The 72,089-nt window shown below is 35.3% G+C and overlaps 1 pseudogene; it reads left to right on the top strand.

The window, feature by feature from the left end:
* Nucleotides 1-42,992: 42,992 nt before the first annotated feature.
* LOC114220930 (importin subunit alpha-1-like) lies at nucleotides 42,993-44,398 on the top strand (annotated as a pseudogene).
* The last annotated feature ends 27,691 nt before the right edge of the window (nucleotides 44,399-72,089 follow it).

Below are 72,089 nucleotides of genomic sequence, written 5' to 3'. Positions count from 1 at the left end.
TATGCAGCCATCAAAAGGAATGAAATCTTCTCTTTTGCAGCGACATGGATAGAAATGGAGGGTGTTATGCTGAGAGAAATAAGTCAATCAGAGAAAGACATGTATCATATAACCTCACTGATATGAGTAATTCTTAATCTCAGGAAACTAAGTGTTGCTGGAGGGGGGTGGGGTGGGAGGGATGGGGTGGCTGGGTGATAGACTTTGGGAGGTTATGTGCTATGCTGAGCCCTGTGAATTGTGCAAGACTGTTGCATCACAGATCTGTACCTCTGAAACAAATAATTCATTATATGTTAAGAAAAAAAAAGAAGATAGCAGGAGGGGAAGAATGAAGCAGGGGGAATCATTGGGCGAGATGAACCATGAGAGATGATGGACTCTGAAAAACAAACTGAAGGTTCTAGAGGGGAGGGGGCAGGAGGATGTGTTAGCCTGGTGATGGGTGTTAAAGAGGTCAAGTTCTGCACGGAGCACTGAGTGTTATGCACAAACAATGAATCATGGAACACTGCACCAAAAACTAATGATGTAATATATGGTGATTAACATAACAATAAAAAAATAAAAAAAAACTAATGATGTAATGTATGGTGATTAACATAACAATAAAAATGTAAAAAAACACACAGAACTTAGACAAAAAAAAAGACTTAAAACTATAAAATTCTTAGATTAATACTGGTGATAAAACCAGTGATAAAACCTTGACAGGTTTTGACAGTGATTGTTTGGATTTGACACCAAAATCAAAAATAAATATTTGGGACTACATCAAACTGCAAAAACCTCTCCACAGCAAAGGTAATCATTCACAAAATGAAAAGGCATCCTACCAAGTGGAAGAAAATATTTTCAAATCTTATATCTGATAAGGAGTTAATATCCAAAATATATAAATAACTCTTTTAACTCAATAGGAAAACAAACAAATAATCCAACTTAAAAATGGGTGAAGGAACTGAGTAGACATTTTTCCTAAAAAGACATAAAATGGTCAAAAGATATATTAAAAGGTGCCTATCATTACTAATCATCAGGTAAATACAAATCAAAATCACAAGGAGATATCACCTTACACCTGTTAAAATGATGATCATTAAGAAAGAAAACAAACAGGTGTTGGCAAGGATATGAAGAAAAGGGAACACTTGTGCACTGTTTTTGGGACTGTAAATTGGTACAAGTCCTATGAAAACCAGTATGGCATTTCCTCAGGAAATTAAAAATAGAACGACTATATGATCCAGTAATTCCACTGCTGGGTATTTATCCAAAGAAAATGAAAACAGTCTTGAGTTATCTGCACCACCTTGTTTGTTGTAGCATTATTTGTAATAGCTAAGATATGGGAACAACCTAGGTGTCCATCAGCAGATAAGAAGAAGTGGTAGACCTATATACATGGAATATTATTTAGCCATAAAAATAAGGTAATTCTGCCATTTGTGCCAACATGGATGAACCATAAGGAAATTATGCTAAATGTAATATGTCAGATAGAGAAGGACAAATACTCTATGACATCACTGATATGTGGAATGGAATCTAAAAAGAACAAACTCATAGAAACAGAGAGTAGAATGGTGGTTACTGGGGTTTGGGGAGTTGAGGGAAATGGGAAGATGCTGGTTCAGAATACAAACTTCCAATTATAAGATGAATATACACTGGGTATCTAAATGTACGACATTGTGATTATGGTTAATAATAATGTTCTATACACTTGAAAATTGCTAAGAGATTAGATCTTAAATACTTTCACCACAAAAAAAGAAATGGTAATTATGACATAATGAAAGTGTTAAGTAATGTTATTAGGGTGATAATCTTTTGCAATACATATTTTGTCAAGTCAACACTTTATATACCTTAGGCTTACACAATGTTATATGTCAATTATATCTCACTAAAGCTGGAAAATATATTTTTTTAATTTTAAATGAAAGAAAAATGTTTGTATAATGAAAATTTTGTAACCAGAAAAAATATTTTAAAAGCAAATGCAAAAAATTATAATAAATAAGAAAATAAAATAAGAAAAAAGAAGAAAGAATGGAAGGAAGGAAGGAAGGTAGGAAGGAAAGAAGGAAGGAAGGGAGGGAGGAGGAAGGACAAGTTTTGAGCCCGACTGCCTGGGTATAGTTGTGTAATATTGTTAGTTACTGAATTTTCTCTGCCTCCACTGACTCACCAGTAATTGGGATTATTAATAGTTCCCAACTCAGAGTGTTAATTAAACTGATAAATGTAAACTGTTTACGGTAATGCTTAGCAAATAGTAGGGGGTACAACAAATTCTGACATATCGTATTATTGTTGTTAGCCAAGGCTTCCCTGTGATCTATGAAGCCAAGGGTATGTCCGCTCATTTGAAGCAGAGACCTATCCACAGGGCAGAGCAGGGATGTGAGAATTTACCAAGGCATCAGATCAAACTGTAAGCTGTCCCCTACTGCTGCTCACTTTCCCGCTCCTTCCTAACACTATTCTCCCACAAACAGTGTATCCAAGGAGGTAGATTTTATCTTTCATGAAAAAAAGGCAGTCATTTTTTTTAAAAAAATCACATTTTTGGGGTAGTTATTACACAAAACACTCTACTGGCCATTTTGTGTACAAGCCTCATTTAAAACTTCATCAGAGTGAGCACCTGGGTGGCTCAGTCTGTTAAGCATCCCACTGTAGATTTCTGCTCAGGTCATGATCTCAGGGTGGTGAGATTGAGCCCCAAGTTGGGCTCCCCCTGGGCCTGAAGCCTCCTTAAAATTCTCTTTCCTTCTCCCTCTGTCCCTTCCCCACCTCCCAGGCCTCCCCCTGACTTGCATGCTCTCTCTCTAAAAACAACAAAACAAACAAGCAAAAAAACCTCATCAGAGCACTGTGAGATAGGCATTATTCCCATTTTAGAAGTGAAAAAATGGCAGAGGAAGTTTAAGAAGTACCCAATTTCCCCCTACCTCAGGTCAGGCAGCTGATAAATGTCAACCCAGGTCTGTCTGGTTCCAGAGTCTCATCTCCTTCCACTATGACATGACATCTCCACATAAAATATGCAGAGACAGATAAGTTAAAAAGAGACAGTGATACTTTTTACGTTTCTCCCTCCTTTAATCCAAAACAAACAAACAAAAACCTCCCTAGGAAGCTCTAGACATGCTTACTTTCATTGAGCAAAGTTGGGTCATATAGTTAGGTGTTTATAGCTTTCTTGGGAACTCAGAATTCAGCTTATTTGTTTTGATGGAAAGCAGTTAAGAAATCAGAACAATTCAACAAATTCAGTTCTATGACCAAAAGATGAGGACAAAATGAGGGACAAGGGGAAAAAGTGATTGAAAAAGGAAGAGAAAGAAAGTTTTAATTATCTGGAAGGGAGATATATTTTATAATTCAGAAGTTACAAATATTTCTTAATGCAATTTCCACAACCATTGTATTTGATTCATTTTATACTTAAGACCTGAGAAATATAAAAAATAATTGAGAGTTCAAAAATTCTATATTCATAGTTGTATGGACTATTAAAAATCGCTTAAAGTCGGGAAATTTAAGGAATGGAATTGGCTTGAAGGTTGAATGATACATGGCTGTTTCTGGGTTCTTTGCTTTATCCCTGCTTTGAAGTCTCTTGTTTGAAACAACTATCCTGGTTTTCAGTCATCTAATAACAAAGACTGAATTTAAGTGTAGCCAGGAATCCAGGACCTAAGGGTTTTAGTCTTTCACCATTATGCCTTGTTGTACTGCTCCTGAATGCACATTAATCTCCTTTGTTTTCAGTTTAATGATACCCATTCTCTTTCACAAATCATTAGGGCTAATTTATCCTTTGTCCCAAGCTAGAATTAGCTCGAATCTAAAATCAATCTAGAATATAGATCTAGAATTGAAATCCAAATCTAGAGTCTGGAATTTAAATATAAAATTGAAATCTCAACATAGGATTAAAGTTCTAGGCTAGGTTTGCCCATTATCTCACATAAGAGCTACTAGACAACAGTTTTAACAGCTTTTTTGCCATCACCTAAAAATTATGTCCAACTCATGGCCAGAGTGAGGGAATCTTTATTGCCATTCATGACATTTCAGCTCAGTTGAGTCTCAATTTTAATATCAATCTTGTAATCACAATTACTACTATCAGTTCTGTTATACAATTCTATTTCAGACGTAAATGAGAGAAATTCATCTTCAAACTAGCTCATACACAAAGGAAATTTATTAAATCATTAAATCAGGAGATTCAAATTGTGAATTTTCATGAAGAGATGGATTTAGGGTTTCGAATGATAAAAACCAGGAATCTGTGTCTCATTATCTCTTCTCTCTGCATTATCTAGTCCTGGATTTACTATCGAAAATCTCTTTCCTATCAGACAAAAAGAAGACAATTTTTCCTATAGATTTATATTACCTTCCAACTGCACTTCCCTTATTGTCCCACAGAAGTCCTAGGCATTCCCCACAATTTCTAATTAGGTTTTCTAATGATTGTCAAACCAATTATGGACTCTAACATTATGGGATCATTTGGTTGGCCAGGATTGGATCATATGTATATCCCTGAGATAAGGTGAAAATTGGGTTATTTTCATATAAACCCAAGGGAAACAGTTGTTAATAGTAAATATGTATTCTCCTATCAGGAATGGAGGAGAAAAATAGAATAAATTGATGATGATAACTATTCTATTCATCTCACTTAAAAAGTATTATGATAGAGTAAGATATATAGATTTTCAAAGCATTAATATATAAAAATGTTGCAAAGATATTGATACTGTGTTGGGTCTTCCTTTGGTTATTTGTTATTTCACTACTTTGAGACACAATGGCAAAGACACAAGGCAATAGTGTTCTTGAAAAAATATTTCCTGTCATTTGGTGGCAGTTTAAATTAATAGACTAACAAGATATTTCATATAGACCAGTTCATTCCACATAGAGTTATAGACTTCATTTAAGGATATTGAATTCTATTGGCAATAAAAATGAAAGATCATCCATGAAACTATATAAATGATAGAGCTTTCTGAAGGATGTGTGGTGGGGGGGAGTGTGTGATACACTAATGCATCAGAGACCAAACCAATGTATCCTTGATTAATGTTTTTACTATGTTAATTTCAAAATCAGAAACAGCAAATGTTATGTGGAAATCTAGAATATTCATTTAAAGTCATCTTAAGTTATAAGAACAAAAGTTGTACGTATTATCTAGTGGAATATTGATTTTCAGAAATACTTATAATCTAAGGTAAATTCATTCATAGTTCTGAAATAACACTTTTACCTAATCTCTCTGAAATTTTTTCAATGTCATATTCAAAATAATTGAGAAGTTTTTTAAATAAAGCTCTTTTTTCCCCATATCAAATGTACTACCTTCCTACTCAAGATGGTTTATGATATGCACATGTTTAGCACCTTTCTCTTTCAAAATTCTATTGGAATAAATGACTACACATAAAAATAAAAAGTTAATTTATTTCACCATTTTAAAACTAGAAGTGCTTCCAGCAGATTTGAACTGTGAGGAATTAATGGACCCAGTAAAGCAGGTGAAAAAGAAAGGACATAAAAATAAGTTCACATTTAAGTAAAGTCTGGAAATAATACCAAGACATGAAGCAGCAGAGAGCATGGGAAGGAATCAGCTATGCACTGTTGGTCATCTAATAAATGAAGGAACAAATTGAAAAGTTTGTCAAGTCTTGTGGTAGTCATAAGGATGAGGCGATATCCTGAATTATCCATATGGGCCCAGTATAATTATCGGTACTTCTAGTGAAAGGGGAAAGACAGGAGTGTCAGAAAAGGTGATGACAAAAGCATAAGTTGTATTGATGTGACCATAAATTCAGAAGATACTCTAGAAACTGGAAAGGCAAAGAATATATTTTTCCTCAGTCTGCAATAGGAATTTAGTTCTGCCAACACCTTGATTTTACCTCCATAAAACCTATTTCAGACTTCTGAACTCCAGAAATGTAAAATAGTAAAAAATTATAAATTTGTGTTGCTTTAAGCCACTTAATTTGCAGTACTTTTATAGCAGCAATAAGGAACTAATACAAATCTCAAAAAAAAGGAATTTTTAATCTTTGCACTTGAGCAACAAAAAACATGCTTGAAGTTGAAGTTCTAATCATGAAGAGTTACACGTTTTAGTTTTAGTTTTCTCTGTTAAATGAGAGAGTCAGGATAGTGCTCTACTTATTTTGGGGAGCATGTTTGAGATGTCTATACCAAAAATAACAACACATTGTTGACACCCCCGAGTTGGCTGCAAATCCAATCCTCCCACTCCACCACCAGAGTTTAACAAAGACACTAAGGCCCTACATATACTACAAGAAAAAAAGAATTTCTCATTTGGATATAGCAAATATGCCCGAATATCAGAGCTTTTCTTCAAAAGATCTAGATGAAGGGCGCCTGGGTGGCTCAGTTGGTTAAGCAACTGCCTTCGGCTAGGGTCATGATCCTGGAGTCCCGGGATCGAGTCCCACATTGGGCTCCCTGCTCAGTAGGGAGTCTGCTTCTCCCTCTGACCCTCTTCCCTCTCGTGCTTTCTATCTCTCATTCTCTCTCTCTCAAAATAAATAAATAAAATCTTTAAAAAATAAATAAATAAAAGATCTAGATTAAATATGGAATCTGATCCTAGACCTGACCAACATCTGCAGAAAACAAACCAACATATAAGAGAAGCACCAAAGGGGCTCCTGGGTGATTTAGTCAGTTGAGCATCTGACTCTTGATTTCAGCTCAGGTCATGATCTCAGCTCTGATCATGAGATCAAGCCTTGTATCCGGCTCCCCCCTCAGTGGGGTGTCTCCTTCAGATTTTCTCTTGCTCTCCCCCTCCGCCCCTCCCCCACTCATGTGCAAGCCTGTCCACTCTCTCTCTCTCTCAAATAAATTAGTCTTCAAAAAAAAAAAAGAGAGAGAGAAGCACCATAATCCAATGAAGATTTCATTTCAAAGAAAATGATTTAACAAAGGAGATAAATGGAAAAAAATAAAATAAAATTTTCTCAATACCCAATTAAGTTCTTAAATGTAAGGATTTTTATATATCCACTTCCTTTTTTTCTGGAATTGTCTTCCACCATATCTTGATGTAATATTCTCTCATTTCATCTGGGTTTCAAATTTTACTTTTCAGAGAGGATTTCATAAATACACTAATTAAAAAAAATTTTGTTAAAGTTTTCCCTCTTGCTTTATTTTTCTCTTTATTTTTTATTTTTTTAAATTTTATTTTATTATGTTAATCACCATACATTACATCATTAGTTTTTGATGTAGTGTTCCATGATTCATTGTTTGTGTATAACACCCAGTGCTTTATTCAGTATGTGCCCTCTTTAATACCCATCACCAGGCTAACTCATCCCTCCCACCCCCCTCCCCTTTAGAACCCTCAGTTTGTTTCTCAGAGTTCACAGTCTCTCATGGTTCACCTCCCCCTCTGAACTGCCCCCTTTTTTCCTTCCTGTTATCTTCCCCATTTTTCTCTTCCTGCTAATTTCTTTTTTTTTTTTTAACATATAATGTATTATTTGTTTCAGAGGTACAGGTTGCTGGAGTGGTGGAGGGTGGAAGGGATGGGGTGGCTGTATGACTGTTGAATCACAGACCTGTACTTGTCTTTATTTTTAAAGAAATTTTAAAATATCATTCAACTCAACAAACTAGGAATAGAGAGGAACTTTTCAACTTGAAAGAAGCACCTCTACAAACAGCATACTTAATGGTTAAAAAAAATACATCATACTTAAAAGTGAAAAACAAGATAATTTCTGCCTAAGATAGGGAACAAGGCAAGGAGGTACCCACTCACCATTCCTAGTTAACATTGTACTATAACCCCAAGATAATTCAATAAGACAAGAAAAAGAAATAAACGGTTTAGAGATCACAAAAGAAGTTATAAGTTGTACTTCTGAAACAAATAATGCAATATATGTTAAGAAAAAAAAAGAAGAAGAAGATAGCAGGAGGGGAAGAATGAAGGGGAGTAAGTCGGAGGGGGACACGAACCATTAGAGACGATGGACTCTGAAAAACAAACTGAGGGTTCTAGAGGGGAGGGGGGTGGGGGGATAGGTTAGCCTGGTGATGGGTATTAAAGAGGGCACATTCTGCGTGGAGCACTGGGTGTTATGCACAAACAATGAATCATGGAACACTACATCAAAAACTAATGATGTAATATATGGTGATTAACATAACAATAAAAAATTATTTAAAAAAAGAAGTTATAATACAGTCTCTGTTCACATGATATTGCCTAAATAGGAAATCCTAAAGATTAAAAAAAAAAACTCTTGAAATTAATAAGCAAGATTGTCGGATTCAAGGTTAATATACATAATTCATCAATCAATTTCATGCACACCAGCAAAGAGCAATTGGAATTTAAAAACTAAACACATGCACAATTTATATTAGTACCCCAAAAATGCTTACATGTAAATCTAACAAATATGTTCAATTGATGAGATTAAAAATTCTGATGGAAGAAATCCAGGATGAAACTAAAAATTCTGATGAAAGAAATCCAGGATGATCTAAATAAAGAGAAAGATATTCCATTTTGAAAATTGGAAGTCTCAATATTTTAAAGATACCAGTTATTCCCAAATGATCTAAAGATTCAAAGCAGGGCGCCTGGGTGGCTCAGATGGTTGAGCGTCTGCCTTCAGCTCAGGTCATGATCCCAGGGTCCTGGAATCGAGTTCCGCATCAGGCTCCCTGCTCCTTGGGAGCCTGCTTCTCCCTCTGCTTCTCTCTCTCTCTCTCTCCCTCTCTTTCTCTCCTCCTCTGTCTCTCATGAATAAATAAATAAAACCTTTAAAAAAATAAAATAAAATAAAAAAATAAAGATTCAAAGCAATCCCAATTAAAATGTCAGAAAATTACTTTGTGGATATTGACAAACTGATTCTAAAGTTTATATGGAAAGGCAAAATGCCCAGAATAATCAATGTAATAATTTGAATAGAATCACAGCCATCACTTGGCAGGTGTTCAATATTTGTTAAATATCTCATCATATATTTAGTGAAAAGAAAGAGTGTACTCATATAAAACCATTTTATTTTGTAGTTTATGTTTTGGGTCTAAATTGAAAAAAATGAAACAAATATTTTAAGGCCTATGTTGAGTGGTATCACTCCTGTCATGCCCTGACCCTCTTTCAAACTGTGGTCTTAATAAGGGTTAATTACATGAGCTTTGTTATATGAAACACAGATATACCAATACAGAAAGCAAAGGATGAGATGAGAATTGAAGATAAAATACAAACTATTTACTAATAATCTCATAATATGGAGAATTTCTATTTTTCTAAAGAAAACAACAAGCTTCTGATTTTGCATTTTGCTGTAATTTAAATTTATTAACTGCTTCTCTTACATGCTGCCCAAGTCCTGTTACATCTTCTCAATAATTTAATGCATAAAAAAATTACATAATTTTACAATTTCCTGTATTTTTTGGAAATACATATTTCCCACAAAGCCCAGTATAAGTATTTCACATGAGAATTTTCATAAATCAGATACAATTATAATGACATAATTGTTGATCATTATCTTGTATTCATACTTTTGTTCACTAACTCTGTTTCTCTCAGGCACTTGGTATTTTGCTATATTATACCACTGCATCAGTGAGCATTAATGCAACAGCTTGGATAATATCAATTAACAGGCTATGTCTGCATTGAAAAAGACCTATTACTGGGACACCTGGGTGGCTCAGTCATTAGACGTCTGCCTTCAGTTCAGGTCATGATCCCAGGGTCCTGGGATTGAGCCCCGCATCAGGCTCCCTGCTCCACAGGAAGCCTGCTTCTCCCTCTCCCACTCCCCCTACTTGTGTGCCCTTTCTTGCTGTGTCTTTCTCTGTCAAATAACTAAATAAAATCTTTTAAAAAAAGAAAAAGATCTATTACCTACAAGATATACACAAGAATATAATGTAAAATAACATATTTTTGTTTGAACATAAAGATATTGTAGAAATCTGAAGAGACTTAGGAGTTGACAAAAATATTTTAATTTATAGGTTTGCAGTTTTAGTGTACCATTTCTTAGCGATAATTGCACTCATTAAGGAAACTAAAGTTACAAACCTGTAACAGAGAAAGAACATATTTCAAGGAAAAGCAATGACAATAATGAGTGTAACTAATATTTACTGAGAAATTATTTTGGGCCAGGCACTATTCTACATGAATTTCAACTATTAACTAACTTCCACAGTAATCCTAAAGAATAGGTTATTTTTATCCCTGTTTTGCACATTGAAAAAAGAAAAAAAAAACAAACAAAAACAAGGTCAAGAGAGTTGCAGAAACTTCCTGAGTGTTACAAAACTAATGAATGGAGAATCCAAGATTGAAATGAGGAAATCTGACATTATATTAAACACTCTCAATATTAGGCCATTCTTGTTTGTTGCTAAATACAATAAATGGTGGCTGTGATCATTTGAGGTAAAAGAGAAGTAATATTAAAACCAAATATACAATAAACAATAGAATATTATTATCAATATATAAGAAAATGTGGTCTAAAATGCCAGTATTGGAACTTTGAGTTTATACTGATGTGGTTTCAAGCCCAGACAACAACAGAAAATACTTACATGTTAACAGTAGCTGTGTCTTTTTTTAATTTAATTTAATTTTATTACGTTATGTTAGTCACCATACAGTACATAATTTGTTTTTGGTGTAGTGATGCACGATTCATTGTTTTTGTATAACACCCATTACTCCTTGCAGTACGTGCCCTCCTTAATTACCCATCACCGGGCTAACCCATTCCCCCAGCCCCTCCCCTCTAAAACCCTCAGTTTGTTTCTTGGAGTCCATAGTCTCTCATGGTTTGTCTCCCCCTCCAATTTTCCCCCTTTCATTTTTCCCTTCCTTCTCCTAATATCCTCCATGCTATTCCTTATGTTCCATAAATAAGTGAAACCATATGATAATTGACTATTTCTGTTTGATTTATTTCACTTAGCATAATCTCCTCCAGTCCCATCCATGTTGATATATTAGTTGGGTATTCATCCTTTCTGATGGCTGAGTAATATTCCATCGTATATATGCACCATATCTTCTTTATCCATTCATCTGTTGAAGGGCATCTCAGCTCTTTCCACAGTTTGGCTATTGCAGACATTGCTGCAATGAACATTGGTGTGCATATGGCCCTTATTTTCACTATATCTGTGTCTTTGGGGTAAATACCCAGGAGTGCAATTGCTGGGTCATAGGGTAGCTCTATTCTTAATTTTTTGAGGACCTCCACATTGTTTTTGAAGTGGCTGTACCAAATTGCATTCCCACCAACAATGTAAGAGGGTTCCTCTTTCTCCACAACCTCTCCAACATTGTTGTTTCTTGCTTTGTCAATTCTTGCCATTTTAACTGGTGTAAGGTGGTATCTCAGTGTGGTTTGGATTTGAATTTCCCTGATGGCTAATGATGATGAATATCTTTTCATGTGTCTGTTAGCCATTTGTATGTCTTCTTTTGAGAACTGTCTGTTCATGTCTTCTGCCCATTTTCTGACTTGATTATTTGTTTTTTGAGTGTTGAGTTTGAGAAGTTGTTGGATATCAGCCCTTTGTCTGTAGTGTTATTTGCAAGTATCTTCTCCCATTCTGTGGGTTGCCTCTTCGTTTTGTTGACTATTTCCTTTGCTGTCCAGAAGCTTTTCATCTTGATGAAGCCCCAAAAGTTCGTTTTTACTTTTGTTTCACTTATCTTTGGAAATGTATCTTGAAAGAAGTTGCTGTGGCCGATGTCAAAGAGGTTACTGCCTATGTTCTCCTCCAGGATTTTGATGGATTCCTGTCTCAGATTGAGGTCTTTCATCCATCTTCAGTTTATCTTTGTATACGGTGTTAAAGAATGGTTGAGTTTCATTCTTCTGTATATAGCTGTCCAATTTTCCTAACACCATTTATTGAGGAGGCTGTCTTTTTTCCATTGCATATTTTTTCTTACTTTGTCAAATATTATTTAACCATAGAGTTGAGGGTCCATATCTGGGCTCTCTATTCTGTTCCATTGGTCTATATGTCTGTTTTTGTGCCAGTAGCTGGCTGTCTTGGCTAACCAAAGAGGTAAGGGATCTATACTCTAGGAATGACAGACACTCATGAAAGAAATTGAAGAAGACACAAAAAGATGGAAAAACATTCCATGCTCATGGATCAGAAGAATAAACATTGTTAAAATGTCTATGCTGCCCAGAGCACTCTATACCTTCACCGTCATCCCAATCAAAATTCCAATGACATTTTCAAAGTGCTGGAACAAATAATCCTAAAATTTGTATGGAATCAGAAAATACCCTGAATCACCAAGGAAATGTTGAAGAAAAACAAAGCTGGGGGCATAACATTGCATGATTTCAAGCTATATTACAAAGCCGTGGTCACCAAGACACTATGGTACTGACACAGTAGCTGTGTCTTGATGGTAGTTTATTGTGCTATAAAGATGGAACCCAAGGTATTTTAAAAGTTGTAGTAAAATTCAATCTAACAGGACTTTGGCTAATGTGTCATCTAAGATATTTTATAAATGTGAATAATTATTTCCAGGGCAGGGTTATTTTAAGAAGAAATAAAACAATAGAGCTCTTCAAGTAGATTATGTAAGCAATGCTAACCAAGAGTTGCAGTTATGAAAATATTTCCTTGAAATGTGTAGGATGAAATGAAGTGAAGCAAAAAGATTACCATCTTAAGGTCTTCTGGAGAACAGACCATTATGCGACAAATGTAAATACATCTGAGAGATTTACAGCAAGGCATTTGTTCACATGACTGTTGGGCTGATAAGTTTGAAATTCATAGGCCAGGTTGGAAAGTCAGGCAGGATTAATAATGCAGTCATGACATAGAATATCTTCTTCTCTAGGAAACCTCAGGGTTTGGATTCAAGGCCTTTCAACTGATTGGAGAAGGCGCACTTACATTATGGAGGATAATCTCTTTTATTTAATGTCAATTGATTATAGATATTAACAGTATTTATAACATACCTCCATGGCAGCATCTAGATTAGTGTTTGATTAAACAACTGGGTACCATAGCCTAGCCAAGTTAATACATAAAACCAACCCTAACAAGTTCTAAATTTACAACAACAGATTATGGATTAGTGCTTAAAGTGTGGTAGAAATAAAATAATGAATGTCTATAATGGTCTTAAAAGGTAGCAGAGTAACAGAAAAACAATTTAGCAAAGAATAAAATGAAAACTAATCTGAGACTTGAACAGTGCATGGAGGGAGGAGAAAAAGAAAATTAACTCCTGAAAAAAAAAGAAAGAAAGAAAATTAACTCCTGAGTGGCTCAGTCAGTTAAGTGTCTGATTTTTTATCTCAGCTCAGATCTTGATGTCAGGGTCCTGAGTTCAAACCCTGCATTGGGCTTCATGGAGCTGCATGGAGCCTAATTAAAAAAAAAAAATCCTGAAAGAAGACTGGAAACTAATAAGAAATTATATATAGTCATTTAGAAAGAGACTTTATGCTTAAGCATTTGAAAAATGTGAGCTGCTCATAGGTGAGAGTGTAGCTTGTCAAATGGTGAGTCAGGTTTTTCTTATATCAGAAGTACTTTATGATATGTATTGCCTTTCTAATTTGCTTTAATTCTATGAAGATAATAAATTTATAATCGTGTACAAAATTATAAGTTTGACAGTTATGTATGAGATTGAAAAATATACTTTTGGAGTAGAAAACAAAGAACGCAAGGATTTCATTTTTGTTAGGAAAAATCCACACTACCAACTAGTTAATTACAGAATTTCTACGATTTTCATTTCTTTACAGATCTCAGTGGAAAGAGTTAGTATTAGCAGTATGTAAAAATTGTCTATAACATAAGAATGAAATTAAACTCTCAAGAAATATATAAAGGAAGGATCCTAGAATGAAACTTTCTCATTACCAACATCAATTTGTTATTTACTATCTCTGTGACCTTGGGAAAATCACCCAACAATTTTGTACTCTATTTCCTCATTTGTAGATTTGGGATAACAGTGCTTACTTCACACAGTGATATGAAGATATAATGAGTTCATACCTAAAGTACTTTTAAAGTCTCTGGCATCATCTATATACTAATATTATTATTATTAATATTATTAAGGATTGGTAGTTATTACTAATGTGGAGTTACTACTTAATAACTCATATGTTGAAACAAAGAAGAGGATAAGGAAACATGCCAACTATCCAACAATTCACCTACTTTCAGTCTTTCAGTCTCTATATTCTGGATATTTCAAATATACAGATTCACATAATATGTGGTCTTTGTGATTTGCTTTTTTTATCTAGCACAATATTTTCAAGATTCATCCATGATGTAGCATGTATCAGTATTTCATCTTTTTTAATGGCTGAAAAATATTCCAATATATGAATATATCATATATCATATTTCATTCACCTATTCATCAGCTCATGAACATTTGGGTTGTTTTTACTTTTTGGCTATTATAAATGCTGATGCTATAATTATTCATGTACAAGTTTTTTAAATGAGCATATGCCTTCAATTCTCTTGGGTATATACCTAGGAACAAAACTGCCGGGTCATATCACAACTCTATTTTTAATATTTTGAGGAAATAAAACTGTTTTGCAAAGTAACTACACCATTTGAACAATCTCACCATTAGGTAAGTGCTTCCAACTATTCCACAAATTCATCAATTGTTATTGACCATATTTTTTATTTAGTCTATCCTAGTTGGTGCAAAATGGTATCACCTTTTGGTAGAAAATACATTTCAGGTGCTCAGCTGTCATTTATATATCTTCTTTCAAGAAGTGTCTATTCAAATCCATCACTTATTTTTATTTAGTATTTTATTCTATCATTACATTGTAAGAGATCTTTATATATCCTGTATACAAGCTTGCTATTATATATGATTTGCAAATATTTTCTCCTTTTCTTTAGTTTTTCTTTTTACTTTTTTGATGATGTCCTTTAAAATACACACAAATATTTTTAATGCTGTCCAAATTACCTATTTTTTTCCTTTTGTCCTGTGCTTTTGATGTTATACCTAAGAATTCATCAGTAAATTCAAGGTCATGAAGATTTATCCCTACATTTTCTTCTAAGATTTTAGTAGTTTTAGCTCTTACATTTAGGTCCATGAGAAATTGACCTAAATAAAGGATATAACATCTGTAAATCAATTAAGTAAAACTTAAGTAAAGTTTTGTATTTGGTGTGAGAAAGGTATACAAATTCACTACTTGTGTGTGGATATCTAGTTTTCTCAGTACCTTTTGTTGAAAAGACTTATCTTTCCCATTGACTTATTATGGCACTTTTGTAAGTCAATTGACTGTAAATATAAGGGTTCATTTCTGAAATCCTAATTCTATTCCAAAGAACTATATGCTTATACTTACATTATTACCACACTGGCTCAATTACTGTATTACTGTGGTAATTTTTAAAATCATGAAGTATGAGTCCTCAAAATCTGTTCTTTTTCAAGATTGTATTGAATATCCCTTACTCAGTGTTGTTCCCTTACATCTCCACATGAACTTCAGGATGAACTTGTCAAATTTCTGAAAAATGAAGTTATCTGAGATTTCTGTAGGGACTGAAATGAATCTCTAGATCAATTAGGGAATTACTGACATCTTAACAAATAAAGTTTTCTGACTCATGAACATGGAATTTCTTTTTATCTACTTGGCTCTTTAATTTCTTCAGCAAAGTTCTGTAGATTTCAGTGTACAAGTATTGCAATTATCTATTAAAAATATTTTAAGTGCTTTTTTATTTGTTTTAATGTTATTGTAAATAGTATATTTTCATACTTTCAAATATTGAGATATTTATTGCTGATGTGTAGAAACACAATATATTTTTGTGTATATATATATATATATATATATATATATATATATATCTTTTAGCCTGAAAAGTTAATGAACTCATTTCTTAATTGTGTGTGTGTGTGAATTCATTAGAATTTTCTATATACATGAGCATGTTCTTGGCAAAATATAAGTAAGTCTTCCTTTAAAGTATGGATATCTTGGGCTCTTGGGTGGCTCAGTTGGTTAAGCGACTGCCTTCGGCTCAGGTCATGATCTTGGAGTCCCGGGATCGAGTCCCACATTGGGATTCCTGCTCAGCAGGGAGTCTGCTTCTCCCTCTGACCCTCGTCCCTCTCGTGCTTTCTATCTCTCATTCTCTCTCTCTCTCAAATAAATAAATAAAATCTTTTAAAAAATAAATAAATAAAGTATGGATATCTTTTAGTATTTTTACTTGAATAATTGCTACAAGGCATCTTTATCACCAGAGATAGGAAATTTAGGTCCAAGAGGGCAAACCTTGCTATTTCTTCATGAATTCAATATCCCGAGCTTAAATGTCTTTGTTTTATCAATTTTTCAGAAATGTACTTTTTCCTTGCCTTAGAAGGCATAAATCTTCCTACTTTGGTCACTTCTTTATTCTTATGGGGCTCCTATTGTACAAAATTAAACTTGTTTCTCTCCTGTTATTCTATCTCATGTCAATTTAATTATTAGACTAGCCAAAGCACAGAGAAGGCAAGAAGGGATCATTTTTCCTATTGCACTATACTTGGTGTAGAGAACACACCTTTCTCCCATAAGACTTCCCAGGTAAAGCCTTTGTAGTTGCCTGTGGTTAGGCCTGAGAGCTGCAGGATCACATGTAGGTTTTTAACTAAGAGCCCAACTCCTTAGTGTTACTGTCCCCTCATTCTTTCCTGATTTTATTCTTTTGGGTTTTCTCTCTTCTTCTCTTGTCCAGTCTATCTAAATTTATCAATATTGTTGATTTTTTCAAACAACCAACTTTTGATGTTTTGATTTTCTCTCTTGCTTTACTATTCTCTGTTTCATTTATTTCAGATTTAATATTTGTTATTTTCTTTCTTTTCTTTTTTTTTCTAGCTTTGTGTTTAACATATTCTCCTTTATGTACTTTCTCAAGGTGGAAAGTAAGGTTATTGATTTGAGATCTTTCTCCTTTTTTTTTTATTACAGATATATAAAGTTATAAAGGCACATTTAATGTCACCTCACATTTCTGAAGCTTTGCTCATTTTTCTTCATTCTTTTTCCTCTCTGTTCTTCAGATTGCATAATCTCTATTGATCTCTTTAAACTTGTTGGTTCCTTCCAGTTCTATATACTGTGGAGTCCCTCCAGTGAATTTTTTGTTTTATTTATTCTACTCCAGAATTCACTTTGGTTCCTTTTTTTTCTTCACAATTTCTGTCTCTTTACTAATATTCTCCTTTAATGAGATATTGTCATAATACCTCTCTAAGTGGTTCTTTGAACATAATTATAATAACTACCTGAAACATTAAATCTGACATCTGGCCCCTCTAGAGCACAGGCAATATCTGTTGCTCTTTTATTTTTCTTGTATAAGAATCACACTTTTCTTTCTTTTTTTTGCATGACTAATAATTTTTATGTATCACTGAGAATTTTAAGTAATATTTTGCAACTCTGAATGCTAACCCAACCCCACAATAATAGCTACAACAATACCAACAATACAGTACTTGCCATTGTTGTTTTTGTCAGTACTGGTTGTTTATTTAGTGACCTTACTGAAAAATAAGTCTGTATTCTGTTGTGTGCGTCCACTGAAGTCTTTGTTCAGTTATCTTAGAGGTCAGCAAATGAGGGGAGAAAGGAAAAGATGGCAGAGGAGTAGGGTACCCTATTCCAACCTGTCCCTGGAATTGAGCTGGATATCTACCAGCCCACTCTGAACACCCACGAAATCAGCCTGAGATGTAAGAATATAGATCTGGATCTCTATAAATGGAATATTGCAGGTGGTTGATTTCGAGGTGTGAAACAGGGAGACGTGGTTCCATGGGGAGATATCAGAAGATAAATGGCAAGGGGAGAGAGCCATGGGGAATCCTACACCGCCAGTGAATGATAGCCTCCCGTGCTGGGGAGAAGGCATAGACTCGCAGACCAGTAGTGATGGGCAAAGGACTTTAGGGCAGCCCCTGTACTGAAACCCAGAGCAGCGGGGCCACACATGAGAACTGGGGCAGCTGGTGGTTTTAGAAGCACAAAGGGCAGAGAGGTGCCCTGACCTAGAGGCGAGGATTGGGAGCGCTGCTAAGGGATGCACAACCCAGGATGCTGCAGTTTATACCAGCACAGACAGAAACAGAGATAGTGTGGTTTGGAGAGCTCACTAAAGAACAGAGGGTTGGAAACGATCTCCTCTGCTCTGACTCTCAGAAGAGATGCAGAAAGCCTCCAGGGAAAGCTGCCAGAGAACAAAAGCCCCCCAAAACTGGTTTTCACTGAGCCCATGCCCCGCCACAGGGGGCAGGGCAACTCTGCCCAAACAGGGTTGCCTGAGTAAAAACATGGCAGGCCCCTCCACCAGAAGACAGGCTAGGAGAACAAGAGGCCAACAGCCCTAAGGTCCCTATAAAACAGGTGCATCTTGCTTAGGTTGTGGTCAATAACTTGGACTCTGTACATTACCTCAACCACCCCTCAACAGAATGACTAGGAGGAGGAACCCCCAAAATAAGAAAGACTCAGAGACTGTGACTTCTGTCACAGATTTACAAATGGATACAGATATAACCAAGAGGTCGGAGATGGAATTGAGTAGCAATTGTGAAAACAATAGCTAGAATGGAGAAATCGAATAATGACAACATAGAATCTTTAAGGGCAGAAATGAAAGCTGAACTGGCAAGACTTAAAAATACTATCAGTGAGATCCAATCTAATCTAGATAATCTAACAACTAGGGTAAGTGAGGCAGAAGAACGAATCAGTGATCTAGAATACCAATTAATAGACAAGAAGGAAAAAGAGGAGTCCAGGAAAAACAATCCAAAATCCATGAAAATAGAATCAGAGAAATAAGTGACACCATGAAACCTTCCAATGTCAGAATTATTGGGATCCCTGAGGGGGTGGGGAGAGAGAGAGTACTAGAAGATATATTTGAGCAAATTGTAGCTGAGAACTTACTTAATCTGGGGAATGAAACAAACATTCGTGTCCTAGAGGCAGAGAGGACTCCTCCCAAGATCAAGGAAAACAGGCCAATGCCCCAGCAAGTAATAGTAAAACAGGCAAATCTTAGAACCAAGGAAACCATCTTAAGGGAAGTTAGGAGGAAAAGATTCCTTACATACAGAGGGAGGAACGTCAGAATAATGTCAGACCTATCCACAGAGACCTGGCAAGCCAGAAAGGGCTGGCAAGACATATTCAGGGTACTAAACGAGAAGAACATGCAGCCAAGAATACTTTATCCGGCAAGGCTGTCATTTGGAATAGATGGAGAGAAGCAGAGCTTCCAAGACTGGCAGAAACTGAAAGAATATGTGACCACTAAGCCAGCCCTGAAAGAAATGTTGAGGGGGGTTCTATAAAAGGAGAAAGATCGGGGCGCCTGGGTGGCTCAGTTGGTTAAGCGACTGTCTTTGGCTCAGGTCATGATCCTGGAGTCCCGGGATCGAGTCCCACATCGGGCTTCCTGCTTGGCAGGACCCTCGTCCCTCTCATGCTTTCTATCTCTCATTCTCTCTCTCTCTCCCTGAAATAAATAAATAAAATCTTTAAAATTAAAAAAAGGAGAAAGACCCAAGAGTGATATAGAACAGAAATTTACAGAGACAATCTATAGAAACAAGGACTTCACAGGCAACATGATGACAATAAATTCATATCTTTCAATAATCACTCTCAACGTGAATGGCCTAAATGTTCCCATAAAATGGCACAGGGTTGCAGATTAGATAAAAAGACAGGACCCATCCATATGCTGTCTACAAGAGACTCATTTTGAACCTAAAGATACATCCAGACTGACAGTGAAGGGATGGAGATCCATCTTCCATGCCAACAGACCTCAAAAGAAAGCTAGGGTAACAATTCTAACATCAGACAGATTTTAAACTAAAGACTGTAGTTAGAGACACAGAAGTACATTAAATCACTCTTAAAGAGGCTATAAACAAGAAGATCTAACAATTATAAATATCTATGCCCCCAACATGGGAGCAGCTACCTACATAAGCCAACTGCTAACCAAAATAAAGAGTCATGTTGATAACAATACATTGGCGGGGGGGCGGGGAGCAAGATGGCAGAGGAGTAGGAGACCTAAATTTCGTCTGGTCCCAAGAATTCATCTAGATAGGGGTCAAACCATTCTGAACACCTATGAACTCAACAGGAGATTGAAAAAAAGAATAGAAGCAACTCTCTGAAAAGAAAAGCGACCACTTTCTGGAAAGTAGGGCATGCAGAGAAGTGAATCCAAGGCAATATTCGGGAAGATAGACAGTGGGGGAGAGAGCCTCCATCAGCCACTACCAGCAAGTGATAGAGCAGCAGAGCATACAATCGGAACTTTTAGAAGTTGGCTGTGGTGAGGGACATCACTCTGGTGGCTAAGCAGGGACAGTGGTTTCAGGACCCTCAGGGTCACAGAAAGACTGGGGGTGCCTGAGTGTGGCAGAGCTCCCAGGTATCAGAGCAGGGAAGCCAGCTGCAGAGATGGAGCCGAGGAGTGGGCTCTCAGTTCAGGATTGCCATAAACTGTGATCCGCGGCACAGTCAGGCCACTGCTCTTCCAGCAGGGATGCAACAAGCAGCAGATCTGGGGAGACTCCCCTTCTTCCCTTGGGAGGAGCAGTGCGGGAGCACACCTCAGGAATCTGCTAGGTTTGGAGACTCCAAACAGGGTCTGGGCCAGAGATAGAAATGCAAGGTCACAGGCTGGGTGAGCATGGAGTGCAGCCAGAGACCAGGGACATGGGATTGATTGACTGCTTTTCTCTGGGGGCTCACTAAATAGCAGGGCCCTGAGTTCTCAGTGCCTCTGAGAGATTGGGAGGCCGCCATTTTCACTCTCATCTTCCAAAGCTGCATGGAAAGCTTGCAGGGAACAAAAGCTATGGAGAGCAAACCCGAGCAGAATATTTAGCACAGCCCTGGGAAAGGGTGGGACAATTCCACCTCCGGCAAAGACATTTGAGAACCACAGCAACTGGCACCTCCCCCAGAAGATCAGCAAGAGAATCCAGCAAAGGCCAAGTTTACAGATCAATGAGAACAGGAGAACTCCAGCGCTAGGGGAATACTGCACATAGAATTCATGGCGTTTTTCCCATGATTCTTTAGTCTTTCAAAGTTAATTTTTTTAACTTTCTTTTTTTTTAAATTTTTCTTTTTCCCTTTTTCAACCAACATCTTATCAATCCCTTTTTACAAAAATCTTTTTTATTTTTCATTTTTAGAGTCATATTCTATCCCTTCATAGTAGTTAACATTATTTTTGGTATATATATATATACATATATATATATGTGTGTGTGTGTGTGTGTGTGTGTGTGTGTGTGTGTGCTCTCTCTTTAAAATTTTGGGATACAGTTTCTTGTAACAGAACAAAATATACCATAAATCTCTAGTGTATGGCTTTGTTCTAGTCTCCTGCCTGATCACACTTTCTTGCTTTTCTTTTTTTTAATCCTCTTCTTTCTTTTTTCAACTACTTCTTATCAATTCCCTTTATAATATCTTTTATAATTTTCATCTTTACAATTATATTCCATCCCTTGATCATATTTACCCTTATTTTTGTACATATATAAGTTTTCCTTTCTTTAAAATTTTGGGAGGCACTTTCTTCTAACAGAACAAAATACACCCAAAATCTAGTGTGTGGCACTGATCTATGCACCAACCTGATCATATTTGATCATATTCTGTTTTTGTTTGTTTGTTTTTATTTTTTTTTCCTTATCCTTTTTTTTTCTTTATCTTTCATTCCCTTTCTTTTCCCCCAGTTACAGGTCTCTTCTGATTTGTTTACAGTATATTTTTCTGGGGTCATTTTTACCCTGTTAGCATTTTGTTCTCTCATTCATATATTCTCCTCTGGACAAAATGACAAGATGGAAAAAATCACCTCAAAAAAAAGAACAAAAGGCAGTACGGACTGCCAGGGACACACTCAATATAGATATTAGTACGATGTCAGACCTAGAGTTCAGAATGCTGATTTTAAAGATACTAGCTGGGCTTGAAAAAAGCATGGAAGATATTAGAGAAACCCTTTCTGGAGGAATAAAAGAACTAAAATCTAACCAAGTTGAAATCAAAAAGGTTATTAATGAGATGCAATCAAAAATGTAGGCTCTTACTAGGATAAATGAGGCAGAAAAGAGAATTAGGGATATAAAACACCAACTGAGGGAAAATAAAGAAGCTGAGTAAAAGAGAGATAAACAACTACTGGATCCCGAGGGCAGAATTCGAGGGATAAGTGATACCATAAGATGAAACAATATTAGAATAATTGGGATCCCAGAAGAAAAAGAAAGAGAGGGGGGCAGAAGATATATTGGAGTAAATTATAGCAGAGAACTTCCCTAATTTGGGGTAGGAAACAGACATCAAAATCCAAGAGGCACAGAGAACCCCACTCAAAATCAATAAAAATAGGTCAACACCCCAATATCTAATAGTAAAACTTACAAGTCTTAGAGACAAAGAGAAAATCCTGAAAGCAGCTTGGGAGAAGAGATCAGTAACCTACAATGGTAGAAATATTGGATTGGCAACAGATCTATCCACAGAGACTTGGCATGCCAGAAAAGACTGGCATGATATATTCAGAGCACTAAATGAGAAAAATATGCAGCCAAGAATACTATATCCAGCTAGGCCGTCATTGAAAATAGAAGGAGGAATAAAAAGCTTCCAGGACAAACAAAAACTAAAGGAATTTTCAAACACGAAACCAGCCCGACAAGAAATATTGAAAGGGGTCTTCTAAGCAAAGAGAGAGCCTAAATGTAACATCGACCAGAAAGGAACACAGACTGTATACAGTAACAGTCACCTTATAGGAAATAAAATGGCACTAAATTCCTACCTTTCTATAGTTACTCTGAATGTAAATGGGCTCAATGTCCCAATCAAAAGCCACAGGCTCTCAGATTGGATAAAAAACAAGACCCATTGATATGCTGTCTGCAAGAGACTCATTTTAGACCTAATGACACCACCAGATTAAAAGTGAGGGGGTGGAAAACGATTTCCCATGCTAATGGACACCAAAGAAAGCTGGGGGGGGGAATCCTTATATCAGACAAATTAGATTTTAAACCAGCAACTCTAATATGAGAGGAAGAAGGACACTATATCCTACTTAAAGGATCTATCCAACAAGAAGATCTAACAATTATAAAAAAAAAAGAAAATCTAACAATTATAAAAATCTATGCCCCTAACATGGGATCAGCAAATTGTATAAGCCAATTAATAACAAAAGCAAAGAAACACATTGACAACAATAAAATAATAGTGGGGGACGTTAACACCCCCCCACTGAAATGTATAGATAATCTAAGCAAAAGATTAACAAGGAAATAAAGACTTTAAATGACACATTGGACCAAATGGACTTCACAGACATATTCAGAACATTCCATCCCAAAGCAAGGGAATACACATTCTTCTCTAGTGCCCATGGAACATTCTCCAGAATAGATCACATCCTAGGTCACAAATCAGGTCTCAACCAGTACCAAAAGACTGGGATCATTCCCTGCGTATTTTTGGACCACAATGTTTTGAAACTAGAACTCAATTACAAGACGAAAGTTGGAAAGAACTCAGATCCATGGCGGCTAAAGAGCATCTTATTAAAGAATGAGTAGGTCAACCAGGAAATTAAAGAAGAATTTTAAAAAAATCATGGAAACAAATGAAAATGAAAACACAACTATTCAAAATCTTTGGCGTGCATCAAAGGCAGTGTATAGCAATACAAGGAGGAAAGTGTATAGCAATACAAGCCTTTCTCAAGAAATAAGAAAGGTCTCAAACACACAACACTACCCCTAAAGGAGCTGGAGAAAGAACAGCAAATAAAGCCTCAATGAAATAGAAACCAAAAGAACAGTAGAACAGATCAACAAAACTAGGAGTTGATTCTTTGAAAGAATTAACAAGATTCATAAACCCCTCTCCAGACTTATCAAAAAGAAAAGAGAAATGACCCAAATCAACAAAATTGTGAATGAAAGAGGAGAGATCACAACCAACACCAAAAAAATACAATTATAAGAACATATTATGAGCAACTCTATGCCAGCAAATTAGATAATCTGGAAGAAATGGATGCATTCCTAGAGATGTATCAACTACCAAAAATGAACCAGGAAGAAATAGAAAACCTGAACAGATTATAACCAGTAAGGAAATTGAAGCAGTCAACAAAAATCTCCCAACAAACAAAAGCCCAGGACAAGAAGGCTTCCCAAGGGAATTCTATCAAACATTTAAAGAAAAATTAGTACCTATTCTTCTGAAACTGTTTCAAAAAATAGAAATGGAAGAAAAACTTCCAAACTCATTTTATGAGGTCAACATTACCTTGATCCCATCAAAAAGGAGAATTACAGAACAATATCCTTGATGAACATGGATGCAAAAATTGTCACCAAAATACTAGCCAATAGGATCCAACAGTACATTAAAAGGATTATTCACCACGACCAAGTGGGATTTATCCCTAGGCTGCAAGGTTGGTTCAACATCTGCAAATCAATCAATGTGATACAATACATTAACAAAAGAAAGAACAAGAATCATATGATCTTCTCAATAGATGCGGAAAAAGCATTTGACAAAGTATAGCACCCTTTCTTGATGAAAACTCTTCAGAATATAGGGATAGAGGGTACATAACTCAATATCATAAAAGCCATCTATGAAAAACCCACAGTGAATATCATTCTCAATTGGGAAAAACTGAGAGCTTTCCCTATAAGGTCAGGAACACCACAAGGATGTCCAATATCACCACTTCTATTCCACATAGTATTAGATGTCTTAGCCACAGCAATCAGACAACAAAAAGAAATAAAAGGCATCCGATTCATCAAAGAAGAAGTCAAACTCTCACTGTTTGCAGATGATATGATACTTTATGTGGAAAACCCAAAAGACTCCACCCTAAAAATGCTAGAACTCATACAGGAATTCAGTAAAGTGGCGGGATATAAAATCAATACACAGAAATCAGTGGCAATCCTATACACCAACAACAAGTCAGAAGAAAGAGAAATTAAGGTGTCGATCCCATTTACAATTGCACCCAAAAACATAAGATACCTAGGAATAAATCTAACCAAAGAGGCAAATAATCTGTACTCAGAAAACACTAAAATACTCATGGAAGAAATTGAGGAAGGCACACAAAAAAAGGAAAAACGTTCCATGCTCATGGTTTGGAAGAACAAATATTGTGAAGATGTCAATGCTACCTAGAACAATCTACACATTCAATGCAATCCCCATCAAAATACCATCCACTTTTTTCAAGGAAATGGAACAAATAATCCTAAAATTTGTATGGAACAATAAAAGACCATGAATAGCAGAGGAATGTTGAAAATAAAAGCTAAGCTGGTGGCATCATCATTCCGGACTTCAAATTGTATTACAAAGCTGTAATCATCAAGACAGTATGGGATTGGCACAATAACAGACACATTGATCAATTGAACAGAATAGAGAGCCCAGAAATGGACCCTCAACTCTATGGTCAACTAATCTTTGACAAAGCAGGAAAGAATGTTCAGTGGAAAAAAAGTCTCTTCAACAAATGGTGTTGGGAAATTGGACACCCACATTCAGAAGAATGAAACTGGACCATTTCCTTACACCACACACAAAAATAGACTCAAAATGGTTGTAAGACCTAAATGTGAGACAGGAGTCCATCAAAATCCTAAGGGAGAACACAGGCAGCAACCTCTTCGACCTCAGCCACAGCAACTTCTTCCTAGACACATCGCCAAAGGCAAGGGAAGCAAGGGCTGAAATGAACTTTTGGGACTTCATCAAGATAAAAAGCTTTTGCATAGCATAAGAAACAGTCAACAAAACCCAAAGACAACTGACAAAAGGGGAGAAGATATTTGCAAATGACATATCAGATAAAGGGCAAGTATCCAAAATCTACAAATAACTTATTAAACTCAACACCCAAAGAACAAATGATCCAATCAAGAAATGGGCAGAAGACATGAACAGACATTTTTCTAAAGATCTCCAAATGGCCAACAGACACATGAAAAAGTGCTCAACATCGCTCAGCATCTGGGAAATCCAAATCAAAACCTCAATGAGATGTCCCCTCACACCAGTCAGAATGGCTAAAATTAACAAACAGGAAAAGACAGATGTTGGTGGGGATGCGGAGAAAGGGGAACCCTCCTACACTGTTGGTGGGAATGCAAGCTGGTGCAGCCACTCTGGAAAACAGTATGGAGGTTCCTCAAAAAGTTGAAAATAGAGCTACCCTGCGACCAAGCAATTGCAGTACTGGGTATTTACCCCAAAGATACAAATGTAGAGATCCGAAGGGGTATGTGCACCCCAATGTTTATAGCAGCAATGTCCACAAGAGCCAAACTATGGGAAGAGCCAAGATGTCCATCAACAGGTGAATGGATGAAGAAAAAGTGGTATTTATATACAATGGAATATTATGCAGCCATCAAGATGAATGGAATCTTGCCATTTGCAACAATGTGGATGGAACTGGAGGGTATTATGCTGAGTCAAATAAGTCAATCAGAGAAGGACAGGTATCATATGACCTCACTGATATGAAGGATTCTTAATCTCAGGAAACAAAATGTGGGTTGCTGGAGTGGTGGGGTGTGGGAGGGATGGGTTTCCTGGGTGCTAGATATTGGGGAGGGTATGTCTTATGGTGAGCACTGTGAATTGTCTAAGACTGTTGAATACAGACTTGTACCTCTGAAACAAATAATACATTATATGTAAAAAAAAAAAAGTGGATAGCAGGAAGGGAAAAATGAAGTGGGGGAAAATGGAGAGGGAGATGAACCATGAGAGACTATGGACTATGAGAAACAAACTGAGGGTTCTAAAGCAGAGCGATGTGGGGGGATGGTTTAGCCTGGTGATGGGTATTTAAGAGGGCACATACTGCATGGAGCATTGGGTGTTATATGCAAACAATGAATCATGGAACACTACATCAAAAACTAATGATGTAATGTATGGTTATTAACATAACATAATAAAAAATATACATTAATTATGGAGACTTCAATACTCCACTCTCAGCAATAGACAGATCATCTATGCAGAAAATCAACAAAGAGGGCACCTGGGTGGCTCAGTTGGTTAAGCAACTGCCTTCGGCTCAGGTCATGATCTTGGAGTCCCAGGATCGAGTCCCACAATGGGTCCCCTGCTCAGCAGGGAGTCTGCTTCTCCCTCTGACCCTCCCCCCTCTCATGCTCTCTCTCTATCTCATTCTCTGTCTCAAAGAAATAAATAAAATCTTAAAAAAAAGAAAATCAACAAAGAAAGAAGAGCTTTGAATGATACACTAGACTAGATGGACCACCTAGATATATACAGAACATTCCATCCTAAAACAACAGAATCTTCATTCTTCTTGAGCTCAGATGGAACTTTCTCCAGAATACACCACATACTGGGTCACAAATTAGGTCTCAACTGATACCAAAAGATTGAGATTATTCTCTGCATATTCTCAGACCATAATGCTTTAATAGTGGAACTCAATCACAAGAAGAAATTTGGAAGAAAATCAAACATTTGGAAGCTAATGACCACTCTACTCAATAATGTTTGGGTTAACCAAGAAATCAAAGAAGAACTTAAAGAATTCATGGAAACCAATGAGAACGAATAGACATCAGTCCAAAACCTATGGGATACTGCAAAGGCAGTCTTAATGGGGAAATACATAGCCATCCAAGCCTCACTCAAAAAAATAGAAAAATCCTGAATTCACTAACTAACTTTACATCTTAAAGACCTAGAGAAAAAGCAACAAATTATGCATATGCCATGCATTAGAAGAGAAATAATTAAGATTAGAGCAGAGATCAATGAATTAGAAACCAGAAAGAGTAGATCAGATCAATGAAACTAGAAGTTGGTTCTTTGAAAGAATTAATAAGATCAGTAAACCACTGGACAGACTTATCCAAAAGAAAAGAGAAAGGACCCAAATTAATAAGATTATGAATGAAAGGAAAGAGAAAACTAGTATTATCAAGGAAATAGAAACAATGATTAGAAATTATTATCAACAACTATATGCCAATAAACTGAGCAACCTAGATGAAATGGGTGCCTTCCTGGTAACCTATAAACTCCCAAGACTGAAACAGGAAGAAATTGACAACCTGAAAAGTCAATAACCAGTAACAAGATTGAAGCAGTGATCAAAAACCTCCCACAAAACAAGAGTCCAGGGTCTGATGGATTCTCTGGGGAATTCTACCAAACATTTGAAGAAGAAATACTACCTATTCTCCTGAAGCTGTTTCAAAAAATAGAAACAGAAGGAAAGCTTCCAGACTCATTCTATGAGTCCAATATTACCTTAATCCCCAAACCAGACAAAGACCCTACCAAAAAGGAGAATTTCAAACTGTTATCCCTGAAGAATATAGATTCCAAAATCCTCAACAAAATCCTAGATGGAAGGATCCAACAATACATTAAAAGGATCTTCTAACACGACCAAGTGGGCTTTATTCCCAGGATGTAAAGGTGGTTCAACATTCGCAAATCAATCAATGTGATAGAACACATTAATAAGAGGAGAGAGAAGAACCACATGGTCCTCTCAAATGATGCAGAAAAAGCATTTGACAAAATACAGAATCCTTTCCTGATGAAAACTCTTCAGAGTATAGGGATAGAGGGACTATTCCTCAAGTTCATAAAATCCATCTATGAAAAACCCACAGCAAATATCATCCTCAATGGGGAAAGGCTGAGAGCTTTTCCCTTAAGATCAGGAACACGACAAGAATGACCACTCTCACCACTATTGTTCAACATAGTACTAGAAGTACTAGCAACATCAAGCAGAAAACAAAAAGAAATAAAAGGTATTCAAATTGGCAAAGAAGTCAAACTCTCTCTCTCTTCACAGATGACATGACAGTTTATGTGGAAAATCCAAAAGACTCCACCCCCAAATAACTAGAACTCATCCAGCAATTCAATAATGTGGCAGGATACAAAATCAATGCACAGAAATCAGTTGCTTTCTTATATACTAACAATGCAACTGTAGAAAGAGAAATTAGAGAAATGATTCCATTTACAGTAGTAGCAAAAACCATAAGATATCTCAGAATTAACCTAACCAAAGAGGTAAAGAATCTATACCCTAGGAACTACAGAACACTCATGAAAGAAATTGAAGAAGACACAAAAAGATGGAAAAACATTACATGCTCATGGATTGGAAGAATAAACATTGTTAAAATGTCTATGCTACCCAGAGCAATCTATAACTTCAAAGCCATCCCAATCAAAATTCCAATGACTTTTTTCAAAGTGCTGGGACAAACAATCCTAAAATATGTATGGAATCAGAAAAGATCCCAAATCGCCAAGGAAGTATTGCAAAGGAAAAACAAAGCTGGGGGCATCACATTGCCTGATTTCAAGCTATATTACAAAGCAGTGATAACCAAGACAGCATGGTACTGGCTGAAAACAGACATACAGACCAATGGAACAGAATAGAGAGCATAGATATGGACCCTCAACTCTATGGTCAAATAATCTTCCTGAAAGCAAGAAAAAAATATGCAATGGAAAAAAGTCAGTCTCTTCAATAAATGGTGTTGGGAAAATTGGACAGCTATATACAGAAGAATGAAACTGGACCATTCTCTAACACCATACACAAAGATAAACTCAAAATGGATGAAAGACCTCAATGTGAGACAGGAATCCATCAAAATCCTAGAGGAGAACATAAGTAGTAACCTCTTCAACATTGGCCACAGCAACTTCTTTCAAGTTACATCTCCAAAGTCTAGTGAAACAAAAGCGAAAATGAACTTTTGGGACTTCATCAAGACAAAAGTCTTCTGCACAGCAAAGGAAATAGTCAACAAAACAAAGAAGCAACACACAGAATGGGAGAAGATATTTGTAAATGACACTACAGACAAAGCACTGATTTCCAAGATCTATAAAGAACTTCTCAAACTCAACACTCAAAAAACAAATAAGTCAAAACATGGGCAGAAGACATGGACAGTTCTCAAAAGAAGGCATACAAATGGCTAAGAGACACATGAAAAAGTGTTCAGCATCATTAGCCATCAGGGAGATTCAAATCAAAACCACATTGAGATACCACCTTATACCAGTTAGAATGCCAAAAATTAACAAGGCAAGAAATCAACAAATGTTGGAGAGGTTGTGGAGAAAGGGGAACCCTCTTACACTGTTGGTGGGAATGCAAGTTGGTACAGCCACTTTGGAAAAGAGTGTGGAGGTTCCTCAAAAATTAAAAATAGAGCTACCCTATGACCCAGCAATTGTACTCCTGGGTATTTACCCCAAAGACACAGATGTAGTGAAAAGACGAGCCGTATGCACCCCAATGTTTATAGCAGCAATGTCCACAATAGCCAAACTGTGGAAAGAGCCGAGATGCCCTTCAACAGATGAATGGATAAAGATGTGGTCCATATATACAATGGAATATTACTCAGCCATCAGAAAGGATGAATACCCAACTTTTCCATCAACATGGATGGGACTGGAGGAGATTATGCTAAGTGATATAAGTCAAGCAGAGAATGTCAATTATTATATGGTTTCACTTATTTGTGGAACATGAGGAATAGCATGGAGGACATTAGGAGAAGGAAGGGAAAAATGAAGGGGGGAAATCGAAGGGGGAGACAAACCATGAGAGACTATGGACTCCAGGAAACAAACTGACGGTTCTAGAGGGGAGGGGGGTGGGGGATTGGTTAGCCCGGTGATGGGTATTAAAGAGGGCACGTAGTGCATGGAGCACTGGGTGTTATATGAAAACAATGAATTGTGGAACACTATTCAAAAACTAATGGTGTATTGCATGGTGACTAACATAAGTTAAAATAAAATTTAAAAAATTAAAAATTTAAAAATTAAAAACAATAAACTATATTATTTCTTCTGAAAAAAAAAAGTCAGCAAATGATTTAGGAATTTCTTAAATAGCTGGAATCAGTAAGTCTCCAAGCCTTTATGGAGGTGCTCTGTATTCATATGGAGCATGCCTCAATGTTCAGCCAGGTGCTCTACAACACTGACTGCTTCCTGCTTCTACAGAGCTTCAAGCTCAGTTAGAGGTGAGAGTTAAGAGCTTTCTCAGGTCTTTCTGGGATATTTGCACAATTCTGTACATGTACATATCCTGTATATTCCAGGGAATATATTTGATATTTTAAAAAATCCCTATGAATATCTTATTTTCCATTTTTTCCTTTTAAGAATTTTGGTCACCTTCCTGTTATTTCTGCTTCAAGCACTGCAATTATTATTTTTTTTAAATGTCCTCAGGAAAAAGACTGCACTGACAGAGCTCTGAATCAGATCAAATAACCCAAGCCCTGTAAATGGGCGCTTCCAGGGAATTGTGGGACAAGTCTAGTAATAAGAAATCTCTGGAAGTGATGCTTTTGGGGAGTGCTACATTAATCTGTCTGCTCCAGTTGCTCCTAGGCTATGGATTTCACTACAACTGCAGACCTGTTGGATTTCCAGACTACTGTGGAGCTGGGGAGAAAGCAACAACAATAAGGCAAGTTAAAATGCCACAAAGCTGGCTGTTCTTACTGAGTTGCAACCATTATTCTTGAATAAACACTCCTCAAATTTTTGCAAATTTGTATAATTTCCAGAGTTCTAAAAAAGTTGATTTTGGTAATTTTTCCAGTGTTCTTTGCCTTTATGGAGGAGAGGATTATTGAACGTCCTTACGTTGCTCTTTCTTCTGATATTTCTTTGGACCTTATTTTTGAATTCTCTAAATAATAGAAGAAATGTCTGAGTCAGCAGTAAGTGCTAGTGGTACACACCTATACTGGCCGAGTTGAATATATGCCCATCACAAATATATCACAAATATTTTTTACTCACTGTGGATAAAGAATGAAGACAGCAGTGTACATGCCCAGAGTCTTTATTGGTGGCTCATGAGGACAACAGTGCCATCCATAGTGACCACTTCAGGAAGTCATCTATCTGATGTTGCTGACAGCAGAGCTCTCAGGTGGGTTTGCTGCCTTTAGAAATGGCTGGAGATAAGTACCTTTAAGTTAATGTTTCAGTCAGATTATGAGTTCAAGATGAAAACATGCACAGTGTGCAATGAAATTATCATCACATTTTGGTCTTTCCACAAACACCCCACACTGAGAATAATTGCAGTCAACAACGTTGCCCAATGGGAAGGATGACAATGTATTATTAGAACAAATTCTCAAAACAGAAGGAAAATAACTATCATTATATTATCTGGTTTCAACCTGAGTTATTTTGGTCCATTTGCCTTTGCTTTTCAAAGAATTTTGCTTTAACAAAATACTTTTCAATTAGGACAAATCCTTTCCTTTGTAATATTTTCAGTCAGTTCTCAGTGAATGGAGAGCATCTTAGCTCAGGGTTGAAGAAAAATTATCATGGCATTTATTTTTAAAACTCAATCTTAATTTAATTTTAAAACTCATTACAAAAAGCAGAAAAAAAATTAAACTCTCCTCAGGAAACTCCTTTATTTTTACAATAATAAAGAAATTGGTTATTCATTAACAAAGCAATTTTCTTGACTATGCATATGTTTTCTGACAAATTTTTAAAAAATTTTAGTGAGTTGTAATTGATATATAACTCTATATTAGTTTCATGTGTGCAATATAATGATTTGATATTTGTATATATTGCAAAATAATCACCAAAATAAGTCTAGTTACATCCAACAGCATACAGAGTTAACTTTTGGGATTTACACTCTAGGCAACTTTCAAATATGCTTTACAATATTATTGACTGTAGCCACCATGCTATACATTATGTCTCCCGGACTTATTTTTTTTTTATAACTAGAAGTTTGTACCTCTTGACTCCCTTCACCTGTTTCTCCCACTCTCCAATCATCCTCTCCTCTAGCAGCTGCTATTCTGTTTTCTGTATCTATGATTGTAGTTTGATTTGGTTTATTCATTTGTTTTGTTTTTTTAGATTCCACATTTAAATGAAATCATATGGTATTTGTCTTTGATTTATTTCACTTAACATAACACCCTCCAGGTCCATCCATGTTGTTGCACATGGCAGGAATTTGTTCTTTTTTAGAGTGGGGCAAAACAAGCATTTAGTCAAAGGTACTTACCTTTGGAAACTAGCCAAAGGAACCTTTGTTTTGAGAAGGTTCAGGCTACAAGAAGGAACAAAACATAAGTGTCTGAGACTGCTCTAGTGAACATCTCAGCTGTCAACCAGGATAACTACCCAATATATGAGTGACTAAACATTCAACTGATTCCAGTCCCTTGACTGAGACTCTCAACAGAGGACCTAGATATTGTGGAAAGGAAACAAATAATCCCTGTTGTGCCAAATTTCTGACTCACAGAATGTGTGAAAACAAGAGATTATTTTTCACCTATGTTTGGCAATTTATTTTGTAGTCATAGTACCTAGAGTGATGATTAATATATTTTACAAAGACTCACAAACACCAGACAAAGATGAATTTGAAAACTTAAATTATTTTTATTAATATTCATATTGGTACACAGTCATAATAGTGTTCACTATTGTAAATATTTTGACATAAATATTTTATAAAATTTTTATTATTATTGATTGCTACAATCTCTTTATTCAGGCTTTAGTATTTTTATCTGTCATAATGTTTCACTTACATGTGTCTAGAGGCTTATTTTTTATTATTCTCACCTTTCTCACTTAAAAGCTCTCTGAAGCTGGGAAGATATCTCTTATTTTGATCACCTCCGTATTTTCACAGTGCATGGAAAATAGTATAAATTCAGTAAATATTTATTGGGTGGAATAAACAATATTTTTTACACATCATTTCTATATGGCATTCAGTTATTTTTTCCTACCTAAAGCTATAAATCTAATATTTGGATAATTGTCTTCCCACCAAATTTTGTATTCCTTCAATCTACAACTAATATCAGCCATTAATCTTTTTCATTCTGAGAAAACTAGTTGGGTTTGTTTTTTGTTTTTTTGTTTGTTTGTTTGTTTTTTGCAATATTTCTTGTATTTCTGTTTTTGTTAGAATAAATTATTTGGTTTGTTTAAGATTGGGGAAAGCTATGCTATGCTCTTCAGCTAAGTATTCTCAGGGTGAGAAAAAACTTCTGCTTTACTCCTGGTCCTGGCAGAAGCCAAATGCTCAAAGATGGGCACCATGTTGCTATGCAACCTTAGCTGTCCATATGAACTGCATGTTCTCCAACTCACTAAGCATTTCATCATCAAATAGAGGTTATGACTGAGATTGGGCATAAGTAGTTTTCATAAGTAAATGACTCAGATTCCTATGGACACCCATTCCAGGGGCATCATTTTCCTTCTTACAACCTGTATCAAATATTCTTTGAGAGCCATGAACTAAGGAAGAACAAATTTTCTTATGGTTTTTCAGATTGTTTATCACAATATTCTGTCACCATCCAATAGCAGACAGCTGTGGACTACAATTCCATTCAGTTGTCATCCTGAAGTACAGTAATAAAGCAAAATCCTACTCCCAATCCTTATCCAGTGAGTAAAATTTTGAGCAGGGCATTGGATCATTCTTTTTACCTGGAAAGAGAGATAACCATATGGATCCACAATGGTTCATGAACAATGAGTAAATGTCTGGTTCAGTGATCAGGGATATAATTAGAAAATTGGTGAAAAACAGGTCTTGGGAAAAGGTAGAAATGAACCTTTCCAAATGGGCACAGAGAGTGAAAATATCTATGATTTATGTAAATACTTATTAAAGAGCAGTGTCAGTATAAAATGCTCCCAATGGTCAGGTAGACAAGATGAGGTGTTAAGTGGATGCCAAGCACCTACTCCCCTCAGCTGCTCCTAATCTTGCCCAATGGTCTCATGAGAAAATTGTGCCTGGCAACAGAGAAGGGCATTACTAACGGGCACGGCAGTATTAGCTTCCACTCACAAAAGCCAATCTGATCACCACTGCTGATTGCTTAGCTTACCAAGAGCAAGACCATAGCCCTTCAATGGCACTACTATCTGAGGTGATAATCCAGTCATTGGCAGTTTGATTACATTGGACACTTTTCATCATGAAAGGAACAAGGTTTTAAAAATATAATTTCAGCAGGCTTTGCTGCATACAACTGGGATATTAAGAAAGGACAGAATATCAAGAAATGAAATGCAAGGCAGTAGGAGTTGTGATTCTTCAATGACAAGCAACATGACTTTAAGTCCTAATAACTGCTTTGAAGGTTTTGATATTAAAAAATAGAAATGGTAATGCAAGGGTAAAGGGACTCTGTGAAAATAAATGAGGACAGACAATGAATTCCCACGCAAATGGCATTATGTAAATAAAAGGTTCACGTTGCCTAAGTTAACTTTTCTATGCCTGCTTCATCTGTGTCTAATTAAGGTACATAAAATACGTCATTTTTCTCTCCTTATGATACAGTTTCTCAGGATAGAGAACAACATTAGTGGAACTGAACTTCTTCACCCAGCCTCCATTTGACACCCACAGACCACAGCCTCTCAACTGGTCTAAACCCCTCTGGAAACCAGAGACTCTAATTCACAGTCTGTGTCTCAAGGCTCTTCCCTTTTCATGGCTTGATTTACTGCATGAGATGGACAGATGAAACTTGTTACTCTCTGACACTCTTGCTATAGAAAAATGTATAAGTTTTATAGCTCATGTTCTTAGAAACAGAAGTGGTTTTACTGCATATTTGATTAAATTTTCCTTGGCATTAGGGAATGTTTGTATTTATCTCATCTCTTTTGGGAGATAGTATATGATTTATTTTAAAGTTACTTTTAAAAATGAAATAAAAAATCACACGAGCAAATTCAATAATTTTAAACCAATTAAACTTACATTCTTCTTCATTAGAAATAGATGTCATAAAACATTTTACTTTGGATTATTTAAAAAGTACAAGAACAAAAATGCTATCCAAATAAAAATAATGAGTTATTATTTCAACACCTCTTCTGAAAATAATGCTTTTAAAGTTTTGATGGATCCCATTTTAATCTTTGTAGAAATATAATGCTATAACTTTATTCCATTATCTTTTATATTCTGGTCTTATATTTTTAAGAAAAAAAAAGCACAAGCTGTCTCAATAGAAAATTTTAAGAGTGTTTGGAAAGATAACTAAAAGAAAATTTGCTCAGGTGTTTAATCTTAGAAATGATCTCTATGGCAAATAGATCATGGGGCAACTGTTAGTTTTTTTTTGTTGTTTTTGTTTTTGTTTTTGTTTTTATTATGTTATGTTAATCACCATACATTACATCACTATTTTTTTTACATCATTAGTTTTGATGTAGTGTTTAACATTTATCTTGAGGAAAAAGAGGGAAAAAATAATTTAAAATGTTTTAAAATAAATTGAACTCATTGTTAAGACCAAAGTGACTGAAAATATTGAATTACTACGGTCAAAAGATAAGAAAAATCAATATCAATTTTGGAAATGTGGGATTATTTCCTGTACTAAAGAAGTTATATTATTTATAATATGAAATTGATTTGAAATAATTTCTGTATGTGTGGTTTTCCCCCAAATGCATTTTAAATCAAACAAAATGTTACAAATTGGAGGTGTTTCAATACTTAAGCCCAAATAGGCTGATTATAAAACAATGGATCGTTAAAATGTCTTCCTAAGAAGTTCCTAAGAGTATGAAATAAGCATGGTGAGATATCATGGCATAAGTAAATTAATTCAATAAAATTAGGAAATTTGGAGATCTGAGATATTTGCTCTCTGTTGAAACAGAAGATCTTAAGTGAATATTTGGATGAATTCTCAGGTAAAATTCAAAATCTAGACTAATGAGTTTTTGAATTTATTTTCAGTTTTAGGATTGTATTTTTAATCTTTTTTCGATTTTGTTATGTTATTTTTTCAAAATATAGCTTCAAGAATAATAATTCTATTATAAAATTGTGTAATTCCACATAGCTTTCTTATGTAGCACAAGTAAAACAAAAATAGAAAACATGGAAATGGGAAAACAACTGATTGTAGAGCTGGGACAGGAGATGTACAAGGAGCCTGGAGCAGCTTGTAGTGTCAGAAATTAGGGAAGTATTCAAAACCCAAAACTACAGGGTATGTCAAAGGGATACAGGAGCCAACTGAAAGAGCTCCCAATAGCCAAAGGTGGAATAATTAATCAGAGAACAAAAAAAGTAAATAATGTAGTAATAGATTATAGCCATACTGCTATGGACTGAACTGTGTTCCTGTAAAATGTATATGTTGAAGTCCTAACCCCCAGTGTGATAGTGTTTGCAGATGGGGCCCTTGGGAGATAATCAGGTTTAGATGGGGTCCTCATGAAGGGATTAGTGCTCTGATAAGAGGTGATTTCTCCTCTCTCTCTCTCTGCCAAGTGAAGACACAGAGAGAAGGTGGGCTGTATTAAGTCAAGAAGAGAGCCCTCACCAGGGAACTGATTCTTTCAGGACCATGATCCTGGACTTCTCAGCTGCCATGACTATAAGAAACAAGTATTTGTTGTTTAAGCCACTCAGTGTATGGTATTTTGTTATGGCAGCCCAAGCTGACTAAGACACATACTGATATAAATAATGGTTGAATGAATGACAAAATAGGGGAGAGGGGACAAAACTCTGAAGAATTCCAAATAATTTATGTAGATTCTCCCCCTCAAGAAGGGGCAGCAAACTCCCATAAGTACAGGCTGCACTTGTGACTTCATCCAAGAGGATAGAATGGAAAGGAGATGAGAGTAACTAAGGCAGGAAAATCTGGTAAATACACCCTCAGCCATATATGGTCAAGAGTAACAACAACAGTGATACATCGTTTTGAGAGGATGTACTCTTGCCATGATGTGATGAAAATGTTTACCTCTGAGTTCTTCTTAACAAAAAAGGTATATCCCAGTCTGAACATGAGAAAACACCACAAACTACAATTCAAGGGTAATTCTACAAAATACTTGACCAGTGCTTCTCAAAACTCTTAAGGCCATCAAAACCCAGGAAAGTCTGAGAAACTGTCACAGCCAAGAGGCACCTAAGGAGACATGATGACTAAGATTAATGTGGGGCCCTGAATGGAATCCTGGAACAGAAACAGAACATTAGGTCAAAACTAAGGAAGTGTGAAGGATTCTAGAGTTTAGGAAATGGTAATGTACCCAAATCAGTTTCTTAGTTTTGACAAATGGAACATGGTAATATAATATGTTAATCAGGGAAACTGAATAAGAGTATAATAGGAATGCTACAGACTTTGCAACTTTTGTGCAAATAGAAATTATTCTATATAATATAAATATAAAACTATTCTAAAATAAAAATATTTTTAACAAAAAGCAGGACAAAGATAAAGTAAAATTCCTATTGTCAGAATTTTCAGTCATCTTGTACATTGAACATTACAATTTAATAAATATATATTAAATTCAGTTGTGTATTTTATAACCATTTTATTATTATTCGAATATTTAGTAAGTATCCCAATTATTTTATAATAAAAATTTAATCTTGATTTCATTTTCATCTTTTTTCTCTTAGTTGTAATATAATTTTTAGTGTTTTCCCCTGAAACATTTTTTTCATAGTATGCTTTCCCAATCATTCAATAATTTAAAATATACTTCTGTGGTCATCATTTGCCTACTATCTCCCCAATAATAATAGGTTGATATATGGACTTCTGGTCTCTGTATTGCTATGGTTGGAATATGTAAAGGGGTGGTGGGTTGCAATTACCTACATCCTTCCTACCTGAACCCACTTCTTCTTTCACACCTGTAATGGCACCTCTCTGCTTATACCAGTATTAACATTCTTATTTTCAATCAGTCTGTTTATATGTCAGCATGGCACTGGGGAGTGTAAACTACAGAACGTTAGCTACCATCTCCATCTTCAATCACCTTTGTGTTGCTTCTACAAATTTTTCCTGTGGTACAGTGACTGAAAAACACACCTATTCCTCAGTTAGGTTCTTTACCTCCACATGCATGAATCCTGCATTAGAAGAACACTCTGGCCTTTATCTACTCTGTAATGCATTACTGTCCATAGAAGTATTGGTGAATTATCTGACTGGTATGCTAGAACCACCAATATGCACAACACAATCCCTTTTTATTTTGTGTTTGGGATACTTCAATGTGTAGGAAACAAACAAACAAAAATAGGAAATAAGAAGGAAGAAAGGAAGAGGGAGGGAGGAAAAGAGACAAAAACAAAGAGAAAAGATCTGTTCCTTCATGTTCTAGGCTTTTCCTGGAAGACCCTTCCTGTAAGGGACATGAATGCAACACTGTCTATAATCAGGTAAGTAGGTGTTTTTCTACAGCTCTTTCATTAATAAAGGTGTTGTTTTAATTTCTGCTTGCTCAATTTCCTGTCTCACAATTGATTCTGAATCTGTCTATAGAAGAATTATTTATTGGGTTTCCTAGAATCCACACATGCCCACTGTTATGGACTTACCTGTCTTCTATAATCCCCTTGCCCTAATAAGTACTAAGAATAGGCATTTTAAAAAATATTTTTATAGCAAGCCATTGAACATTATACCACTAGGGACTCAGTAATTTAAATTAACACATTGATCTAGTTCACCTTTATTATTCCCTTTTTACATATAAAAATTTAATGTGGAGGCCCAGGCTGCAACAATTCTCTTTTTTTTTCTTTTCTTTTTTTTTTTTTTTGCAGCAATTCTAAGAAACTAAGCCCCTGAACGACACAGGCCTTAGCACTAGCTCCTTCCTAATGATTTCCAAATCTGTTCTACCTCCGCTGCCCATGCTCCTGTTCTTATTTTTGTTCTGTTTTGTTTTGTTTTTTCATTTGGATCATTAATGTTATTTGACTTCAATTTTTTTCTTCTGTGGGCTTCTATACTTTTTCTTTTCAAACTCTCCTTGTTTCACTCTGAAAACCAACATTAATGTAATTTCCTGAGTGAGGCACTCAGGTTGTTTATAACATGAAAACCTCTCATTACCTAACCTCATTCTCTTGTCCTTACAGACACAGTGTTCTGCCCATAAATTGGCCAGTTTATCCACTCTAGAACACTTTTCTAACTATCCTTTATGAATATCACCACTATTGATTGTTTCTCATTCATAAAAGTCAAGTTCAAAATTTTTTTCCTGTTTTAAGCCCTTATGAATAACTGCTTGGAATTTACTTACTCCTCCACCTAGTATGAAAAAAAACCCCAACAACTTCATTTATGCCTTTTATGAGCTTTCTTGCTTATATTAATTAATAGATATTGGAGATATATATTAAGTATATATATAAAATATTTAACACATTAAATATCTATATTATTCAATATATTAGTCAATTTATGCTAAGATTTGCTTTATTAAATGTTTAGCAAATTAGTACTGTAAAATATTATAAAATGATTAAAATGTATAAAATGTTTAATAAAGGGCGCCTGGGTGGCTCAGTTGGTTAAGTGACTGCCTTCGGATCAGGTCATGATCCTGGAGTCCCGGGATCGAGTCCCACATCGGGCTCCCTGCTTGGCAGGGAGTCTGCTTCTCCCTCTGACCCTCTTCCCTCTCGTGCTCTCTATCTCTCATTCTCTCTCTCTCTCAAATAAATAAATAAAATCTTTAAAAAATGTTTAATAAAATTATTGAATATGAAAATATATTAAATATTTAATATATCAAGTATATTCTATATTAATACATATTCATATAAATATATACATATTTCTAACAATTATATATATAGAATCTTCCTAGGAAATGGAAATCATAGATTTTAATTCCAAGGGTTTCCCCATACTAGCCATGAGAACTTGAGCATGATACAAACTCTCAAGCTCTTAGTCTTAACTAACAGGTAGTTTTATGTAATGCCATCAGTAAGGCCACATGGTAGATAGTGAACTCATGCAGGGCTGGATCTCATGACCCCAAGACCATGACCTGAGCCAAAACCAAGAGTAGGACACAGCCGACTGAGCCATCAAAGGACCCCTGCCCAAAGTAAATTTGAAAATAAAATTTACTTTTATGCTTTCTTTAAAAAAAATAACTGTGCTTTTGTTTGAAGTAGTTTCAGAATTGAATTAGATTAAAAATCATTACTTTCTCAGCAGTAGAAAAAGTTTACAGTCTAATGAGGGAAGGTGAACACTAAAAATAAATAAATACAAGTAAAATATATTATCAGATACTTCAAGTGATTTGAAGAAGTATAAACCAAGGAAAGGAGACAGGGACATGGGATGGTGCATTTTAGAGTGAGTGGTCACAAAAAAAAATGCTTCTGAGAAGGTGCAATGAGGAAGAGAGATATGCAAATGTCTGGGGAGACAAGTGTTCAGTGTAGGTCAAATAGCAATGCAAAGGCCCTGAGGTGGGATTATCCTGCTGTATTGGAAGAATAGTAAAGAGTCCAGTGTGCCTTGAGGAGAGAATGAGGGTCAAAAGGGGATTTTTGAGATCAAGAAAATGACTAGGGCTAAATAATTCAGAGTGATATAGTTTAGTATGGAGTTTAACTTATACTTCAAAGGAACTTACACTTGCAAAGGAAACCAAGGAGAAACACATCACGCATCTTTTCTCTTTACCTATTTTGTTCTTTGTTCATTTCTTCCTTTATGTCTACCTTCTTTGGATCAATTAAATAATTTCCATGATTTCATTTAATTTCAGTTCATAATTGTTCATTGAAACATTTTTTGATGGTGATTTGAAGTCATAGTCTAATAATTTCATTATCAGTATCATCTTTGTGTCAACATATGTTGATTATCTTTTCTTATTCAAACAGATTTTTGCTGGATTGTGGTATGACAAGTGGTTTTTGATGAGGACCTGGGCATTTGGGGTACTATGTTATGAGACTCTGGATCTTATTTAAACCCATTACATTTTACTTTGTCTGACAGTGCTGTGATGAGGAAAATAGGTGTTGCCTTGTTGCTGCCAGGAGGAGGTAGAAGTCCAGGCTGCCCCCTAGGTCTCTGTTGACACTCATGGGTCAAACTTTTTAATGATGGTCAGAGGTAGAAGTTCAAGGTTTCCAGTAGGCTTTAGTTGATGCTCTCCTTTACTAAAAGCATCTCTTGTTACTTATGGTCATGTGGCCTCCACTGGCATCATGGAGGGAGGAGTATGATTTCATTACACCTGGGTTATGGTGAAAGTCCTGGCTCTCCACTAGGCCTTCTCTGACATCACCCTGTGGGGACAGGGAAGAGTTTCTCATGCCATCAGATTGGAATAAAAGTTCACACCACCCATGTGATCTCCATTGAAACTGTGAGGCTGGAGTCTTTTTACTACCCAGCAGGAATGAAAGTCCTGGTTCCCTTATTAAGGCTTTCTTGATACCACATCAGCAGGGGGGTTGAGACATTTATACTCTTTAAAAAGTTCACTTAATTACTATCTGTAAATTAGATTCCATTAAAATGCAAAGACTGTAACACCATCTTTGGGGTGATCCATGATGGATGTTTTGAGGGCAGCTGACCCACAGCCTGCATGCTCCGGACCGCCTCCTTGTGGAAGACTGAGCTGGCCATGTATCTTTCTCCCTTTGTCTCATAACCATGTCCACCAATGAAAATGCTAATTCACCAGCTGCCCACCTTAACAGATTCAAGAACAAGGGGAAAGACAGTACAGAAATGAGGCAGCGTCGAATAGAAGTTCATGTGGAGCTGAGGAAAGCTAAGAAGGGTGACCAGATGCTGAAAAGGGGAAACGTAAGCTTGTTTCCTGATGTTACCTCTCCACTACAGGAAAACCACAACAACCAAGGCACTATAAATTGGTCTGTTGATGACATTGTCAAAGGCATAAATAGCAACAATTTGGAAAGCCAGCTCCAGGCTACTCAAGCTGCTAAGAAACTGTTTTCTAGGGAAAAACAGCCCCCCATAATCCGGGCTGGTTTGATTCCAAAATTTGTGTCCTTCTTGGGCAGAACTGATTGTAGTCCCATTCAGTTTGAATCTGCTTGGGCTCTCACTAACATTGCTTCTGGGACGTCAGAACAGACCGAGGCTGTGGTACATGGAGGTGCTATCCCAGCATTCATTTCTTTGCTGGCATTTTCCCATGCCCACATCAGTGAACAGGCTGTATGTGCTCTAGGAAACGTTGCAGGTGATGTTTCAGTTTTTTGAGACTTGGTTATCAAGTATGGTGCAGTTAACCCAATATTGGCTCTCCTTGCAGTTCCTGATATGTCATTTGTAGCATGTGGTTACTTATGTAACCTTACTTGGACATTTTCAAACCTTTGTCACAACAAGAATCTTGCACCCCCATTAGATGCGGTTGAGCAGATTCTTCCTACCTTAGTTCGTCTCCTGCATCATGATGAACCAGAAGTATTGGCAGATAACCGCTGGGCCATTTCCTACTTTACTGATGGTCCAAATGAATGGATTGAAATGGTTGTGAAAATAAGAGTTGTGCCCCAGCTTGTGAAGCTTCTAGGAGCTACTGAATTGCCCATTGTGACTCCTGTGCTAAGAGCCATAGGAAATATTTTCACTGGAACAGATGAACAGACTCAGGTTGTAATAGATGCAGGAGCACTTGCTGTTTTTCCCAGCCTCCTAGGAAACCCCAAAACTAATATTCAGAAGGAAGCTACACGGACAGTGTCAAACATCACAGCTGGTCACCAGGACCAGATACAGCAAGTTGTGAATCATGGATTAGTCCCATTCCTCATTGGTGTTCTCTCTAAGGCAGACTTTAAAACACAAAAGGAAGCTGTCTGGGCTGTGATCAACTATACAAGTGGTGGGACATTTGAACAGATTGTATACCTTGTTCATTATGGCATAATAGAACCATTGATGAACCTCTTAACTGCAAAAGATACCAAAATTATTCTGGTTATTCTGGATGCCATTTCAAACATCTTTCAGGCTGCTGAGAAACTAGGTGAAACTGAGAAACTTAGTATAATGATTGAAGAATGTGGAGGTTTGGACAAAATGGAAGCTCTACAAAACCATGAAAATGAGTCTGTGTACAAAGCCTCATTAAACTTGATTGAGAAGTATTTCTCTGTAGAGGAAGAGGAAGATCAGAATGTTATGCCAGAAACTACCTCTGAAGGCTATATGTTCCAAGTTCAGGATGGCGCTCCAGGGACCTTTAACTTTTAGATTGTACAGCTGAGGCAGAAAGTTGTTTGTTGTGTACTCTGGTAGAAGGTTGTCTTACTGTTTCTCTACTAAGAACTCTTTTTAAATGTGTTTTGTTATTGTAACACGTTTTACAACGAAACTCTACTTGACCAGTTCCAAACTGTACAACCTGTATGAAGCTCCTCCTCTCAGTGGGTTTCTTATTTCTATGTGGAATCTTCTCTCTTGCAGTGTCCTGTAAATAAAGATTAAATTCCACTCTTTTCTTTAAAAAAAATGCAAAGACTATAAATGCGAGCTATTTCTTCCCTTTGAGCAATCTATGGCCTGCAGACCAAATCTGGTTCATGGTTTTTTTGTGCAGCCCATATTATAAAAATAAATTTTTACAGTTTAAAAGGTAGTTTTTTCTAAAAAAAGAAAATACAACAGAGGTCTTTGTTGCCTGAAAAACTTAAAATATTTGTGTCTTACCTTTTATAGGACACATTTACAAGCCTCCGCCTTACAGCAAAAGAAGACAAACATGCAAGAAAACAAAACAAACACACTGTAGCTTAGCTACATGCAAGTATCATGAAAGTACGATTCCTGGTTTCTCGTCTTACTACAGCTCAATAGCATATGAGAAACATAAGCCAAAGACACACCAAGACTCTAGTCTCTCATTTTATTGATTCTATTGGCCAGAGGGAAGTAGGCACAAATAATATATAAAAATATCAAGTTCTTAGACCTGGGAGCACTCTAAATAGAAGTAAATCCAATTTGTTGTTCCCCCTCACTAACACAACAATTATGACAGGTGCCCCATGCCTTTCCTCCTTCCAGTTTCTCCAGGTCCTTGTCTCTATATCCACTCTGGGGAAACCCAGACCTAGACACTCATATTCAGCTCTGGGAAGCCAAGAATAACTAAAGTCAGAGGTTTGTAGTCTCTAAAAGGAGTTAGTACAAAATGTCATTAATGAAGTACCTGGAAGAATAGGCTACTGTTCACACTGGTGCTCTGAAAATCCAGTTGCTGAGTGATCATTACATCTTGTTACATGAAAATAGGTTAGCACTTTTTATATACATATTACCAAAAAGGTGGGGTTGTCTACAGTTTTTCAATATCTTTGCATAATATCATTGATTTTCAGACTGCTTCTACCTAATGAAGAGGACATGGATTAGGTTTATTAAAAGGAAAAAAAATTAAATAGTTCCAATGTTGACTTAAAATCTTGAGCATATAATTTTGACCATCAAAGTCCATATTTTTTGTATTTTATTTTACTTTATTTATATTTTTTATTTAAATTCAATTAGCCGACATATAGTACATCTTTAGATTTTGATATAATGTTCAGTGATTCATTAGTTGCATATAACACCCAGTGCTCATTTTTTAAGTTTTTATTTTAATTCCAGTTAGGTAGCATGCAGTGTTATATTAGTTTCAGGTGGTTGAAGACTATTTTCTCTCCAACAAAAAATAGTTATTTACTAAAATTATGAATTATGATATTCAAACTACTTGATGAAAAATAACTCACAATAATATTGACTTGGCTCTAAGTGATTCAGTTCATTAAAAAGAGTTGAGAAATGTCTTATGAAAATGACAAATCATATATTTCCAACTTATTAAATATATTAAGATGATATGATTCTAATAGGTTAATGTTAAAATAGAATGTGTTGAAAGGGAAATTCCATTATTGAGGCTCACTAAAGAATCCATGAGAAGTTGTCAATTGAATATTAAACACTGATTTGTCTCCTCATTTGCCTGATATATCCCTATATCTTAATGGCTGGTCCATTTAGAGAAGAAACTGACTGTGCTTGGCTCAGCCCATTCTCTCCTTTTCTGTCCCTCCCTCCTTTGTATATCTCCAGGGTGTATCTCTGCTCTGTTGGTATCTGTGACATAGGCAATCTGTCCCAAAAGCCCAGAATTCTCTGTTCATTTCAGTGACTAGGGAGGAAAGTGTGCTTAAATGCAGAGTGTGAGGAAGCCCAGCAAGGACATGATTCTTGCCTAAGTTCCAAAGTCAGCCCTACTAATAAAGATGTTGCTCTTCTTTGCATCTCTAAGGTCCTTGTATCTATTTTTCCATTGATTTCTAAATTTGGTGTGGGGGGGAGGGTTATTAACTAACCAAAATCACAAGAAAATGTAAATAGATTGCAAGATTTCTTACCAAAATAGAATTTGTTTGTTTTATACAAAGTGACTTAATCAATTTATTGGAGAAAACAGAAAAATTACACTCTTTAATTTTTGTTATCTTTTCTTCCCCTTCTTTACTATTTTCTCCTTGTTCTCCTCAACCTCTTTTGTTATTCTATCCTCAAGTATATTTGCTCATAAACTACCTCAGGTCTACTATATGCAATCATATATTCTTATGATTAGTATCATTTCCAGGAAAGACAGTTTGTGGATGTGGAGATATAGTCAGGAGCCAGGATTCATTGAAGACAAATGATATACTTGGCAGTTGGGAAGATAACCCAAGGTAACTCAAGATGCATAGGATCTTTAGTATATTTCAAATTTAAAAAGCCCTTGATCTAAAATTTACCACAACTTGCTGGGGTTGGTCAAGTGGCCCTGGCTCAGTTTCCAATGGTTCACAATTCCTATCCAAATATACCAAATTGGCTAATGTTTCCACTTTGAAGTCAAACAGACCTGGGTTTGGGAAACCAGCAATGTTAATTACTAGCTGGGTCTTTTAAGAAAGTTATAAGTAATTATTGTCTCTTATCTTAGTTTCTTATTTTATAAAATAATATATCTTTAATCAGGCCTGACATATATAAACACTCAATATATTTTATTTTTTTTGTTGTTGAATCACAGACCTGTACCTCTGAAACAAATAATACATTATATGTTTTAAAAAAAGAAGATAGTAGGAAGTGAAATTGAAGTGGGGGAAATCAGAGGGTGAGACAACCCAGGAGAGACTACGGACTCTGAGAAACAAACTGAGGGTTCTAGAGTGGAGAGGGGTGGAGGGATGGGTTAGCCTGGTGATGGGTATTAAAGAGGGCACATACTGAACCCTCAATATATTTTAACTGACAGCACAATCACTGTTAATCCACATCATTAGGCTTCTCTTAAGTGTGGCTTCAATGATTTTAAAAAAAATGATTTTATAGACTGAAAGTTTAGAAAAGACAAGAAATGTTTTAGAAGGAGTGCCTGGGTGGCTCAGTCGGTTAAGTGTCCAACTCTTGAGCTCAGGTCATGATCTCCAAGTAGTAAGATCAAGCCCTGCTTTGGGTTCCGAGCTGGGTATGGAAGCTGCTTAAGAATCTCTCTCTCCCTCTTCCCCTATCTGCCCCCACTTGCACTCTCTATAGGTCAAAAAAAGAAAAAAAAAGAAAAAAGAAAGAAAGAAAAGAAACATTTTAGAAAGGACAAAAGCAGGGAAATGCAATTTATACATAAAATTGTAATTGAGCAACTGACATTTACAAAGTTAATTGCCATAAAATAAATTTATTGCAGTTTAGTAAACTAAACTAAAAGGTAAGTTAAATTATATCTGTATGAAAGAAACTGGCTTGAACTCAATGTGAATACAATAAAAAGTTTACTGCTATAATTAGAATTATGCTATGTCTTTACTTTCATCTGAATTAATACTTGATCTTTCTGAGAATAACATAATTTTGCTTAAGTATTAAGAAGTTATAAAAATAAATTATAACAAGTATCTTCCATATTGACGTAATTGCCATGAAGAAATTCTATGTCCATGAATAAATAAGCCTATCATAGTTTACAAAAAAAAAAAAGTGATTGCATTGCAAATATATAGGCACTTTTTTTATGTATTCCCAGTGTGCCCTATTTTAGTGATTATTTGTTTGCTTATTTCACTTTACTAGAAAACTTAATGGAAGAAAGAATACATCAAACCTGCAAGTCAATTTAAATAATGCAAAGAAAATACCATTATGGAGAGCAATTGCAATAATGAGATTTCTGTTAAATCCCTTGTTAACACATATTAACTGTAATCAGAAGTAGTTCCTTAAATCTATTTAAACTTGGATTATGCGTGTGTATGCAAAATCATGTATTCTTAAAAGCAATCATTATACTATAAATTACAATATACATATATACTTATACATACAAATTGCAGAGTGTGTATATAAATATATATAAACATATATAATAAAACTTTACTGATATGTAATAAATTTAAAATTTTTATTTTTTACTGTAAGCTTTTTTCATTTATGAGAAGTTATAGAAGTTTTTAATAAATCAGTGTAATATTCTAAATCTAAAGTTATGCTTTACCATACATTAGACATGTCATTATCCTAAGGATTTTTTTAAATCTAGCAAAATGTTTGAATTTTATTAACTTTTTTATTATGAAAGTTGACTAACTTCAAATAAGTACTCTGAGAATAATCTTATAAATGCAAGTCACTCAACTGTACTTTGGAAATTATATATTAGGACTATCTATTTTTTAAATTTTTAGTTGTGGTAAAATATACATAACATAAAATTTACCATAGTAGTTATTTTTAAGTGTATGGTTCAGTAGTGTTAACTGCATTCATGTTGTTGTACAAGCAATCTCCAAAACTTTTTATCTTTATGATTTAAACTCCATACCCATTAAACAACTCCCCTTTCCTCCCTCTTCCAGCCCCAACCACCATTTCACTTTCCGTCTCTATAGGATCATACAGTATTTGTGTTTTTGTGACTGATTTATTTCACTTAGCATAATGTTCTCAAGGTTCATCTATGTCATAACATGTGCCAGAATTTTCACCCTCTTTTAGGCTGAAAAATATTCCATTTTATGAATATACCACATTTTATTTATCTAATCATTCATCAATGGACACTTGGTTGCTTCCACCTTCAACTATTATGAATAATGCTATGTGAAATGGGTGTGTGTGCAAGTGTGTCTTAGAGATCCAGGTTTCAATACTTTTGGATATATACCCATAAGTCAAATAGCTGGTGATTCTATTTTTCATCTTTTGAAGAATGTCCCATTGTCTTTTTTTTTTTAAAGATTTTATGTATTTATTTGAGAGAGAGAGAATGAGAGACAGAGAGCACAAGAGGAAAGAGGGTCAGAGGGAGAAGCAGACTCCCCGCTGAGCAGGAAGCCTGATATGGGACTCAATCCCGGGACTCCAGGATCATGACCTGAGCAGAAGGCAGTCGCTTAACCAACTGAGCCACCCAGGCACTCGAATGTCCCATTGTCTTTGATAGCATCTGTACCATTTTACATTCCCACCAATAATAGTGCATAAGGGTACCAATTTCTCCATATCATCTCCAAAATTTGTTACTTTCTGATGATAGCCATTCTAAACGATGTGAAGTAGTATCTCGTTGTTTTGATTTGCATTTCTCTGATAATTATCCACTTCTTTTTCATGTACTTATGAACCAATTTATGCTTTTTGGAGAAATAGCTATTCAAGTTCTTTGCTGACTTTTTAATTGGGTTATTTGCTTTTTGTTGTTGAATTGTTCTTCTTTTTATATTCTGGATATTAATAATGATTCACAAATTCTTACTCCAATTCCATTAATTGCTTTATCACTCATTGATTGTCCTTTGATACACAGATATTTCTAATTTTTATATAGTCCAACTTACTTACTTATTCTTTTGTTATCTTTACTTTTGATGTCATATTCAAGAAATTGCTCCAAAATCCAATTTCATGAAGATTTTACCTATATTTTCTTCTAAAATTTTTATAGTTTTAGCTTTTATGTTGAGATGGTTGACTCATTTTGAGTTAAATTTTGTATATGGTGCAAGCTGAAGGTCCAACCTCATTCTATTGCATGTGAATATACAGTTTTCACAATGTTTATTTGGTGAAACTACTGTTCTCTCCTCATTGAATAGTTTTGTATCCTTGTCAAAAATTATTTAACTATGTATGTGAAGGTTTATTTCTGCTTATGGATCTTATTCTATTCTATTGGTATTTCTCTTTTTAAACAAGTATCACAACTGTTTTGATTATTGTAGATTTGTAATAAATTTTGAAATAAGAAAATGTGAAACCTCTAAACTTGTTTTTTGTTTTTCAAGATCACTTTGGCTATTTAGAAGCCCTTGAGATTCCATATGTTTTAGGAGGAATTTTTCTTTTTCTGCAAAAACAGCCTTGGGATTTTGATAGGGATTGCATTCAATCTGTAGCTCACTTTGTATAGTATTTATGTCTTAATGATACTAAGTCTTCTAATTCCTGTACACAAGGAGTCTTTGTGTCTTTTTAAATTTCTTTCAAAAACCTTTTGCAATTTTGCCTGTACAAGTCTTTTGCCTCCTTGATTAAGTTGATCCCTAATTGTTTTATTCTTTTTGGTACCATTGTAGATTTAATTGTTTCTTAATTCTGTTTCAGAATGTTCATTATTAGTAAATAAAAACACAACTGATCCATTCACACATCTTAAATCTGAATCTGTCCTGAATCTTTGATAAATTCTTTCATTAGTTCTATGAGGTGTTTTTGGTAAAATCTTTAGGATTCTATAAGAATTTGTTGGAAAATTTTATTTCTTTCATTCCAATTTGGAAAATTTGAATGTTTTATATTTATTTTTCTTGTGTAATTACTCTGGCTAGGCTTCTAGTACTTTATCAAATAGAAGTGTTAATAGCAGGCATCTTTGTTTTATTCCTGATCTTAAAGGAAAATTTTCAGCCTTTCACCATTGAGTATAATGTCAGCTGTGAGCTTTCCATAAGCGATATTTGTTAATATTTTTCCAGTCTTGGTTCATTGAGCATTTTTATTATAAAAGGGTATTGAATGTTGCCAATTTTTTCCTGCATCATTTGAGATAATCATATGGTTTTTCTTCTTTATTCTGCCAATGTGGTATATCATATTTATTGATTTTTAAATGTTGAACCATTCATGAATTCCAGGAATAAACCCACTTAATCATGGTGTATAATTTTTTACAGTGTTGTCGAGTTGTTTGCTAGTATTTTCTTGAAGATTTTTGCATCCATATTTACATGGGACATTGGTCTGTAGTTTTCTTGCAGTGTCTTTGTCTGGCTTTGATATCAGGATAATGCTCCTTCTTAGAATGAGTTTGTAAGTGCTTCTTTTTCTTAAATATTTTTGAAGGGTTTGATAATTGATATTAATTCTTCATTAAATATTTGATAGCATTCACCAGTGAAGCCATCTGGTTCTGGACTTTTCTTTGTTGGGTTTTTGATTATATATCCAATTACCTTAGTAGTTATAGATCTGTACAGATTATCCTTTTTTTTTTTAACAATTCAGTTGTGGTGGGCTGTATGTTTCTAGGAATTTATTCATTTCATGTAGGTTTTCTAATTTGTTGCAATAGAATTATTCCTAGTATTCTCTTATAATTATTTTTACTTCTGTAAAATCAGTTGTAATGTTTTCTCTTTCATTTCTGATTTTAATTGATCTTCTCTTTTTTCTTAGTCAATCTAGCTAAAAGTTCACTAATTTTGTTAAGCTTTCAAATAACAAATTCTTGGTTTCACTGATGTTCTCTATTGTTTGTCACTTCTGAATTTTTTTTTAATCTCTACTCTAACCTTTATTATTTCCTTCCATCTGCTCTTTGGGTTTAGTTTGTTCTTTTTCTGTTTCCTTGAGTTATAAAGATGGGCTTCTGATTTTAAATCTTTTTGTTTGTTTTCTTTGTCTCAAGATTTTTCTAATTTCCCATGTAATATTTCTTTGACTCATTGGTTGTTTAAGTGAAGTGTATGTGGTTTAATTTTCACATATTTGTGGATTTTTCAGTTTTCCTTCTGCTATTTATTTCTAGTGTCTTTCCATTATGATCATAAAAGACACTTTGTATGATTTCAATCTTTTTAAATTTATTAAGACTTATTTTGTAGCCTAACATTTGGTCCATCCTAGAGAATATTTTGTATGTGCTTGAGAAAAATGTGTATTTTGTTATTTAGAGAGTTCTATATGTCTGTTAAGTCCAATTGGTCTATAGTGTTTTTGAGTCTTCTATTACTTATATTGATTTGTCTAGTTGTTCCATTATTGAAAGTGAGGTATAAACTTTCCTACATTATTATAAAGCTGTCTATTATTCTCTTTAATACTGTTTATGTTTGTTTCATATATTTAGGAGCTCTGATGTATATGTATTTGCAATTTTATATTTTGTTCAATTGAATCTTTTATCATTATATAATATTCTTTGCCTCTTTTAACAATTTTTAGCTAACAGTGTATTTCATATTATATTAGAATAGCCAGTCTTGTTCTCTTTTACTTGTTATTTGCATGGAATATCTTTTTCTATCCTTTCAATTTTACTTATGCATGTCCTCAGGTCTAATGTGAAACTGTATAGTTGAATCTTATTTTTTAAGCTATTTTGCAAATTCTTTTGACTTGGGAGTTTAATCCTTTTACATTTAATATAATTACTAATAGAGAAGTGCTACTTTTTGCCATTCTGTTGTTTTCTCTATGTCTCAGCTTTTTGTCTCTTACTTCCTTACTTGTTGACGTCCTTTGTGTTTAGTTGATTTTTTTGTAGTGATACATTTTGATTATTTTCTCATTTCCTTTTGTGTATATTTTATAGATATTTCTTTGTGTTTACCAGGAGGATTACAAAAAACATACCAATATTGTAACACTCTATTTTGATCTGATAACAATTTAATTTCAGTCATTTATAAAACTCTACATTACACTTCTTCCCCCAGTTTTTTTGTTATTAATGTCACAAGTTATATTTTATATATTACATACCAATTAAAAATGTACAGTTATTTTTATGTTTTATCCTTTGAATTTTATAAGAAAATTAAAAGGGAAATTATAAACCAAAATTAAATAATAGTCTTTTTTGTAAAATTGTTACCTTTATTTGAGAGCTTCTTATTTTCTTATTGCTTCAAATTACTCTTGGTTACCTTGTCATTTTAATTTTAAGACTTCCTTTAGCATTTCTTGTAAAGCAGATGTACTAATAATGACTCCCTCAGTTTTTGTTTGAGAATGGCTTAGCTTCTTCCACATTTTTGAATAACAATTTTGCCAGACATAGAATACTTGGTTAACAGTTGTTGTTTTTTTTCTTTCAGCGCTTGAATATCATCCCTTCTATATCTATCAATGGCTTTCTAACTTATAAGGTTCCTGCTGAGAAATCCATTAATCATGTTATAAAGGCTTCCATATACATCACAAACTATATTTCTCCTGCAGGTTTCAAGATTTTCTCTTCATATTGACTCTTGACAGTTTGATTATAATGTGTCTCAATGTGGGTCTCTTTGAGTTTCCTATTTAGAGATCATTGAGATTCTTATATTTGTATATCCATTTCTTTCCTCAAATTTGTATATTTTGTATTCTTTAAATTTGACATATTTCTTTAGATAAGCTTTGTTCATCTTTTTCTAGCTTTTCTCCTTCTGGGTCTCTCATAATGTATACTTTTGTGTACATCACATAACTCCCTTTGTTCACTTTTCTTCATTTTCTTTTTGCTCTCAGACTCCACAATTTCAAGTGATCTGTCATTAAGCTCACTGGTTTTTAATGTTGCTTGTTCAATTGTGCTGTTGAACCTCTCTAGTGGATTTTTCAAATTCAGTTATTGTATTTTTTTAGCTCCAGAATTTCTGTTTGGTTCATTTTTATAATTTCTATATCTTTTTTGATATTCTTATTTTGTTCATGTATTGTTTTCCTGATTTCATTCATTATATGTCTCTCTGTACTCATTAAGCTATTCAAGACAGATGTTTTAAGTCTTCATCAAGTAATACATAGACCTGTAGTTTTTAGGGTCAGTTTCTAGAGACTTACTTTGTTGTTGTTGTTTTTTTTTAAATAGTCCATGTTCGTTATCTCTTTGTATGCCTTGTTATCTTTGTTGAAAATTGGAAATTTGAAAAAATAGCCACTTCTCCCAGTCTCCCAAAGGATCTGCAGTACTTCTGAAGCTTTCTTGCAACATGGCATTCACCACTGCTTTCAGTAGCCTTTAACCTAATATTCTACCTTTGCTAACTGTTCTCCTTAGTTTTCCAAGTCTAACATAAACCAGTTCCTTGACAGCCCCCAGAGAAGTCAAAATATTGCAAGTGCCACTTTTTTTTTCTATCCTTAAAAAGGGACTTGAAATTGAGTAGTTTATTCCCCACCACACCATAGTCCACCAGGGATGGGATAGGGCAAGGGCAAGCAAAAATGCCATGAAATTTCCTGGCATTTTGATTGTGGCTCTTTATTGGTTGGACATTTGCTTGATTGCTGCAGCATCTTAACTACTCTTTGGAGTTCTTACAAAGCTACTTTGATCTGTATGTTGCTTTTTATTTTGTCTTTCCATGGGAGTGAGGGCTTGGAACTTCTTGGCTGTCATCTTGCTGACATCTCTCCAGAAAAATCCATTTTTATGCTCCAATAAGCTTTCTGGCTATGCTCAAACTTCCAACTCCCATTTTATGCTGGAGGTATTTAGGGATGATTCAGTAGGCATAGCTGATAATGACAGCACCCACTACCCAGAACTATAAGTATACAGATACATTTTATTAAGAGAAAATCATACTGACATTCAAAAATGTAAGTTTAAACAGATAAGACCTTAAAATGTAAAAACTGCAAATTTTATAAATGTCTCCTCAAATATAGATTTATAATTAATATAGTGTTACTTTACTCATTATTACTTTGTTAAATAAAATACTGCCAAGTACTAGACAAGCAACAAATATTTTCTTTCCCCTTCTTACTCTGCCATCTTCCACCAAAATTTACTTTCTTTTCACTCTTCCTCTCACTATGTTAACCAAAATTTTACAGTCTTAATGATGCTCAAACACTGAATTCTGAAGATTTTTTTCTGTTAATTATATACAATAAGTGCTAACATAGCATAAATCTAGTAAAATATTCTTGCATATCAAATATTGTGGTATGATAATCTTTGATGACTAAATTACAATAGATTGATGTAATGCTTTTGATTAAATATATGCCAAAAGTTCTGACCTTGAGTTTATAATGAATAATGATTAGCACAGTTTACTCCTGAACATAACCTAGAACAGTGAAAAATGTACTCTGATTATTTTTATCATACCTGGAAAAATTAGAGCACTATATTTTTCATGAACTAAAAAAAAATCAGTGAAGTTCAACTCTACTATTTCTAATAAATTGTCCTTATGTTAGAACCACCGTAGGGGTCAAATTAGGTCAAAGCCCTTTCTGACTTGGTCTATGGAAGCTAGACCCTGCTTGACTTTTCATGTTCCCCCAGTGTACAAAACAACTTCAGATATGATGCAAATCTTTTGTTGCAAACTATCTCAAAAGGTTTTGGAGACAAAAAGTTTGTGGGATTGAAGACTTTTATTACAAATGTGAAACTTACTTGTACCATCCACATATTAATGAATGTTATTGCCATCACTGTTCTTTTAGTCTCAGTCTGTCACAAAATGTAGAATCTTTAGGGCTCCTTCAGGAACAATATGAGATGTTTAAAAATCAGGACAATAAAGTTAAGCAGGACATCTGGGAACATGAAGAATGTGACAATGTGTTCAGAATGCTCCGTCAAAATGAGAACAATGAAGAAGGATTTCTAATGTCTCCCTAAACAGACTTATTGGGTGACATAAAGTTGTAATACCAAAGTGAAAATGAAAATTATTTTTTCCCTAGCACTACCATAGCATTTATCTTATTGTCTTTTCGTTTTACATTTTTTTACCCTCCACAAAATATTAAGCTACTTATTTGAGAACAAGTTCTGCATGTTTGTTTGTTTTTTTTACTTTTGCTTTTTTGCCACAACCCATTGTGTGAGTCTGACACATAATGGACACTCAATTAGTATTTATTGAGTGAATAAAGGAAGTTAATGTTCTACTAAACACATGTTCTACTGGAATAACAAGCACTGGCCAATTAGAAATTAGAAGCCATTTATAAATACATGCTGAGGGGAATTGGTAGATTTCAAAATATTCTTTTGAGTATTGTGGGCTACTAATTGAATGAATGTTCCAAAATCATGTAATAGAAATTACTGAAATAGGCCCCAGGATATAGGGACGACCCTGTGTAACTGAAGAGATTATATCTTGGATGTTAGACTCAAATTAGATATATCAGAATTTAACTCTCCCAGAAATAATAAAAAAATGTAAGTATTAATATACTCAAATTAAACCTGAGTCATCTATACAAATACTGATTAGTTATTAGGTTTTTCTTATTTGCTGTTTTCCATATTATCTGATTTGACCAATTATGATCACAATACTGGTGGTGATGATGATAATGATGATGATGATGATATTTGTGGTGATTTACACACATGGGATTTACTTTGATAATGTACAAATCACTATTGCAATTTAATGTATAATACAGGCATAATTTCCCTTAATCTTATTGAACAATTAGATTATATTGAGTTTTCCATAAACATGTAGCAGTTCACTCATCTAAAGTCAATAGAATAGAATATAAGCTGAAAGAATAACATACTGTAGAAAATCAAAGAACAAAAAAAGTTTGTACAGAATCAAATAGGGTTAGAGAAATCCTTAGAACAGGGAATTTTCTCCAACATACCCACAGGTATTTATTACCCTTGTGAATTTATCATTGTCCAGGATGTTGCCTTTCTTTAGTTTTGAGGCTCACAAACCTGACTTTATAGAAAATATTTTAGGTTAGGACTAGTGTTAATCTAATTTGTGAATCTGGTACAGTAAACCTACATGTTTATTTATTATAGTGTGTTACTATAGCATGGACTCAAATTCTCATGATGTATACCAACTGTCTATTTTTTCTCTTAAAAGCAGGATGTGTTAGCGTGAGTTCCTCAGAAATGGACTCTGAGATAAGAATCTGTGTATAAGTAATTATGAAAGTTTCCCAGAAGAAATGCATCAGGGAGGGAAAAGTGGTACAGGGAAGTTGAGGAACTATTGATAGACTCTTAGAGTCTCTGAGGAAATTTAAGTTGTGCCCAACCTCAGAATTGTTCCACCCAGAAACAAGACTTCTGGGACACCCATCATTTCACCTGTCAATCACTAATTAAGCCTTATACTTGTACGGATGCAAATTCCCAGGTAATTTTGATCTCCATTCACTCAACTTATGAGGGCTCTGTGACCCTTGGGCAGCCTTCCAGAAAGAATGAGCTGCAGGTACTGGCTGTTGGAAAAAATCACACAGAAGCTTTGCGAGTGCACAAAATGACTAAAACGAATCCAAGTGGTTCTGGGCAGAGTACCAATATAGTTGTCTCATGCACAAAGACGTTTGAGAAGCTAAATCATGATTGTAAAAGCTTTGGGAATGCAAACTAGAATTAAATTTTACTTACAGACTGGGTCATTTCATGTTTTCAGGTAAAATAATCTTGTACATTTGTGTTTAGAGGTGGCATGGTGTTTCCCATAAGGAAAGAAGCTAGTTGGAAAGGTTTTCTCCTCTCCTGAAAAAATGTACATAACTAATGGAAAAGTTTGTCTCTGTGATTACATATACTTTTTCTTTCTTTCTTTTTTCCTTTTTTTTCTTACTTTTTTCTTTTTCTTTTCTTCTTCTTCTTCTTCTTTTTTTTTTAACAAATAATCAGTCCCCTTCAGAATATCTTGTTCTTTCTTTGGAAATTTCAATAATCTTAATCAGAATACAGTCAAGATTATCAGGCTAGCAATTTATTCTATAGTTCTAACATATTACCATGAGTTTGCAACACTCCTAGGAGCTTCTTTGGTTGTAATCTCAGACCAGCTGGCACAGGCACAAGGCAGGGCAAAACTGAAAAAAGAAGCAGCCACTCTAGGTTGGAAGGTGGAAGTTATAATAAGCAAAGAGAACTTACACAGGAAGCTTGTCTTGGGTGGCAGTTAGATGAACAGATCTCCACATCTGCCCCCGTATCTTAAAAGTTTTAAAGAAGCCTTCACTGGTTTTAGTCACCATACACCATGCAGGTGTTTTCAACACCACAGACCTTCTCAAGGCTCTGTCCCAGAGCAGCCTCTGAGAGCAGGAAAGGCAAAGCAGAAATCACATTGTGAGGAAATGGGAGGATGGAGAACCTCTGAATGCTCAGGAGCAGCACACAGGTCAAACTGCAGTCACTTTTCTTCAATGACCTCTCCCAACAATTACTTCATTTCATGTTTAAAATGTAACTTGCAGGTGGCAAAATCATTTCTAAATTATTGGTAGAGGCCACTATAGTGTTCAAGTACTAACAACATACACTGACATTACATGAATTTAGTAAAACTAATTTAGTTATTTTACTTTTATCAGAGCAAAATAAACTAAACAAACAACAAATCTAGATGGTATGAGAATTTTAATCCATGCTGTCATAACATACCCAAAGTTGCATTAATAAACAGACACTTCTAAAAAATAATAAATAAAAAGCCAAATAGACACTTCCAGTTTCAATTTTCTCATCTTTAATGAAGTGGTTCTAGCTATGATGGCACTATCATCCTTCCCACTATAAACAACCAAAGCACTGGGCAAAATATATGATAAAATTTTTCACATGTCGGACAAAGAGGCACACAGGACTGTGATCCATAAAGAAAACAAAGGAAGGGAGACCACAACAATGGTCTGCTCACTCTCAGAGCCTGTTCTGGACCTTGGGGTAGGCAGGATGGTGGAGAGATCCCCAAGGAGAGAGCCTAAACTCCAGAGCTCAGGACCATTCAGGGAGGAGTCAGGGGAGGGGGAGGGGGATGGGAATTGGGTGCTGGAGTAATAAAGAGGAAAGAACCTTGCAAACAAGCCCAAAAATCTGCATAAAGAACCTTCAGGTTGTGTGGCTTAAAACTGAGTCCCACATACACAGAGTGAAACATCATGTGGCAGGCAAAAAAGGGACAAGAACTATAATAATTCCATCAGCTTGCACAGCCTGGGGAAAGTTGATGTTCTGATCAGCAAGGTCAAGACTCTGTTAAACTCCCTGGGCATTCACCTCAGAATTGTAATAGCAGGGCAAAATTTTTCCTCCCAAAACTGCACTGAAAAGCAAGACTTGGACCTGTCTAGCTTACTCTTGCTTTCTTAAGAAGCACCATGGTATAAAGTCCATGTTACCAATCATTTGCAATTTCTACTAGCTTTTTTGTAATTATCATATCTTTTTTACTATTCTAAATTTTTGTATTTAATATTATCCTACTATCTACCCAGATTGCCTTCCCTGAACTATTCTAGACTAATATTATTGCCATTTTGCCTTTCTACTGTTTTTTAGTGAAAAATGTCTGTATATTTGCCCGCTTTATTTAATCTACTTCTTACTTGTTTGCCAACAAATTACTAAGCAGTTTTGTTTTCCTTAACAGAGCTGCATTTGTTTATAATAATAAATGATATATTGTTATTATAAATACATATTGTAATAGAAGTCAATGAGATTATTTTTAGAATAGTCTTGATCAAAATACTTCCTTTCTGTTATATTTCACAAAGGACATGAATCTCACCATGATATATGAGTTCTTGCCTTAGTACTAAAAATTGCCGGTGTATTCATTACACACAGTGTTTTTCCTTGTCTCATTGCTTGGGAAACAATATAATTATGGAAAATATTGTGTTTGTCTGTGCATAATATTTCCCAAATGAGAGATAAATGTTTAGATTTCTGCCATGTTAGGTTATGTTCTGTCTGAAATATTTTCATATTCATTGAGTACTATGTGTGCAGAGTTGGGTACATATGAATATAAATGCTATATGCTTTTCTCTAAATTTAATTAGTTCTACAAAGAATATAGCTCTTTATTTAAAAATATACAAAGTGAAAAAACTACAATTTCACCATTCTAAAAATCATTCAAAAATATTTATACTAAAATATATAAACAGGTACAAAAAAGGAGCACAAAATACAACCATACAGTTTAATGAATTATCATCTTGGGAAACGAGCATCCAGCCCAAGATACTGGATATGACAGTATTCAAGAAATTATCATACCAATCACTGGGCCTTTGTCCTCCCTGAAAGTACCTACTAATATAACTTATAAACCTCTATTCTACTAGTTTTTATGGGATCATAAAATGTGCATTATTTTGTTTCTGGCTTCTTTCACTCAATAGTATATTTCTTGAGATTTATACACATTGCATATGTGGTTGAAGTGCATTCATTTTCATTACTGTATAGTATTCAATTGCATGATTTGACTACAATTTATTTAACCTTTGTACATTTGATAGATATTTGGATTATATTCTGTTTTAGCTTTTAGAAAAAATACTGATAGGAATATCCTTATTTTTGTCTGTTGGTGAATTTATTTGTGTGTTTTTCTTGGGTATAAAACTAAGAAAGGGATTCCTGAATCATTGCTGTGTGTATATTCAAATTTAGGACAGGGGCACCTGGGTGGCATTAAGCATCTGCCTTTGGCTCGGGTCATGGTCCGAGGGTCCTGGGATAGAGCCCCACATTGGGCTCCCTGCTCAGTGGGAAGCCTGCTTCTCCCTCTCCAACTCCCCCTGCTTGTGTTCCCTCTCGCTGTGTCTCTCTCTATCAAATACATAAAATATTCAAAAAAAAAGAAACTGTTAACAAATTTAGGACATAATTCCTGAGAGTCTGTACTGATTTACACTTACCTTAGTAGTGTTTGAGTATTCCTAATTAATAAACAGCCTTTCCCACACTTGCTATTTAATTTACCCATTTTGATGATGTAGCATGATACCTCATTATAGTTTTAGTTGATATGATTACTAAGGAGATTGAGAAATACTTTTAAGTTATTAATATTAACCCACCAATATTTTCTTATATTGATAGTGCCTTTTATGCCCGAGTAAAGAAACATTATCCTACCTTAAGACCCTGAGGAGTTTTTAGTGTATTATCTTCTAGAAACTTCACTATTTTGCATTTCAAAAATTAGATTTTTCATTCTACCAGTGTTTGATTCTTAGTGATCTGTGTAGTTGGGTTTATTTCACTCTTTTCATAATGGTATTCTATTGATAACACAGGTTTTTTTATGAAAGTCATCTTTGGCACACTGCTCTATACAACTACCATTGTCACAAATTAAGTCTTCAAATATGTGTGTCTGTTTGGGGACTTCCTGTTTGGCCTCATTTTCTGTACTTTTTTACTTGGTGTACTTTGCACCAATTCCGTACTACCTAGAATTCTAGAATTTATAATAAAGTCTTGGAATGTAGAAAGCAGACCCTCCCAAATTACTCTTAATAACATTGGAATGGACAGAAAAATGGTCTCACCACATATATAGATATTCTTTATTTTTTTTTTGAAGTTTTTATTCTTGCATGCTCTGCTGACTGAGCTAGCCAGGCAGCCCTAAAACTTTCAAAAAAAATAAATAAATTCTAGTTAGTTAACATACAGTGTAATATCAGCTTCAGTTGTACAATTTAGTGATTCAACACTTCCATATGATAACCGGTGCTCATCACAAGTGCATTTCTTAATCCTTATCACCTGTTTAATCCATCCCCTCATCCACATCCCCTCTGGTAGCTATCAGTTTGTTCTCTGTAGTTAAGAGTATATGTACACATTCTAATTCCCAGAACCTATAAATATGTTACTTTACATGGCAAAAAAGACTTTCAGATGTGATTAAATTAAAGATTCTTTTAAAAAGGGAGATTATCCTGGATTACCTGTGTTGGTCCAATGTAATCACAAGGGTGCTTACATGAGGAAGAGAGGAAAAGCAGGTCAGAGAAGGAGATGTGACAATAAAAGACCAAATTGGTGCAATATGATACCATGAATCAAGGAGTGTAGCGACCTCTAAAAGCTGGGAAAAGGCAAGGAAATGAATTTGTCTCAGAGCATCTAAAAGAAATGCAACTCTAGTGACACCTTGATTTTAGGACTTCTTACTTCCAGAACAGTGAGTTAATATTTTTTTTTAATTCATTGTATGTATTAATTTGTTAAGTAGCAAGAGGGAACTAACTCAAGTGTCTTTACATTTCTTGGGCTATTTTTATATCCATATAAATTTGAAATTATATTTTCTGTTGGAATTTTGATGAGGATTGCATCTCGTCTGTGGGTTCCACTGGAAAGAATTAGCATATTAAGTGTCCTAATCCATAAACATGCTATCACAAACAAATTAATTGTAATTTTCTTAATTTCTCTCAAAACTGATTGTAGTTTATTATTTTCTTATTGCTGGTACCCATTTCTGAGAGTTTTCATTTATTTTAAAATGTCTATTTCATCTTCCTTATGGGACAATTGTCTTAAATTCCAGTTTGTCCTGTTTTCTTTTCAGCGCTTTGAGATATAGTTTTGTTCTCTTCTGGCTTATATTATTATTTTTGAGAATTAAACTAGTCTAACTTCCTTTTCTGAATATGACTTTCTTTCCTTCCCTTTGACTTTCTTGAGAATTTCTTTATAATTTCTTTTTTTTTTCAGAAATTTAACTCTGATGTGCTTATGTGTGGTTTTCTTTGAATATATTTTCCATTGGTTCATATGTCTTCTTAAATGTATCAATTGATGTCTTATATTAGGAAGATATTCCTCTTTGTCTTTTCAATTATTTTTTTGTCCCATTCTAGCTGCCTCTTCTAAGACCCTTATCATACATATAAGATATTCTCCTGGGGTGGATGGGTGGCTCAGTCGGTTAAGTGTCTGCTTTCGGTTCAGGTCATGATCCCAGGGTCCTGGGATTGAGTCCCACGTCTGGCTCCCTTCTTCTCCCTCTCCCTTTGCCCCTCTCCCTGCTCGTGCTCTCTCTCTCTTTCAAATAAATAAATAAAAATCTTAAAAAAATAAGATCTTATTCTGTCCTCCATATCTTTTATGTGTTCCACTTTCCCTTTTTGTCCTTAAACAATTGTTCTTAGTTTTTTTTAACTCATCTATTTCTTTCTAGTACACTTCTATAAAAATGAATGTATACCTAAATCAAAGAAAAATTATACTATAGGTGTTTCACATCAGATTTCTTTTCAAATCTCCTGGGTCCTATAACTCAGAGTACTCTTTAACCAGGACACAGAAATATTTTAAATTTTATTAAAAATAATTAAGTATCCTGTACAACCATTTCTCAAAATAAAATAATATGAGCATTATAATAATTTGTCAAATGTTAAACAAATTGTTATAAAGAATGGCAATGCAACCCTAAAATATAATATTTAAGGCTGATTGAAAAAGAGTAGTATTTAAAAGTCTACTAGAATAAGAGAAGCATGATGGTTGCCATATCAATAAATATTTCTCAAATGAATACCTTTGTCTAATTCAAAAACATTTCAGAATATTTTAGCAAGGATGTTATGAGAAATTATTGCAAAATTATGGAAACAGTTGGATACATAAACAATTTTGGGGTTCACTAATTACACTTTGGTTTGAAATAGAGCTTTGGCAAATGATGTAAGATTATAGTCAACTGACCAGTAAATGGAGATCAAGATCTACAAAAAATAAACATATATTGCGGTTTCAACTTCATTAGCATTTTTAAAAATTTTTCTCTTACTTCCCATAATAATAAAAGAAATTTCTTTATTATAGACTATGAATTCACTAATAAACCAATTTAAAAAGCTAATAGGCTCAAATTGATTGCTTGATTCTTTTTAATTAAATGAAGAACAAAATTAAAGTGACTTTTAATAAGTTTGTACTAAGAAAAAGCGACAGTGTTTTTTTGTTTTGTTTTGTTTTGGAGAGTAAATTATTTTATTATAACTTATACAAAAGTAGCTGACTTTATTCTGAGGAACAAAATGTTCCTTTTGCCACCACACATCAATGCTTTCTGTGGAGCATTTTACTGATAATACATTACCTTCAAATTGGTTTATAAGGAAAGCTGAGCTTTAACTTTTTTTCCTCCTGAGACACAAATGAATTGAGTGTAGGAGGGTACATAAGACCCTTACCCTATCTGCCGAAAAGTGTGTGTGTTGGGGACCCATACTGGGACTGCTTGGATGGTCTATGTGTTATTTCTCTGCCAGTTCTCTGTCATCACAGGTCTAAAATCTTACTGCCTCCTTCCTCTGGCCTCATCCCCTAAGCTAGCTGGTTTGGAATAGAATGGCAATTAGTTCTTATTTTATTTATTAAACATTCAGTGTTTTGGTTTTAAAGCCAGAATTACAGCTAGCACCTGGCATTTCAACAGAGGGACCGCTTCAGACCAAAATGTACTGTTAATGTTTTTTTCTTTTATAATTAAAATATATGAATATATTAAAATGTATTAAAGATTAAGTAAAGCATGGTAAAAAAAATTGAGCTTTTTTCCCCCTTAGTTTTATTTACTTACATAATCTCCACCCCCAATGAGGGGCTTGAACTCATGACCTTGAGATCAAGAGTCACAAGCTCCTCAGACTGAGCCAGCCAGATACCTCTAATTTTAGAACTTTTAAGTGTATTTATGACTAGTAACTCTTGATGGCTTTCAGCTGCTCTTAATTGATAGAAATGTCTCTGGAAATTAAACTACCCAAAACAATAGATAGTGAATATAATCCAATTTTCCCCTTAAAAAGCATATATTAACATGTATTATAGATTTTCAACAGAATTTTCTTCTACAAAATATGTAATAGTTCCTTTTTTAAGTTTCTATTTAAATTCCAGTTAGTTAATATGTAGTGTAATATTAGTTTCAGGTGTACAATATAGTGATTCAGTATTTCATACAATATCCAGGGTTCACCACAAGTGCACTCTTTAATCCCCATCACCTATTTCACCCATCCCCACATATTGTTCTCTACAATTAAGAGTCTGTTTCTTGGTTTGCCACCCCTCTCTCTTTTTTTCCCCTTTGTTTGTTTTGTTTCTTATGTTCCACATAGAGTGAAATCACACTATATGATTATATGATTGTCTTTCTCTGACTTATTTTGCTTAGCATGATACTTTCTAGCTCTATTCATGTCATTGCAAATGGCAAGACTTCATTCTTTTCATGGCTGAGTAATACTCCACTGTGTGTGGCTGCAGCATCTTACACTTCCACCAACAGTATACAAGGGTTCTCCTTTCTCCACATCTTCACCAACGTCTGTTGCTTGTGTTGTTGATTTTAAACGTTCTGACAGTGGAAGTGATACCTCATTGTAGTTTTGATTTTCATTTCCCTGATGATGACAGATGTTAGGCATCTTTTCATGTGTCTGTTGGGCATCTGTATGTCTTCTTTGGAAAGATGTCTATTCATTTCTTCTGCCCATTTTTTGAATTGGGTTAATCATTTTGAGGTGTTGAGTTGTATAAGTTCTTTATAGATCTTGGCTACTAACCCTATATCAGATATGTCATTAACAAATATATTTTCCCATTCGGTAGGTTTGCCTTTTAGTTTTGTTGGTTGTTTCCTTTGCTGTGCAGAATCTTTATATTTTGATGAAGTCCCAGTAGTTTATTTTTGCTTTTGTTTCCTTTGCCTCAGGAGACATATCTAAAAAGAAGTTGATATAACTAATGTTAAAGAAGTTACTGCCTGTGTTATCTTCCAGGATTTTTATGGTTTCAGGCCTCACATAGTTCAATAGAACAGAATAGAAAACCCAAAAATAAAACCACAACTATATGGAAATAAAGTGGTAAAGAATATCTACTGGGAAAAAGAATGTCTTTTCAAAAAATGGTGTTGGGAAAACTGGACAGCAACATACAAAAGAATGAAATGGATCACTTTCTTACACCATACACAAACATAAATTCAAAATGAATTAAATGCCTAAATGTGCCATAGTTATTTACCATAATTACTGTATTATTCATATTACATGCAAGCTTTGAGTGGCGATGGATGGGAATCTATAGAAATCATCTTTGACAAATATTATAAATTGGAAACAGATTTTATAAATTTGACAAGTCTTGCGTTTTTAAAAAATACATGTATTTCTTGTTAGAATTTTAATCTCCAGAGAATGTGTGATACATATATGCTCCAAGTTATATGACGATTTACATTCAGGAAAAGGTCATGTATGAAGAGAAAGGGGAACTTTCTTACACTGTTGGTGGGAATGCAAACTGGTGCAGCCACTCTGGAAAACAGTATGGAGGTTCCTCAAAAAGTTAAAAATAGAACTACCCTATAACCCAGCAATTGCACTACTAGGCACTCACCTAGTAGAATACAAAAAGAATACAAAAATACTGATTTGAAGGGGCACATGCACCCTGATGTTTATAGCAGCATTATCAACAATGGCCAAATTATGGAAAGACCTCAAATAGCCATCGACTGATGAATGGATAAAGAAGAGTAGTGTGTGTGTGTGTGTGTGTGTGTGTGTGTGTGTAAGAATATTATTCAGTTATCAAAAAGAATGAAGTCATGGCATCATGGATGGAGATAGAGTGTATTATGCTAAGTGAAATAAGTCATCAGAGAAAGATAAATACCATATGATTTCACTTATATGTGGAATTTAAGAAACAGAACAGATGAACATAAGGGAAAGGGGTAAAATAAAGAGAGGGAGAAAATCATAAGAGCCTCTTAACTATAAAGAACAAACAGGATTGATGGAGGGGAGGTTTGTAGGGGACGGGCTAAATGGGTAGGGGATGGGCATTAAGGAGGGCACTTGTGATGAGCACTTTGAGGTCCTCAAGAATTTAAAAATAGGCATGCCTGGGTGGCTCAGTCATTAAGCGTCTGCCTTCGGCTCAGGTCATGATCCCAAGGTCCTGAGATCGAGCCCCACATCGGGTTCCCTGCTCCACGGGAAGCCTGCTTCTTCCTCTCCCACTCCCCCTGCTTGTGTTCCCTCTCTCACTGTGTCTTTCTCTGTCAAATAAATAAATAAAATCTTTAAGAAAAAAAGAAAAATATTAAAAAATAATTATAATTTAAAAATAAAGCTACCCTATGACCCAGCAATTCCACTACTAAGTATTTACCGGGGGGATACAAACATAGTGATTCAAAGGGGCACATGCACCTCTATGTTCATAGCAACACTGTCCACAATAGCCAAAATATGGAAAGAGCCCAGATGTCCATTGACAGATGAATGGATAAAGATGGTATAAATAGATACATGAGAGGTGATAGATAGATGATAGATGATAGAGAGATGATAGATAGATGATAGGTAGGTAGATGATAGATAGATAGATGATAGATGATAGATAGATAGATAGATGATAGATAGATAGATGATGATAGATAGATAGATAGATAGATAGATAACATATGATAGATAGATATAGATAGATAGATGATATAGAGATATATAGATACAGATATGTAGGAATATTACTCAGCCACCAAAAAAATGAAATATTGCCCTTTGCAATGACATGGACGGAACTAAAGAATATTATGCTAAGCAAAATAAGTCAGTCAGATAAACACAAATACCATTTCTTACATTTCACTCATATGTGGAATTTAAGAAACAAAACAGGGGTACCTGGGTGGTTCAGTCAATTAAGCATCTGTCTTTGGCTCAGATCATGATCCCAGGGTCCTGGAATCAAGCTCTGCATTGGGCTTCCTGCTTGGTGAGGAGCCTGCTTCTCTCTCTCCCTCTGCCTGCTTTTCCCCCTGCTTGTACTCTCTCTCTCTCTCTGTCAAATAAGTAAATAAAATCTTTAAAAAAAAAAAAAAGAAACAAAACAGATGAACATAGGGGAAGAGAAGGAAAAATAAAATAAGATGAAAATAGAGAGGGAGACAAACCATAAGAGACATTGAACTCTAGGAAACAAACTGAGTTATTGCTGGAGGGAGTGGGGGAAGGGATAATTGGGTGATGGACATTAGGAGGACACTTGATTTAATGATCTCTGAATGTTATATGCAACTGATGAATCACTAAATTCTACCCCTGAAACTAATAACACAGTATATGTTAACTAAATTGTATTTAAATAAATAATACAGGGGGATTGGGAAAAGATGGCAGAGGAGTAGGGGACTCTATTCCAACTGGTCCCTGGAACTGAGCTTGATATCTACCAGACCACTCTGAGCACCCATGAAATCAGCCTGAGATGTAAAAAGATAGTTTGGTTTTGAGGTACAAAGTGGGGAGCCGCGATTCCTCGGGCAAATATCAGAGAATAAACAGCAGTGGGGTTGGGGGGAGCCTGGCTGTGGGGATCCTACACTGCCAGTGAGCAATAGTCTCCCACACTGGGGACTGGGCACAGACTCGCAGACCGGTAGGGGCAGGAAAAGGACTTTAGGGCAGCCCTCCAGAGGGAAACCTGGAGTGGCGGGGCTCTGCCTGCAAACTGGGGGCTGCTGGCGGTTTTAGAAGCGCAAAGACAGAGATGTGCCCCGACCTGGAGGCAAGGACTGGGAACGCTATGGAGGGACACCCAACCTAAGATGCTGCAGTTTATAACAGCACAGACAGAAACGGAGATAGTGTGGCTTGGAGAGCTTACTGAAGAACAGACTGCAATCTCTCTGCACTGAGGCAGAGGATTGGAAACAGTCTCTTCTGCTCTGACTCTCAGAAGAGATGCGGAAAGCCACCAGGGAAAGCCGCCAGAGAACAAAAGTCCCAGAACATTGGATTCCACTGAGCCCATCCCCCACCACAGGGGGGCAGGGCAACTCTGCCCAAACAGGGTTGCCTGAGTAACAACACAGCAAGCCCCTCCCCCAGAAGACAAGTTGGGAAAACAAGAGGCCAGCAACCCTAAGGTCCCTATAAAACAGGTGCATCTTATTTCAGTTGTAGTCAATAATTTGGATTCTATACATTCCCTCAACCACCCATCAACAAAATGACTAGAAGGAGGAAGCCCCAAAATAGGAAAGACTCAGAGATTATGACTTCTGCCACAGATTTACAAAAGGATGCAGATATAACCAAGATGTCAGAGGAATCAAGGCTAACAATTGTGAGGACAATAGGTAGAATGGAGAAATCAATTAATGGCAACAAAGAGTCTCTAAGGGCAGAAATGAAAGCTGAACTGGCAGAACTTAAAAATTCTATCAATGAGATAGAATCTAATCTAGATAATCTAACAGCTAGGATAAGTGAGGCAGAAGAACGAATTAGTGACCTGGAAGATAATTTAATAGATAGAAAGGGAAAAAAAGGCCAGGGAAAAACAACTCAGAATCCATGAGAATAGAATCAGAGAAATAAGTGACACCATGAAGCATTCCAATGTCAGAATTATTGGAATCCTGGAGGGGTGGAGAGAGAGGACTAGAAGATATATTTGAGCAAATCATAGTTGAGAACTTCCCTAATCTGGGGAATGAAATAAACATTTGTGTCCTAGAGGCAGAGAGGACCACCGCCAAGATCAAGGAAAACAAGCCAACATGCCAGCATGTAATAGTAAAACTCTCAAATCTTAGAACCAAGGAAACCATCTTAAGGGCAGTTAGGGGGAAAAGATTCCTTATGTACAGAGGGAGGAACATCAGAATAATATCAGCCCTATGCACAGAGACCTGACAAGCCAGAAAGGCCTGGCAAGACATATTCAGGGTACTAAACGAGAAGAACATGCAGCCAAGAATACTTTATCTGGCAAGGCTGTCATTTAGAATGGATGGAGAGATGCAGAGCTTCCAAGAACAGCAGAAACTGAAAGAATATGTGACCAGTTAGCTGGCCCTGCAAGAAATATTTCTCCTTTTATAGAAAAGGAGAAAGACCCCAAGAGTGATATACAAGAGAAATTTACAGGGACAATCTATAAAAACAAGGTCTTCACAGGCAACATGATGACAATTCATATCTTTCAATAATCACTCTCAACGTGAATGACCTAAATGCTCCCATAAAATGGCACAGGGTTGCAGATTAGATAAAAAGACAGGACCCATCTATATGCTGTCTACAAGAGACTCATTTTGAACCTAATGATACATCCACTGAAAAGTGAAGGGATGGAGATCCATCTTCCATGGCAGAGGACCACAAAAGAAAGCTGGGGTAGAAATTCTTACATCAGACAAATTAGATTTTAAGCTAAAGACTACAGTTAGAGACACAGGACACTATCATTCTTAAAGGGTCTATCCAATGAGAAGGTCTAATAAAAGTAAATATCTAAGCCCACAACATGGAAGCAGCTATTGACATAAACCAACTGTTAACCAAAATAAAGAGTCATATTGATAACAATATGTTAATTGTAGGAGACCTCAACATTCCACTCTCAGCAATGGTCTAATCATCTAAGCAGAAAATCAACAAGGAAACAAGAGCTTTGAATGACACACTGGACCAGATGGACCGCATAGATATATATATAGAACATTCCACCCTAAAAGAACAGAATACTCATTCTTCTCGAGCACACATGGAACTTTCTCCAGAATAGACCACATACAGGGGCACAAATCAGGTCTCAAGCAATACCAAAAGATTGAGATTATTCCCAGGATATTCTCAGACCACAGTGCTTTAAAACTGGAACTCAATCACAAGAAAAAATTTGGCAGAAATTCAAACACTTGGAAGCTAAAGACCACTCTGCTCAAGAATGTTTGGGTCAACCAGGGAATCAAAGAAGAACTTAAACAATTCATGGAAACCAATGAGAACAAAAACACATCAGTCCAAAACCTATGGGATACTGCAAAGGCGGTCTTAAGGGGGAAAGACATAGCCATCCAAGCCTCACTCAAAAAAAAAAAAAAAAATCCTGAATTCACCAACTAACAACACCTTAAAGAAGTAGAGAAAAGCAACAAATGATGTCTAAGCCACACATTAGAAAAGAAATAATTAAGATTAGAGCAGAGATCAATGAATTAGAAACCAGAAACACAGTAGATCAGATCAATGAAACTAGAAGTTGGTTCTTTGAAAGAATTAATAATATCAATAAACCACTGGACAGACTTATCCAAAAGAAAAGAGAAAGGATCCAAATTAATAAAATTATGAATGAAAGGGGAAAGATCACGACTAACACCAAGGAAATAGAAACAATGATTAGAAATTATTATCAACAACTATATGCCAATAAACTGAACAATCTGGATGAAATGGGTGCCTTCCTGCAAACCTATAAGCTGTCAAGACTGAAACAGGAAGAAATTGACAACGTAATTGTCAATTACAAAGTAATAAGTAACAAGATTGAAGCAGTGATCAAAAACCTCCCAAAAAACAAGAGTCCAGGGCCTGATGGATTCCCTGGGGAATTCTACCAAACATTCAAAGAAGAAATCATACCTATTCTCCTGAAGCTGTTTCAAAAAATAGAAACAGAAGGAAAGCTTCCAGACTCATTCTATGAGGCCAGCATTACCTTGATCCCCAAACCAGGCAAAGACCCAATCAAAAAGGAGAATTTCAGACCCATATCCCTGATGAATTTGGATTCCAAAATCCTCCACAAAATCCTAGCTAATAGTATCCAACAATACATTAAAAAGGTCATCCACCATGATCAAGTGGAATTTATCCCTGGGATACAAGTCAGAAAAGACCCTGAATCACCAAGGAAATGTTGAAAAAGAAAAACAAACCTGGGGGCATCACGTTGCCCGATTTCAAGCTATATTACAAGGTTGTGATCAATAAGACAGCATGGTACTGGCACAAAAACAGACATATAGACCAATGGAATAGAATAGAGAGCCCAGATATGGACCCTTAACTCTATGGTCAA

The sequence above is a fragment of the Eumetopias jubatus genome, unplaced genomic scaffold (assembly GCF_037043125.1).
Source record: "Eumetopias jubatus isolate StellerSeaLion01/CBP00866 unplaced genomic scaffold, mEumJub1_p1.0 scaffold_4, whole genome shotgun sequence".
NCBI classification, from domain to species: Eukaryota; Metazoa; Chordata; class Mammalia; order Carnivora; family Otariidae; genus Eumetopias; species Eumetopias jubatus.
Note: the sequence above shows the minus strand (reverse complement) of the source record. Positions and strands in the feature narration are given on the sequence as shown.